At 30.0% G+C, this 72089-nt stretch overlaps 1 pseudogene; it reads left to right on the top strand.

The window, feature by feature from the left end:
* Window positions 1-37344: 37344 nt before the first annotated feature.
* On the top strand, window positions 37345-37460 carry LOC120595254 (uncharacterized; annotated as a pseudogene).
* The last annotated feature ends 34629 nt before the right edge of the window (window positions 37461-72089 follow it).

The following is a 72089-nucleotide window of genomic DNA, read 5'->3' as shown; positions in this document are numbered from 1 at the left end:
GAAAAATATATATTCCTAGTTGGATAAGAACTCTTAATTTAATAAATAATAGTTGAATATGAGAATAAAGAATTGCTTTACATCTATAAATAAAGCCATTATTATAATAAATTTCACACAAAACTAAATATTAAAAATAAAATTTTAAAATTGGAATAAATAGCATAAATAAATAAATAAATATTCATACATACAAACATATATATTTCTTTATTCAGGTTGTATAAGAGAGAAGCTAGATGGATAATTTTGATTTTTAATTTGTAAAAAATAATGAATGTCTCTTGAACCAAGGTACAGTTCTAGATTTGGTGAAAAGTTTATAGATTTTTGAAGGTAAAAATGTCATGAATTTTATATTGATAGGTTATGGAATATAGCTACATAGAAGTGTGCTTTAATGAAGAAGAGAACTAACTATAAGGGAAGCCACTGACTTTCAATGAAAATCAATAATTTAGAGAGATTAAACAGAGATACCTTTTAGACATATATGTTGAAACACTGAGCAAATAATTGGATACATTATTAAGATATGCAGGGGATATAATTTGGAAGCCGTGTTTTGGACTGGATAAGATCACCTAGAGATACACTCTCTCATATGGTAGATGCTAGCCTCATGGACTCTAACATTTAAATTTAAATTAATCAAATATAAATAAATTTAAATTTTAGTTCCTCAGTTGTTCTAAACTACATTTCAAATGTTTAACAGCTACAGGTGGCTAATTTTTAACAATATTGGACAGCGCAGAACATTTTCATCAAATTTTGAGGTGTATATACTAAGATATGATATCATTGGATTAAAAAGAGTTTTGACTTGTTTTCTCTATACCTCCAATTGTCAACTGATTTAAATAGAAAATTTTAAGGTTTAAACTATATTGACACTTAACCTGATACAGTCAATCTACAAATTAATTTATTTATATGAATGAACCGAGCAAGAAACATAAATATTGATCTCCTCCCATCCTCCCAAATCCCCTAAGACTCGTAAATATAGTTCAGTTTACTAAATCAACTTGTTAGTAGTTGTTGCTTTTTTAAAAGAAAATATTTGTGCAAGAAAATGGAAAGTGTGTGTGTGTGTGTATGTATATATATGTGTATTAGAAAGAATTTACAGTTCTCAAGATATAATAGCCCCCTTTCCTAGCTGTATATACTTATACTTATTTAAAATCCCTGTCTTGTTTTCCTCATGGTTAAAATGGGAATAATAATAATGCCTACCTCAAAGTGTTGTGTGAGGAATAAAATAGCTGATGGTGGCTATAAAGTGCTTTTCACAGTGGCTGGCACATATTAAGTACAAAATAAATATTAGCTTTAAAAGTATCAACAGTAATAATAACACTGTATAACTATATAAAAAGAAGTTATTACACATATTTTAAGAGAACGCAGATATTAGAAGTAAATTTACCAGATTTTGTGAATGGCTTTTGTCTGTAACATTAATAAAAATGTTCAGTTTTTAGAGGCATTAGATGAGCATAGAAGCAATTAAAAAACCATTATTTTCTTGAGCGCTTAGAATGATACATTTAAAAACTATATGTTTTACAAGTTCAAATTTATATTAGAATATTTTCTCTACTTTAAAAATTATAATACCAGATTTCATGATCAGTAAATGTTTTAGCATGTTTTGTCTTCTGCTTCAAGTCAGAAGTACAAGAAGTTGTAGCCAACAAATAAAAATGAGCGGAAGATGGAAATAAAGAAATAGTATTGGATTAATTAATAAAATCTTTGAAGATTTCTGAAATAAGCTTCATGCACGTGCTCTCCAATTTCATAAGTAAATAAATATCTTACTGACACTGGACTTCCCTCAATTGAAATTAGTAGAAACTTTATTAATGCAAGAGTTGTCCCTGTTTTGAGAGTTTATGTTGTGTAAGTTTTTATCTGCTCACTGACTTTTTTTTTTTTTTTCATTTTACTTATCTGGTTGTCTTGATTACTTTTAGAAATTTAGGTGCTAGCTTGATAAATTTTAGGAGAAGGTGGTAAAATAATTTTCAGTAGATGTATTTAAGATTCTAAAATGAGAAGAAGAAAAAGTTTAAGAAAAATTATCTGTATGATCCCTTTGGTGTTGTTATGGAAGCGGATCTAAATTCTTCCTCCAAATATTTATCTGCTATAAATATACTTCCTTCCAGTTCATAGCCATATAATCCTATTTCTATCATCACCAATTTCTTCATTTATCTTATAAATCCACCATAGTTTTAAATGTTTAAATATTTTTGATATTATAAATGTAAGCTAAATTATTATCATTCATAATGCTTCCAATGTATGACCCAAATCTTCTATACTCCAATAAAAAACTTATTTCATCTCTGGACCTAGACATTCTGTAATAGTGTATCTATTTTTATATTCTCATTAATGAGATGAAGTTACAGCTGAACTTTGAACAACATGGGTTTGAACTGCTCAGGTCCACTTACATACAGATTTTTTTCAATGAATACTTGGGGTTGGGAGTCTGAAGAGGTGGAAGGCTGACTGTATGCATTGATCCACGCCATTTTGTATAGGGGACTTGAACATCCCTGGATTTGGGTATCGACAAGGTTCTTGGAATTAATCCCCTGTTGATACTAAGAAACAAGTTAAGTTTTGAGGAAGTCAAAATATGTGAATTTTCTACTCTGTGGAGGTTTTGTGCTCCTATCCCCCTCCCTTCTTCAAGAGTTAACTGTATGTGTAATTTCAAATGAGCTACTTTGGATAAAAATGGTAAAGTTAGAAGAGAAATTAAAAAGCCATTGTTTTAGACTACATTAGGTTATATGTCCAAATTTCAGTCGCCTACTCCAACAAAATTTATTGTTTGTCCATGCTACAGAATCATTGCAATTTAGTGGAGTTCACTACAATCATGTAGAACCCTAGAGATCATGTTTTTCTAACTAGACTTTGAGTTGCTGAGGTAAGAGATTTTAATGTATGCTTAGTGCGTACATAGTTATTTGTCACTTGGGAGAAATTTGATGGTTCTTTGTTGAGATAAGTAAATTACCGATTTAAGCCAGAACATAATAATAGAATAGTTAAAATACAAATTCTTATTGAAACGTGAAAGACCAATGAGGGCCACATATTCTAGCAGGGATTAAAACCACTAATAAATTTAAGATTTAAACATTTACTTATAAAAATTTTCCTGACAGGTCATGAATATTTAAAATCATAAAGTAGATATTAACTGAGAAATTTTATTCTAAAATAAGTGCAAATATATGATATTCATATCAGTAACAGCACATATATGTGTACAGGAACACAAAGAAAAATAAAACACAAAGATATTCAGAATATATGAAATTATATCACTGAAGAAAGATTCTGTATATTAAATCTAGTAGAATAAGTACTTTAAAAATTTGTAATGCATATATTATGTTGTTGATAGTCAAATATTTATTGTTAGAAAAAATATTCATTTAAGAAATATCTATGTGCCTACATTTGCTTAAGAACAATTACCTTTCCCCAGGAAAAGTAAAAAAAAATAACTATTTGATAAAAATAAATGTTTTCAAAAAATATATATGTATATTTATGATATAATTCTTAATGCATTTTTAAATTTTAACAAGTCACATTATTTAGTCTTTTGAAGTAATTCTTAATAAGAAAATCAGAATTGATTTATCCAGCATTTTCTTTAGATTATAAAATGTTGGAAAATTAGAATTTTGACTTTTTAACTGTCGCATCAGATGTAGTGCCAAAAAGAGTCTCACTGTTATTGTATAGAAAAAGTTACAATACAATGGGGAAAAAAAAATCAAGAATAAAAATTGAACTACCAAGTGAGACTGAGAATTCGATTGATTTCTCAGTAGAAATCACATGGCAATGTACCCCTGGGCATTTTATATGATGTCTCTAAATAACAAATCTTTCCTGATGTTTGTAGATTTATTGAATCTGTTTCTCTATAGGATTATTATAACCGATGAATGTTAAGTTTTTTTATTATAAATTAACATTGCATCTACTATGTTTTTAGACCAAAAGCAATGTAATACTTAACTCAATGGTTGATAACTAAGCCAGAATATAATTTAGTTGAGTTATTCAAAAAAATATTTCAACATTGCCGTGTCAGTTTAAGAATCACTATTCTTCCCAATCTGGTATTAAAATAAAAATACTCAAGAATCTGGAAAATGATCCTTAGACATATCGTTTGTGAATAGTGAATATGAATCTATCATCTTCGCCAATGAATTCCTCTTTTTCCATGTTACTCACAGAGAATTCTTAGGTCTCATCATTTTACTATATCTGTTTATCCTTAGTTGATTGAAAATGACAGTGAATCAACAAATGTTTTTTAAACTATAAAATTGCACCATAAATGATTTTATTATACAATAATAATAGTTTGCCTTGAACTTCTAATTGGCTGAAATGCAGTTTCATAAATCTTTTTAAGATTACCATTCACTGAACAATCATGAATTAAGCAATCAATACCATCCTAACTCTGTAGAAATATTTCTCAAATTTGATGCTTTATTACACAAAATAAAATAACATGATTTATTATGAAGAGAAGAATATTTGCATTAGAAGACCTATTATTGGTTATAATGAGCACGATATAAGAATAACTAAGACTGTAATATAAAGGATAGCAACTCGGTACAATTGCCCCTGCCCCCTTATTAGTGGAGGATATGACTCCTAGTGGATTCCTGAAATTACAGATAATATCGAGCTCTATATATACTGTAATTTTTTCTATATATACTTATGATAAAGTTAAATTTATAAATTAAGTACAGTAAGAGATTAACAATAATAACTAATAAAATAGAGCAATTATGACAATATACTGTAATAAAAATTATGTGAATATGGTCTCTCCTTTTCTCTCACAAAATATCTTAATATACTATACTCACCTTTTCATTTAAAGGGAGAACTTCACAGCTTCTCTTTGGCATATTTGAATTTCCGGCATCACCACTCTTATACTTTGGTACCATTGTTAAGTAAAATGAAAATTACTCAAACGCAAGCACTGTAATACCATGACAATTGATCTGACAACAGAGATGGATAAGTGACTGATGAGTGGGTATTCTATACAGTGTGGATAGGCTGGACAAAGGGATGATTCACATCCCAGGAAGGACAAAATGGGATGGCAAAAAGTGGAACAGCATGAGATTTCATCACATCAGTAGGACTGGTGTACAATTAAAAAGTTATAAATTATTTCTGAAATTTTCCATTTAATACTTTAGAACCACAGTTGATTGAAATCATGGAAAGCAAAACTCTGTATATGGAGAGAGTACTGTACAGGAACCCTCTGCACTATTTTTAAAAATTTCCATAACTCTAAAATTATTTCAAATAAAAATAAAAATTATGTATCCATATCTATTTCTCTGATTTCAAGATTTAAGTTTTGCCATACGAGAAACATAGGCAGAGGCCCTTTGGGCTTTCTTAGAACTGCTGAGTACTTCATGGCCAGAATTCTACCTGTGGCACTAATCCCTCACCTAATCACATGCACTGGCTTATATCATCTTGTTTATGGAATCTAACAGGTTTCTTTTCCTTGGGGATATGGATTCATTAGATTTCCCTTATCAGTAAATACACAGAATCTCAAAGATTTCCAAACCCTCACAAGTGCCATTGTAAAGATTAGGAGTATTCATAGGGATGTACAGATTTGATAAATTACGCTAAAAAAAAATTAATAGAATTGGATTAAGCTCTCAATCCTTAAAAATACAAGCTTAAAAGAAGAATGTGTTTATGCTATTTCAGTTACTCATAAGCTATTTAAACCACATACATTAATAAAAAGAACAGAATGAGTGAGTAAAATATATTCTATTTTTAGAGATGGACTATGGAAAATAAAAACGTGAGCAAAATATGTTTTACAAAGTATATTACATTTCAAATAAGCAATAAAGTCAAAGACAAATGTATAGTTATACTGAGATAAGTTCACAAGTCAAAAGACAGATGTATAGTCATACTGAGATAAGTTCACAAGGATATCGCTTCTCATCCATTCATTCAAAATATATTCCTTTGATGTCTCTGTTTTAAAATGTGCTGATGGCTGAGGATATAAAGGACATAAAGAAGAATATGATTTAAATACTATCCACAATAGTTCACATTCTAATTGGTGAGATAGACAAATAATTATATGTTTACAAAGTTAAAGACAGTAGAAGAGAAATGCGTTTGGAGTAAAGAGGTGATTACTAAACCAGGAAGATTATCAATCGATTCTTGGATAAGTAATTTCCAGTCTAGAGACTTGTAGGATGAGGAGGGTTTTCCTTGGTAGAGATGGAAAAAATGTAAGAGGAAGGAAGAGAGAATTGTAAAGAAGAAAAATCAGAGGTATGCATGAAAAAACTGCATCTTATTAGCGTGAGAAACTGTAAGACTAATTTTGCTTTCTTGTAGTTTGAAGGGAGTGAGAGAATATTAAGGCTAAAGATTTATTCCAGCATCAGGCGTGGTTGACGTTGCATACCATGTTAAGTAGCTTTATTCAGTAAATGTTGTGGTCCATTAGAGAGTTTTGGACAAGGAAGAGACTTGCAAAGTATTTTCCATAGATCACCTTAGTGACTATTAGAAAAAATGTATGCGATCCAAGAATGGAGACAGGGAGCAATGTTACTTATGACTAGAGTACTGGCACTTAGGATGAAGAAGAGTATGATTATTTAAAATATAATTAGGAGGCAAAATAAACACTACTTGGTGCTTGGTTTAATGTGGTGGTATGAGGAAAGATATTTATTCTAGTAAAGTCGCTAACAAGAAAGATTTAACATGCAGTAAAGAAAAAGAACACCATGGAGTAAAGTCAGGAAAATGTTTATGTTTTAGACATTTTGAAATGTGGATTCTTCTGAAAGACACTGTGGGAAATATATAGAAAGAATTGATAGCCAAGTCCAAAATTCAGGGAAGATGAGATTATAATTTAATATGGATAGAATGAGCTCATGAAAGAAAAGTTTATACAGAGGGCAATGAGGCAAAGAGTTTACCTTCTGAAATACAAAAGTATTTTGTTCAAATGAGGCTACTGAACTAAAAAGATTAAATCAACATTTTTCCCTTGTATGTTTTGAAATACAAGTTTTTGGGGTTTTTTTTTAGCATTAAACACAAGGAAGCTTAATATAAGAATGATTGCTCAAAAATAATAATTGTATAATGCCTTATGGATTAATTATCTCTGTCCCTATTTTATAGTTGGTCGATATAAGTCTAAAATCATATTTTTTCTGTTCCTACAATCTATTAATACTATGTTGTAAGTAATTTATATAAAAATTTGTAAAATACCTTGTGCGGTAAATTATGGATATAAATAAATTACCAAATCAATGAAAAATATGATTAACAAACAAATATTCATCGTTGGACTTAGAGGCAATGAGAATTGACATAGATCTATTGTCTCTGCTAAATTTTACTGAACCTGTACAGTAAAATAGTATCAGTTTATATTTATTTTAACATAAATTAAGTTACTGTGTTATTCATCAGTGACAAGGAGCACCTAATGCAGGATTAGATCTATAGTATTTGCTCAAGAAAAATCAATATCTGTAAAATATAAGTCTTAACAAAACCCCATATATACACCTCATTCTTCTCTTCCAAACAATCTGAAGACTATCTTAAACTTGTTCTGGTGTCCTTGAGCATCTGGATAATTAGAAAAGAGAGAATGTTCAGCTTTTAGACCCTTGGCAGTTGTTTTTGATCTCACGATGGCCACTGGCATCGGAACAACTGTGTCCTATCCGGGCCTTTGCCTTTCTAAATTCTAATGAAATACAGGGCATAACTAACCCTAGAAAGAGAGGAAATAAATGTTTAATGTTTTTAATCATTCCTCTTTTTTAGCGAAGAAACACATTTACAACAGTGTGTGCATGTGTGTATGTGTTTTCCTTTTCTGCTCAGCATTAAGGTTCAAGAAAACCACTTCTCTTGGGCTTTCCTAGTTGATTTAAGGTGAAGAGGTTTATATTTGGTTCATACTTAACGCTTTCATCGTGACATGATGAAGGTCTTCTATGTCTTTACTTTAGGCGAATGCTCTGAATTTTGCATTTTGTTCTCAGGTGCTGTGAGGCAATGAAAAGCAAAAGTTCAAGTTCACCAAAACAGATAATTACTATCAGCCTTATAGCTCATAGTTTTCATTGCTCTTTTATACCTCTCCGGCTTCTTTCCTTAGTTTTTGGTAGAACTATTTTTATTACTTCCAGCTCACCGTTGAATTTTAGAAGAGTTGTTCCCCACCCCCTCACCCTCAAACCAAGACTTTTTGCCATTTTTTTTTTCAAGGAAGTTAATCTAGGTACTTAAAGAGCTCTGCTACCAGAAACAAAAGTTCTAGCTAATTATTTTTAGTTATTCAAGCTCCAATTCAAATATAAACTCTTTTGTGAATTATTCACTAACTCTTAAAGAAGAGTTAATAACCCATTCTCTGACATGTCACATCTTTTTTAAAAATTCTCTTTTTATATGTCACATATTATATTGAAAATTTCCTGTTCAAATATCTGAGCTCCCATTAGATATGCACAAGTTCTTATTCAGTTTTGTATCCCAGAGTCCTGCACTTACTCTACTAAAACTTGACCACCGATGTTCCCAGGAGACCTTGTATTACCAAAATATTTGAAATTAAGTAACTGTTTCAATGAAAGCCACTAATGTTAAATAATAATAATATATATATTTTTTTAAAACTGTTGTTACATATTCTTTTAAAAATTTTATTTTGTTTTTATAGTGACAATGGTTAACAAAATCCAATAAGTTTCAGCTGTACACTTTCAGCTATACAGTAAGGCATATATATATTTATAATGTGTGTTCACCTCCCATAGTTAGATTTCTTTCTGTCACCACATATTTGACCCCCTTTATCCCACCTACCTCCCCTCTCCCCCACCCCCTACCTTCTGGTAGCCTCTAGTCTATAGTCCATGTCCATGAGTCTCTGTTTGTCCTGTTCATTTGTTGCTTTTAGGTTTATATCCCACATATAAGTGATATCATGTGGTTTTCAACTTTTTCTGTCTGGCTTATTTTGCTTAGCATGATTATCTCGAGGTCCATCCATGTTGCAAATGGCAGTATTTCATCTCTTCTTATGGCTGAGTAATATTCCATTGTATATATGTACCACAGCTTCTTTAGCCAATCATCTATAGTAGGACACTTTGGTTGCTTCCAAGTCCTGGGCACTGTTAATAATGCTGCTATGAACATCGGTGTGCAAATATCTTTTTGGATATGGGTTTTCAAGTCTTTGGGGTAAATACATACCCAGTAGAAGGATTGCTGGATCATATGGTGGATCAATTCTTAGTTTTTTGAGGACCCTCCATACCATTATGTTTTCCATAGTGGCTGTACCAATTTGCAGTCCCATCAGCAGGGTATGAGGGTTCTTATTTCTCCACATTCTCTCCAGCATTTGTTATTACTTGTCTTGTTGAGTATAGCTACATATTCTTTTAGATTCATAACAACAAAATTTTATTTTCTGTAGAAATGTCAATAATTTTATAGTAATCCTTGTTTTGTTATTTGTTGAATTAAAAATGATAAATCATTTGATGTCAACTAGAAAAAGTCTAATTCTTTATTTGATCTTCTTTCCATACTCTCAGGAGTACCTCATTGTCCTCCATGACCTTTTATTTTAACCTTGAATTTTCATTGAGACAGAGTTAATATTTGAAATATGTAAATAAAAGTTTACATAAAAAGGGAATAAAAGAAATTTCTTCAACCAGAGCAATCAGTGGCTCAAATGCAGTACAGTAGTATGTCATATACCCTTTACTCAATTTTCTCTAAAGAGAGAGAGAATTTTTGAGGCAACTAGAATTTTATTCCCTCAGTATTATTAATAATTGCCTAAACAAAGGTCTGAAGTTCCAAGGGATCAATCTTATTGAGATGTTTAATAACATTGGTAAATAATAAACTGTAGTATAAACTTCAGATAAATATAGCTTTGTGAATCAAAAATGCATTATGATACGGTGAAAAACAATAAGGAAGTTCAGGAAGAAAGTCTTGGGTGAGAAAACATAGCTAATAGAACATTTTATCTAAACAATAACTAAAGGTATGACCCTGAAGCATACTGTAGTATTAATTTCTACTATATACTAGATTGATTTCTAGAAGAGACCTCTTAAGACTGCATACACATTGAAGAATATCATTCACAGAGGACAAAATAATTATCCATGTAATATACATTTTTTTCCAGGTTCTTATTTTGTGGAAACTGTAATGTGGAAATCTAAATGATAATCTTTTATTCTCTTTATATGCCCAGTGTTCTGAAATGTCACAATGATAAGCTTTAAAAAAAAAAAATGTACTGTGCATTTAATGGGCTTGTCAGTACTTTCTTTTTTTTATCACATTGATAATGTCCTTCACTTATTTTATGTGGCAACAATATTGTGTCAATATTTTAGCTTCTAGTAGATTTTCTAATTTATTGCTTCTCTACTATTTTATTTTTCACTTTTTTTTTTTTTTACTTTTTAGGAGATGGTCTCAACTTTACTATCAATTATATATATTTTTAAATCACATTTTGATTTTTTTTTTCCCCAAATGGGGATGATGATGGTTACCTTCTTGGGCTATATGAGGATTAAATGAGATGAAGAATGTAGAGCATCTAATACAGAGTCTGGTGCCCTCAATCATTGCCACTTTTTCCTTTCCAAAAGTCAGGGCACAGGTTCCTGGGAGAGCACTAGCAAAATGCAGGAGCCTCCACTTGGGAAATATGAATAGTGGGATGAACTAGTTTCCTGGGGTTTCTGTAATAAAGAACCACAAGTTGGGGTGGGGGTAAAATCATACTTTAACACCATATTATATCCACTTTTAATACTATGTATATTTAATTTTTATTTTCAAGGTTTTATTCTGTTATCTTTGTGTTTTATTTTCCTAGTCATTCTACTCTTATTTAATGGGTAAAATAATCTCTTTTATTTGAGTATGTTGTTAATAATGTTATTAATAATATTTCATTTACTCTTGCTCTTTGTATTTCTCTGCTATATGTTACTTTATATGTATTTTTCCTTTCATTTTTAGTATCTTTTGAAATCCTCAGTTATTTGTGAGTAGTTGTAGTACTGAAAGAATAGTCTGTTTGCTTGGATAGGGTTTATCAACAGAGTGTCTAATACTAAGGTGATATAGTGAGAATTGATTACATTTGTTAGATTTTCAAATACTGGGGTTCATAGTACATGTCTCTTAAGCTTCAATTTCTAGAAGAAATTATTTTATTACTAAGAATTTGAGGCTGACAGCCAGCATTCTGGAAGTTAATCCAGAAGGAACTGGTATCATCAATAAATCAAAAACAAGTGTTGGCGATGATGAGAAAAGGGAACCCTTGTACATTGTTGATGGGATTGCAAATTGGTACAGTCAATATGGGAAACAGTTTGGAGGTACCTCAACAAATTAAAAATTGAACTATCTTTTGACCCACTAATTGCACTTCTGGGTACTTATCCAAAAAAAAACCAAAACGCTAGTTCGTGAAGATCTATGCATTCTTATGTTCACGCCAGCTCTATTCACAATTGCCAAGATATGGCAGCAACCTAAGTGTCCATTAATGGACAAGTAGATAAAGAAGTTGTGAGATATATACATGTTATGAGATATATAACATTCATACATATTAATATTACTTGGCCATGAAAAATGAAATATTACCATTCGCAACAACATGGCTGGATCTAGAGGGTATTATTCTGAGTGAAATAAGTCAGATGGAGAAAGATAAATACCATATGATTTCTCTTATATGAGGAATCTAAGAGACAAAAGAAATGAATAAACTAAATGAAAACAGACTCACAGATACAGAGAATGAATTGGTGATTGTCAAACTCATGGGGGGCTGGTGGAAAAGGTGAAGAGAAGTACAAATTAGTAGCTACAAAACAGTCATGGAGATGTAAAGTATAGCGTAGGGAAGGTAATCAATATTATTGTAATGGCTGCATGTAGTGCCAGATGGGTGATAATCAGGGGGATCACTTTATAAATTATATAAATGCCTAACCATTATACTGTATACCTGAAACTAATATAAAATAATAAAACAAACAAACAAACAAAAAAGAATGCTTAGTTACCATTCAACATACAGAATTATCTCTTTTATTTTCTTCTTTCAACTAAGCATGTTTTCTTTAAGTTCAGAAGCTCTCTTATTCGAGTTACACTAACAATAACACTTGTCATCTCTTACTGTGGAGTAGTCAATTACTAAGCTGTTTGGGTTGGAAATAAAGTATTTGGAATCTAAATATAACTTAAATTGTCTTTCTACCAATTATCCTCCTTTTAGTCCCATTCAGTGACATTCTTTCAAGGGTGCTGTTGTCTAAATTTCTTAAGACATTCTTGAATTTCCTGGCACAAATAATTTTATATATTGTTGACTATTTTATTATAAGTTCTTATTTGAAAAAAAAAAACTATTCTTAAATCAATTATCACTCATCCATCTGCAGAGCAACATAAATAATTTGACATCTTTCATCTCCTGTAGTCACCTCTAAATTCTCATTGTCCTTGTATCTTTATATTGTTATTTTTTTCTATTATATTCATAAAACTAGGATTTCAGAATGGAATAAACACATGTTGTTTTATCCACCAGATTTAACTGCAAACATAAATAGATGTGATTTTCTTTCTTCTTTTTTTATTTTTTTGTAAGTCTCATATCAAGGATCAGTGAAGGCAATTAGAATTTCCACCACAGAAACTTGAGAAAAATGGTAAAAAAAAGAATGTTAGTTTTATCTCTATTAACTCCCTGAAGTATTTCTTAATGATTTTATTCATTATTTGTGGGAGTTTCACATTTCCAAATCCTAGTTATTCTATATCAACAGGTCAAAACATATTTTATAAATATTCATGTTGATGTTATTATCATTTTTCTTATCTGAGGATTAATACAATTTCTAAGATTGTGAAGAAGAAAAGAAGAAAAACAGAAACATATAGAATAGATGCAGGTGCTACTGGAGTGTTTGAGGAAGAGTAGCTGTCTAGTTTCCCTTTAACCATGTTGTCATTGGGGCAAGGATATGATACAACCTCTGGGAAGTTTGGTGAAATCTAAGAGTGGAGAAGATTTTGTTTTTGACCTTCTACTAGTGTTCTGGACAGAGAGAACTTTGCAGAATTCCCCAGTACCACTTTAATATGACAATAGTGAAATAATATGAATGTATGTAGAACAGTAGAAAAAAAGACCTGAGGCAGAACTATTAAATAAATCTCTTGTTACCGTAGAGTTGAGTGAGAGACGAGCTAAATATTCCTGTGCCACTCAGAAACATGGATAGTTTAGTAAGAGAGAGCTTGCAGATCTTAAAAGAGCCTTAGTTGCATGGATTCTGCCCCTGCAGACCAGCTGGGACCACAGCCATCTTAGCAAATGCTGGTACAGATAGAAGAGAGCCACCCAGGACCAAATGCATGTCTATACCTCAGCCAAATCCCCGATGGGAAGCCATCACTGATGACCAGATGCTTTCCTTGATGCCACAACAGATTATAAACTTCTAGAAACATAAACACTGTCCTGGGATGGAAGAGCAACTAGGCTAATGTCCTGAAATGACTAAGTTGAAGCTAATACAAACAATAAATAAAAAAGCAAGTTTGTATATGTTAAATTAACATTATGTTTTTTGACAGAAAAATGAGAAAAATATTGAGATTAAGTGATCAAAAAATAAACTCTTGTTTTTTTTCTACCTAGGTTATGTATGTATGTATGTATGCATTTACACGTTTGTTTGTTTATTTATTTATTTACTTATGTTTAAATTATATCTGCTACATGTTGTACTCAGAAATTAATCTGCTGGGAAGATTACCAAATGAGCATCGGATAAAAAATTGTGATCTAAATTGTGTTTGAAAACTGCTAATAAGTACGAGGCAGAAATGTGATGAACAGAGTATGATGGTAAATTTTATGCATCAACTCAGAGAGCGTTTTAGATGAGATTAACACTGAAATGGGTGAACTTTGAGCACAGCAGATTTCCCCTCCATAATATGAGTGGCCCTTATCTAATCAACTGAAGGCCTGAGTAGAGCAAAAAGACTTGCTTCCCTGTCCAGCTGACTGCTTTCTGGCTAGAATCGGAACACTAGCTCTTCTGAATCTCTGCCAGCTGACCTCTACTGCAGATTTTAGACTTACTTGCATCCATACCTTATAGTAAATCTTTAAAAGCACACACATGCGTGTGCACACACACAAACACAGACACATTTTATTGGCTCTGTTTTCTAGACAGCCCTGACTAATACATAGGTATTAATTCAATTTTATTTACCTACCAAATGAAAGATTATCATCACTTGATATTTATATTATGCTGAGATACGCCACATGATTAAGATACAAGGCATTTTGAAATGATTAGGTAAATTTATATGAAGTTTTTATGGCAGATTGCTAATGGAAAATTGAGATGTGTTCAATGTATTTTAAGTTGATACTACTTGATATCGTGTAGTGCAACCATATCTTTCCATAAAACAGTCCTAGAAATCTATGTCAAGAATGGATTTAGGATTAGAAGAATCAGTTGTGTAACCCAATATGACATTTGGCAAAAAGACTCATGCTGCTTCTAAGAACACAAGACAATGACAGATGCTGTTAATAACTGGTATGGTAATTATTCAGAAAAGAGATTTTCCATTCACCCAGTTTCTACCTCACAGAAAACAAAATGATAGTTCAATTAGATCAATTTTTTTTTCCTACATCTAAGTGATTTATGGAGAAATTAAACCATTTAAGTCTTATATTCTATTAAAATCTTAGCAGAATCTCAAAGTTTAAAAATTTGCTGTATTAATGTTAATATAAAAGATAATTTCATTACACTGAAACATGATAAATGTTGAAAAGTCATTCTTCTGGTAAATAAAAACTTTTAAAAATAATAATTATTTAAATATTAACAAGATAATGCAAACATAAAAATATAATTCACCTCATAAGTATGTAGAAATTTCCAAGAACATGTGAAAATAGTAAAAAAAAAAAGCTACTTCGTGAAAAGATCCTCCTGGATCTTACATAGTGACATATGATTTCAACAAACAGAAATAAAACACTTTAAGACAAGATTCCCTGCTAAAATTGCTCATAACCTCACCAACTGGATCAAGAAGCTTGTAGCATAAATTTATATTATCCAGCTCTCAGGCCATGTCCATGTATATTGCATTATTTACCTATACTTTTGCCTATTCTCTGACCCACTTTTATTTTTCCTTCTTATCCGCTTCTCATTTAAGACAATACCTAGATATAGTTAATTTTTTTCAAATGTAATTAATAGTAAATACTTGTTTAATTATGTTTCCTCCCTAACATTTTATCTCTTTGAAGATTAGTCAGTTAAATTGACTCCTAAGAGAGTACAATAAAACTATTTAAAATGATTTCTTGAACAAAACACATTTTATGTCTGTTTTGTCCACTACACTCTGAAATGTTGTCTTACTCCACTTAAAGCCTCACTTCACTCTAATTTTACTGTACAGGCCTTCAGTTGCCAATGATAGCCAAATCATGAAGGCCCTACTCTGAAAACAAGAGAATACTCATTTTACGTGTAGATGCAGCATATCCCCTGGATGATAAGATGCATTTTTGTTTTGCTTAGCTATGGCTTAGTAACAAAGAAAATTTGTGATAACATTACCTCCTCCCCACCCACGCCTCACTCCGCCATGGTGAAGTCTGTGTTTCCAGTATTTGAAGTATTTAATGTAAAATTCAGAGTTTGAGATTTGCAAAAATCTGTGGACTTCCAGGATCCCAGATTGCCCTATACATATACACTAACTGCCACTTCAACACATTGATATGGTAAATTCCATTTTTAGCACTTTCCTCACTGAGAAAATGTGTGTAGGACATCTGTGTTTAAGTTGTGGACTGTCTTCATAAAGAATACATAACATTCAGAAAATAGATGATCACAACAGTCAATCAAATACATTGTCATTATTTGCCCTATTTATCTTTTTCTTATTAGACTCTAATCTTATAAAGACAGAGAGCATGTCTAACTTGCTCAGGAATGTATCCCCAGCATGAAGCACAGCCCTGTCACAAGGTAGGTCCTGGATAAATGTTTAGTAATTGATTGACTGAATGAGCATCTACAAAAAAATTATATCTACTCGACTTTCTTATCTATCCTGCTCCTCTTCCATAACTATGCATTCCTCACTGCACATTGCAAATCATATTTTCTGATCACCTTTTTTAACTGATAATAAAGCTGAAATTTAGCTGTTGTTTGTCTTTTCTTCATTGTAATTGGATTTCTGCTATGCTATGCATTAAATGATAAAACCAGCAATAATTAATTATATTATTCACTAGCTTTGAAAAGCTGTAAAAGGTACTATGGGGATACAAAGATTTATAATCCATGGTAAGTTTGCATAAAAAGTCTAATCCTACCGACATGATAAGATTTAATCAATGAAAGAATGATATAACAACATATTTAACTCAAAACAAAGATAAAAAAAACCTATAAAAATATGAAATTAATGATTTTCAACAAGATCAAGTCAAACTACTGCAGAAATTTGGCAAAAGCAATATTGCAGTATCTGATAAGTCAGGGAAATCATCAAAAAGAAGGTGGACTATAATTTATCTTGAAGAATATTCTGAGAATTGTGTAGGTACATGTGCACAATAGCAGCAACTCACTTCATATTTGCAATTTGAATTTCCTTATACGTTTACCTTATTTAAGTTTTTATTTTGTAGAATAATCCCCAAATGCAATATGAATTTAAATACTTTTAAGTTGGAATAGGATTTTTAACTATGCTCTCCCTCAATCTATCACATATTATTTTGTTTTTTAGGTCCAATTTCAAAGGTCACATTTCTCTAAGTCATTATTACGTTTTGTTTATATTTTTGGTGTTTAAAAGACAAAAAAAAATGACACTTTTCTTTTTTCTGTCCAAGTTCTGAGTCAACTGAGAAACAGACATTAGGAAAGAACACAGATATATCTATGTGTTACTTTCATTATTTAAATAGTTGATAGTTGACAGTGAGACTTGGGCTTGCTGCAGCAATGACTTTCCTAAAACTGAAAGAGGAAACTGAAAGATTTCTGACCCACTCACATGCCATGGTAGGTAACCACAGGCCTCCCCATCAGAAGGCCAGAACTTGGATTACTTATGACATGGAAGAGGAGCTTGCAATGGGCCCTCTGTCCAGGAAGACAAATACTTTCCATTTCCTCTTTGAAGCTTACCAATAAAATAAATCACTCTTTCACTTAGCATAGAAGGAATGAGGGGACAGATGGGGTTAGGAGTGTTATGTTAATCGTAACTCTCCACATAAAAGGAAACATCCTGAGTGGTAATAAAGGTTCCCCTGAACACTTATAAGTCTTTTCCTCTGGAACTTTTGCTCCTGGTGGAACTAGAATTTTTGGTTGCCTTTGTTTATTTATTTGTTTGCTTGGTTTTAGAAAAAAATGTAGTATAAAGACAAGTTCATTAATTTTGGTGTAAGAAAAATATGAATTCAAGTCTTAGCTCAACAATTTGTTATTCAATATTTTATAATGATATACTTTAAATGAGTCTTTTAAAATGGAAGAATATCCTAGCTTTATTTCCTTTGATATAGTTAGTTTGTATACCCTTATTCTTTTCTTAAAATTACTCAGGTAACTTAAATATATGATAATATTTAACATACCGTCTTAAATGACAATAACTAATAGCTTTTCTGGAAAAATTATAAACTGGGCTGAGATGGTTGTTATAAATATATACTCTGTCCATTCTTTTTTCACAATTCATAATTTCTCTTATTCACATATGTCTTTTTAATTAGATAAAGACACTTAAATATACTATTTTTGGTAAATGTTAAAAAATTCATCCAAAATGTTCCAGACATATAGTTGAAAATACTTTCCTGTTTACCATTTGAAGTTGGATGTGAGGTATAAAGTATAGGCAGAGGTGCCATAAACAATTTCTTTGTAGAAACTCCAAGAGCCAGTGCAAGACCCCTGCTATCCTTGCTCTTGATATAGTAGTGGTGATAACATGGTCTGAGACAAGCCTCCATTAACCTGGGCTCTGGATTAAGATAGTATGCAGAGCTGTGAACATCCACATTGCATAGAGAAGATGAACATAAATCAATTTGTTGCTTTAGCCACTGAGTGTTTGCATTATTTGTTGTTGTGACATAACCCAGTTTATTCTAATATAATATGCAGAGTACTTCATGATTGCCTCTTGCTTATATTTTGGCTTCATCTTCTTTACTCATTGTATTTCTCCATATACTATCTCATACTTCCTTAATTTACTCATTCACTCAGCAAAAAATTGTGTAAATATCCTAGCTGCTTGAGTACTCAAAGGTTAAAGAAGACATACAAAGCTCTTCTCATCTCTGAGAGAGACAGATTAACAAGGCAGTAAAATGGAAAGTAAGCAAAAAGGACAGACTGATGATTTCTGCTTTCAGCATCTTGTTGCTATTCATAATTCTCAATCAGATTGCTGCCCCTCTCCCATCCCAAAAGGATACTACCTGCTTTTGAGGCTTTAGAGATTCTTCATGTTCAAATTCCAAAAGTAAACTCTCATTAGATTAAGGTCCTCACCCTGCTCCCTTGGAAACAGTTATTGGTTCAGGGTGAGACACATAGAAAATTTTCTGATGGTTTTGGGGAAAGTTACCTCCATATATTTTCACCAAAGCTAATTGCAGTGCAGGACTTTTTCCAACTGGATATATATCGAGCCATGAAGGCCTCAGGGTTGCTGAAAACAATCAAGCGACATGCGCAGATACTGATTTAGGATGAATTGAACATGAACAAAATAATAAGCTTAATCTTTTACATATTTTTAAAAAATTTTGTGCCCTGGGCCTAAAATTTTATTAGTAATTGAGACTGAGTTAATTGATTTAAGAGACAATGGAGCAAAAAAAATCATTGCTCAAAACACAAGTCTGGAAGGGTGGCAAAGATGACATAATACCAAAGTAGTTGAGAAGTTCTAATAGAAATATTGTTAGAAACTAAAAAACAAAAAGTAAATAGCAGAAGATATGAAAGGAGAAGAACATTTTCAAGAATGAGAGAGCAAAGAGGACTAGACTATGAATGTTATAGAAGTCACAGAAAATTACAAATAAACATGACTAGTATTTTTCAAGAAAGAGGTAAATAGAGAAACTTAAGATATCAATTCAGTAAAATAAGAGGGTACAAAGAGGATGATGGTGGCGGGGGACACAATGATGCTTTAAGCCTAATCCAAATGTTATTTTGCCCTGTTTTAACATTCTGAAGGGTTGAGGAGTAAGACATGCAAGGCAGGTTTTCTAGGATCCAGCTCTAACTCCATTTTAAAGGAGCCATTTTTAAACCTGTTGGGAGACTGCCTTACTTTCCATAATAGCCTGATTAAGTGAATAATAAAACTTTTTATAGCCTCTTGGTTCATATATGCTGATATTAGTCTGAACATCGAAAACAAATTTTGGTTTGGGACATCAATCACACATCTGTGAGGTGACTACAACATTTCATAATTTGTTATACAAATATGATTTTTGATTATATGTGGTTATCCACTCAGTTTTAAAACTATCATGAATAACTCAAAAGAGGAAGGTAACATCATAACACAGAATTCTAGGTTCAATTTAATTTAGTTTATTCTTTTATTTTTTTTAACATTTCTTTCATTATATTTCCCTGATAATTTGAATCCTCTTAACAGTTTCTTATTTTGCAGAATTTGCTTATAAAATTCCTTGCAGTTATAATCTATGTTCCACTGTCATTATTGCATAGCTTCTACAGTGGTCACATCAACTTATTTCTTTTTGTCCACTAGCATTTAATAAATTAAAAAAAAAAAATTCTTAACATTAGCATTATGAGCCAGTATACTGTCCATCTATTGGCATGAAATTAATAACTCTGAGAAACGATCTTCCAATTTGATTTATTGAAGCACACGATACAATCTTTCATGGTGTAACTTTCCATAATTCAGTATTACTTAGCATCCATGTAAAAAAATCACATTCTTCAAGGAATACAATCCATTTCAAAGGAGAATCATGACAAATGTCACAAAAACTATTCATGTCAAATAAGAATTTTGTTTTCATTTTTATAAGTAAGGATGTTCCTTTCAAGAATTGTCTTGACACTTAAAGGTGTCAATGTAAGAACTGTTCAAACCTGTAGTGAATTTTTATGAGTTTATTTGAGCCAAAATGACCGCATATGCCAGGGAGCAAGATCTCAAATGCTCTCCAATTTAGTTTATTCTTATGGCCCCATGATTACAGTAAATGGCTCAATACTGTTTTGAGGAACAATAAGAAGCCAGTACAGTCCAGTCAAAGCAACAGTAATTACACTTTGAGTTGTTTTCATTGTTTATATAAGAATAATCAGTTTACCTCTTGGAGTAATCAGACAGTAAGCAAGGAATCTCTCCACTCTGGAAAAATCAGTTAAGATGCAGTTCTGATTTTCATTGTATTGTCTGAGGTTGTCTGAGTCGGGGAGACACTGCAATTCACATTCACTCCGACACATCTGAACCTAGCCAATACCAAGGAGCCAACTCACATAATTCAACTCAGCCTGTGTGAATTTCCTCATAAAATTATAAATTTGAACCATATGAAATTGCCATTTTGCAGGTCAAAAACAGTAAAAAATCAGCAATTTTTAAAATAGATCAATAATATCTTTCCTTTAGATGTAAAAAAAAGTAATTGACACATTTTTCAATTGTCATTCAGTCCAGTAGCTTTATTATAATTTTAACTTTGAAGTTCAAAGCTTGTGCCGCTGGAATTATTTTTGTATTTTAATAGTTTTTTGTATAGTTTAAAGTCATAAATTATCAAAGCAATCAATAACTTTATTATTATATGTCAAAAGCCTCTTAATGTGATAAAATTTTAAAATATTCAAAAGAGGGTTTAGAGGAGAATTTATTTTTAAACATTTATTTATTATTTGAAATCTTGACACTCTTGAGCAGTCAATGAATGCTAAGTATGATTTTCACAATGATATTATTGAATACTTGTGTGAACTATCAGAAAATTATTACTAGATTAAATTTAAGTCAAAATCAGTTGTGGAACAGTGATAAACATAATGTTGCATCTCAATAAATAAGTGAATTGGTATTTGGAAATCTCAATATTTTGTGGCAGGCTGAAAAAAATGAGACTTCTGAAAATGCTGTCAAAGTAACTTTAAAATTACAGAATAATCATAAAGTGTGGGGCTTTGAAACAAGTAGCTACATATTTAAAATAAAATATCTGTACTGGCAGTCATTAAAAAAAAGACACAACAAATAATTTATTACTATTATAAGCCTCTCAAAAGTGTTTCTGATAGGGTATGCTTTTAGAGATGATTGGAATACATATGAGATATTGATATTTTTCCAATGTTGATATGTATATAACATTTGTTATCCATTTTAATTACATAAAAATGACATAAATTATATATATTATATATATTTTATGTATATATATATAATATATATATGTATATATATGCAACACTGATCTGGATTTTCCTCTTGCTATTTAAAGTACAAATTATTTTTAAAAATCCACTCTTCACTCATCTTTACTGATTTTTTTTTTTTTTAAAATTGACAGGCCAATAAATGATCTACTCTTTGTTTCAAAAATTCAATTAAAGAAGATATAACCAACTCTGTCAACATATTTTTGTAGGTGGCATTTTGGCTGTGCCATTTGGCTGTGCCATACTTCTTGGTGCCATTTCTTTTCATATTTTGAGGAAAGTAAAGTTTTCTTTGTGGCTGCTTCTCTGGGTATGTGACCTGCTCTAGTTAGCCAAACTCTGAGGCACAGATACAGTGAGCATGATATAGAGTCTACTGCCAGGAAAGAATAAAAGGCAGATGAAACATAAAAGTTTAGGCCATTCCTTTAGGAGATGACTTGAGATTAAGTGTTAGTGAAAAAGTAAAAAATAATAGTGTAGAGTATGAAAGCTCTATTTCCAAAGGTATCAGTGAGAAGGAGTGGGCCCTGTGAAGACAATAGATAACTAAACTATAAGGGTAGGACTTAGAGTGGCAAATGCTTCATTGTTGGGAAAGGGTAAATGATTGACAAGTTTAAACAACCTTTAGCTTGTCAATTCAGGGTTAGTTGGATGCAATGCAACTCTGCACTAGACCATCAAGTCTAATAGCTTGAATCTAGAGAGTACATTTGAGTCCCCACAGTGGTCAAACTATAACTATTTCTATTGATTCTAATTTTCAAAAAATTAATTGCATATACTACTATTTTTGAAGCATTCTCTAATAGCTATATTTAATTTTTTGTATCCTGCAGTTACAAGGTTCTGAAAATTATCCATTTTAATAATCCTAGGCTTTCTAACTAAAAGAATTCATATGCTCTGATTGAGCTAATTAATTAGAATTTTAAAGCAAGAAAACAAAGATAGTATTGTTCCTATCTTCTTATTAGATGGGTTTTTATTGAGACCCATATGTATTTAAATAAAAGAATAAATTCTTTAAAATGATAAAAATTGGCATCAACAATAGATATGTAATTATTATGATTCTTTGTGCACAAAATAACATGGGTATCGGCATTCATAAAAAAAGGAATAGAGATATTTCAAAAATAAATTAAAACAAACTCATTTATTCCTCTCAAATATTAGTCAACCTTATTAAGAAAATAGAAGCAATCAATAATATAATTTAAAAGTTCAATATAATTTATGTATATATCAAACATGTCATTGAAATAGTACAAATATTTCAAATGTCTATAAAACCATTAAAAAAGTTAACATTTATTAAATCACAAAAATTCATATATTTTAAAAGTAGATAAAATTCTATATCCTCTAAAATAAAATACTACCTTTAAAATAAAATTCTAAAAGATATTAAGACAGAAATAAAACATGTTTAAAAAAATCTTAAGTTAAACAGAACATTTTTGAAAATTTCAAAGAGCATATATTTGATAAATAAATGAAATGAATAGCCTGCATATAATTACCTTTAGGTAATTGATTATAGAAACATTTATAGCCTTAATTATTTATATTATTACACAAAAGTGAAAATTATTAAATAAAACTTATAAATAAAAAATAAAACTAAAGAATGGAATACAAATAAAAGCAGACATTTATTGAACTTAAAAAAAGTGAAGCTAGTAAATATGTACAAGGATCAATTTATTGAAAATAGTATAAAATAAAAGTTAATATTTACTTCAATTATATTTCTGCACATTATTGGTAGTAATTAATAATTGGAAATTTAAATTTTAAAAATTACCACTTAAAATACCATAAAAATAAATACTTAGGAATAAATCTCATTAAAGTTGTCCAGCACTAATACAGTATAAACTACAAGGCATACTGAGAGAAATTAAAGAATGTGGATCAGAAGGCTCAATATGTTTAAATGTCAGCTCTTTATAAATTGATATGTAGATCTAAGGAAATTGTAACCAGAGGCCACCGCACTTCTTGGATAACTTTACAAATTAATTGTAGAAATTAATCGAAAATGCAAAGGACCTAACCAAACCAACTTTGAAAAAGAAAGACAAAGTTGAAAAACATACATTGACTTCATGATATTATAAAACAATACTAATCAAGACAGTGTGTGGCATTTTCATATATTATACAAACAAAGCATGGAATGGAGTAAATGATTTAGAAATAGATCTCCAAATATGTAAATAATTGATTTTGGACAGCAATGTAAAATTATTTTAGTGGAGGAAGAATAGTCTTTTCTGCAATGGAAACAATTGTAGATCTTATGTAGAAAAACAAATGTTAATCCATATACAAAAATTATTCAAAATGGATAATAGACTTAAATACTTAACCTAAAACTATAAATGTCTAGAAGACAACTTAAGATTATTTTTTTTTTATTTTGTTAGCCAAAGATTCATTCAACTTAGCACCAAAAGCAAGTTCTATATAAGAAAAAATAAATAAATTGGATTTTTCAAAGTTAAGAATTTCTGCTCTTAAAATACACTGTAAAGGAAATAAAAGATACCCATTACTGGAAGAAAACAGTATCAGATATTTGATATTGATATCAAATATCTGATAAAATAATTGTACCCAGAACATATAAATAATTCTCAAAACTAAATAAAAATTGAACAATCTAATTTAAAAGGTACATAAGATTTAAACAGATATTTTACCAGGGAATACACCAAGTTAGCAGGACTGTTTAGTTGGCATGTTGTATGTTGTGTAGAATGTTGATAGATTTAATTTTATCTTAAGGAAAGAGAATGAGAATTTAAAGGAACCACATAAACATCTTGACATGCATGTCTTGAGATAGTGGGAATGCAGGCTGACCAGATGCTTTGCAATAGACAAGTAGATATGGGAACAGGTTGCACCTTATCCTAGAGCAAGACTAGGGCTTATCAAATTTGACTTAGTCAACCCTAAGATATTTTTAAAAAGAATCTGAAAAGCAAGAAGGGTAATACAAAATAGCATCTAAAAGTCAGCAAAGAAAGATACATAAAAAGTTTCTCATTAATATTTTTATATTCATGACCCTTATCATAACCTTACAGAAACTCTTTGTGAAGTAAATATATATCATTTCTATTAGGATTACATATGTAACTAAATAAAAATGGTGGGTTTTTGACTTATTAAAAGAAACTTAATGATTTCTTTTATCTCAAACTGCTTAAATAAAATAGGCATACACATGCTCAAAGACACACAAATGATAACAGCAGCCATACCAAATACAAAAGCACAGGACAACCAAAGGGAATTCTTTTAAAATCAGACAGCTGATTCTTTTTAAATTTCCTAACTCATTTTAAAAAATATATTTCCACTTACTGACTGAAATGTTTTTTGTTGTCGTCGTTGTTTTTTTTGTTTTTGTTTTTTTTTTGTCTTCAGAGGATATATGGATCCCCAGTAATGCCATAATACTAGTAAAGAAGGCAAATAAGCAAACCTGATTTTTCCTTCAAGGATGGAGGAATGTTTGAATTTGAGATTTGGCCAAGACCTTTCAGGAAAAAAGAGCAACTTGCTATTTTGCCAATTTTTTATTATTCTTCCTAACTGCTCACTGAGGCTTACGGTTGATGCTATTCTTTGCATCATATGTACCTTTGACTTTTTCTTTCTCTCAATTTTTGTCTACTGCATAATGGGAACAAAAAACAAATCATAGTCTTAACTATGGAATATAGGAGAGATGCTGAGCTAGTAAATATATTTTAGAGATATATAAAATTGTTGCAAAGTTATATTTTTCTTATTATTTTAGCAGCAAGAAGTTAGAAAGGATACTACATCTCTTTGTGTGTTCTAACAACTCTCATTAGGAATCATTTGTGGCATGCCATATGATTTAATTTACGATCTATTGGAAGTCAAGGTTAATCATGACAGCTATGCACAATACATCTTTAAGATCCTCAAAATTATTTTATTTGTTCCCCAGTAACTTCCTCAGTGTTCATCTTTTAAACTGTAAATTTAGAGAATTTCCATTGATTTCTCAGGAAAAAGAATTGCTCATACTGAAATACTTTTGCATTTGTTACAATAAGGAAATTTTCCTTAACTTGAATCCATTTACTCTATATATCCCAGCAAGCACTTAAACTTTCTAGCTTGATAATGCTATCCTTTCGTTTTTTAGTGCTCATATAAATTTCATTTTACTTCCATTTATTTTTAGGCATCTCAATGGGACTAAAGTAGTAAGTTGTCAAGGTAGGGCATAAATAGTCACCTTGCAAGTCTTCTAGCTGTCTCTTCTGAACCTTTTCCTACTACTGAAATATCTTTACAGATTCAAAAAAAAAATACATAAAAACCTTATATGACTGAAATATGTCACTACATATATGAGTAGAATCTAAAGAAAAATTGACAGAGTACATGTTCTAAATTAAAAATCAGATAGTCGACAAAATTTAGTCTCTGAAACAATTATTATATATTTAAAGAAATAATGGTGTGTATATGAAATCTAGTATATGTAATATATATTATATTTACGTGTGTATGTACGTGTGAGAGAGAGAGCTCCCGTGTCTGTCTTAATTTGTTTTCTGATTAGAAGAAGATATTTAAAGATTAACTAATTTATATTTTTAACTATGTGTAATATAAATAAAGCTTTAGGAAAATACATGTTAAATGATGCAGCAATAATTTTTTAATCATTAATAAAATAGTTATCAAGATATCTTCAATAAGACTCAGGAAGACTTAGGTACTCTGACACAAAAACCAAGCAAAGTAAATAAAAAACTTCATAAGAATTGGAAACAATAAGATTTATTAGTTGAACATTCACCAATATTTATTTAGTACTTAACTAGATTTCATAATGGAATTTTTATCAGTAAAAAGTTGGACAACTTGCTGGTCTAAAAACAAACATATCTCCATTTTTGGGAAACAATAATGATGAATAAGTAGTAAAAACAAACAAGCAAACAAACTTGGGACTATAAAGAAATAGGGTCAAACCAAACACGTATCGAATTTTTTAAAATATATTTAAAATATTGAGAGTGATAATTCATAGAAATATCTATAACCATCGAAGAACAAAAATAATTTTTGAGGGTAGTAGTCATACTAAAATTTTTAGCACCTATCAAAGAATGGAAAGGTAATCAAAATAGTAATACTCAATGCTTACCACACTTCATTTCATAGGATATTGTTACAAAAGTGTTAAAATACCAGAAAACTAAATGACATAACATATATGCCAAGTTTGTAAAATTGAGCTATGAGAACAATAACCTAATAGAAGGTATATCTGAGGGCTTGATGGATATTTAACAAAAATCTCTGTAGCCCATTTATCTGTATTTTGAACTTTTCTAAAACAAACATTTAAAAATTTTAGATAAATGAATAAATAAATGCTATTTTATTTTCTCATATGAAAGTCCATGTGAGCAAAACAGTCAAAGTAGGAATACATTGTAAGCTCTCTGAATGAAGCTAGTAGTTCTCATTTTTAATTTAAAAAATTTAAATCACCAATCCTAGAAAATGATACAATAGAATATATATGCTTATGTACATAGAAGCATATATGTATATGTATATATCTATGTGTGTGTATATATCTATGTGTATGTATATATATACACATATATATGTATGTATACATATATATATGTAGTTTAATTGATTGTAAAGAAATTTGAAATGGTGCACTTGCAACAACTTGGGAAAGGTTTTTCTCAAAGTTGGCTTCTGATTGCCACATAAACAAGGTATACGTGTTTATGATAAGCAGGTAACTCTAAACCTTGACCTAACAGATAAAAGTATAACAGTATAGTCATAGATACAGCTGCATACATATAGTTTTTAATTATACAAAACATGCATATTCTTTCTATCATCTATCTAACATCTATCATCTATCATCTATCTAGATTATCTATATCTATTTATCATCTATCATCTCTCATCTTTTATCTTTATGAACTTTAAATATTTAGATGTTTGAGACTATTGTTTTAGAATTTTTATCTCATATTTGTAATTTTGATTATATTTGTCTACACAGCCAAAGAAGACCTTTTATGATGTGTTGTTTCTATAAAAATGCAACTGACTTTCAAACATTCTTTAGCAAACTTTAAAAATATTTTTGTAACATCTTATATTTCTAAAGGAATATCAATTCATGAAATTCATTTTTATTTAAACTTATGTAATTTTTCTTTAATTGTATTGAGATATATAAATAATGTATATTTTTAGCTCATTTAACATTATAACAAATATAGCTTTAACACTTTTGAACTTACTTGGGTTTAAATTTATATTGGCTCTTTAAGTCATTGAACTCCTCTCTAACTTTCTCATTTTCTCTCTCCCCTCACCCCCACCTCAGTTTCTTGCTTCTAATCCAAGAAAAATATATTATAAATTAATAAATGAATTATGTATGCATGTAGTGGGAGCTTATTGTCCTCTTTGCCATGCCATCCATCATGGAGTTGAATCTTGCCTATTGTAAATATTTTACATTTTGCTGGCACACAAGGCTGAAATGATTGTTTGGCCTAATGAAAAGTTGGTGGTTTTCATTTCCCTTGACTGAATTGGCTCCAATTTGGCTTCTTTTAGCACAGCAGAGCCTCAAGAGTTCCTGTCATGCCCGTGTGTGAGTGTTTAATTTAAACTGTGGTTTCTCAACAGATATATTGGCTTTCTTCTCAGAGCTACAATTGAATGTTTTCCCTGAGTAATATGGGAAATTCTGCATTTTTCTATTAGATATGGATTCTAGGGAAATCCGCAAAGGCAATCAACAATGTCTTAACCTACTTTCTGATTTTCTGCCTAAACACTCCACACTAACTTCTCAGTCCCCATCCCGAGTCCTCACTCCTTCGATTCTGCGTATTGGGGGCTAGAACATGCTGGTATGGGGGTGGGGGGAGAGGAGTCTCTGAAAGGTAGTGTTCATTAAGCATGTTTTAAGTGAACTCAAGCTCTATCTATCTATCTATCTATCTATCATCTATCTATAAACAACTATACCTGTAAAATAAATATCAAGTTTACTTAGATTAATGTGTTCCTGTATGTGCATGCAGATATGCACAAATATATTTAATTATTTTTAAAGAGTTTACTGTCATTATATTCATATATTTAAATATAGCCAAGATAAAGTTGGGAGTTTATATGTAGTGGTATATTTGTAAATTATGATCTCAGTTCTCACATTTATTAAATTTTATATTTAAAGTTATTTATTGTATCTTATATAAGGAATTATAAAATTACTACACTAGTATTAATACAATACAAAGAACTTTATTATAAAGCGTTAGAAGATTTAATACTCTATTTAGAACTTCAACATCTTTGTGGAAAAAAAAATAAAGAACAAGAGTCTGTTATGAAATTGAATTCCAACTCTGTATAAGGGTGTTCATTCTAATAGTGGCTAAACTTTATATTGTTTCATCTATTCATCTATAAAATAGGAACCAGTATATGTTCTATATGCATGACTGAAATGTTAATGAGGATTAGTGAATCAATATAGAAGTCAAGTATTCCCAGAAAACAGTTTGGTTGTAAAGAATCACAGTAGTGCTCAAAGAGTTATATGATGTAGAACAGGCCTTATTGAAAATAGTATATATTTCAGTGATTTCATAAATTGCCACATTAAGTATCAGATTTCATTTTTTCCAGTTTAATAACATGAAATAATCTTCAAAAGTGGACAAGAAATTTACCAATATTTATTTGTATCTTGTATTTCATACATGTTAGTCAGTGTAATGGTGTATGGGATACAAGGAAAAGATGGGCCATTTGTGAGGAACTCAACTGACTTTATTTCACACCAATGGACTCTGAATATTTGAAGATCCCTTCCATACCACCCTCTAACCAACAGGCTAAGATTGACTCAATTATTTTCAAATTAAAATGTAACAATTATCTCTTGGTGTGTTTTATGTCAACATGCCATATGTAATAGAAAAGTAGCTATGAATTATTGACAATGCTGTTTTTCCCCTTAATGGGGAAGTATAGAGCAAGTAAGAAAATTTCTAGTAATGGGGTTAGAGCAATCATTATATACACATATACTAAAAAATATATACATATACACACACATATAGACACACACATACATACATACATGCATACATACATAAAGGTGACCTAGGATTGTTTCCTGTGCTGTTGTAGTTTTTAATAGAATAGTCCAAAAATAGATTATTAGCATCTGCTTTGCAGATTCATTGTTACATTCTTAAGGAAATTGATATCTAGAAATATAAGGTATTTCATCTTACCCTGAAAAATATTCCTCTGATATGCCAGCCTTATTTACCAATTTGTATGAAAGAACTCATACCTTGGTAGGCGTAGGGCTAAAAGAGCACAACACTTGCCTGCAGCCTGCATCCTCCAGAATTCAGTTCTGAAGTTAGGCTTTCGTTTCTGCTAGAGGGTAGAAGTTGATTGTCCTTTCATTGGCAAGAGGACAAATTATGTGGCTAGAAGCTTCAACACTTCTGAATACACCAGGATAACATGTACAATCTCCATCCTTCCCTAAGGAAACAAAATCTGAGGCTGATATGACCTAATATTCTGCTTTATTTGTGTAAAGAACAAAAACAACCCTAACACCTCCACCTAAACTAGTAAGTTTCTCTCTTTTTTTCATATTCCATTGCCTGCCTTAATGATCATAAACTAGGAGTTCTCTCATGTATTTTGTATAATTCTACGATGATATTTATCTTTAGAACCATACATTTCACATATCTGTTACCTTTTAAATGAAAATTTAATTAAATGTTTATTTTCTGATTTTTTAAAAAAGTATATCACCTAAATTATACTTATCATTGCCCATACTTCAAATCTACATAATGAAGTAAAGGATCCTTGTGGTTTTAATGATGCATATCTGTTAACTTTCAGGAATTTGGCAGATTAAAAACATTTTTAAGACCTCGGCTGATAGGGATATTATACCCACAGGCTGATGCATTTCTTATTTGAAAACATGTTAATTAGATGGACGAACCATGAGTAAATGAAGTCTCTGGATTTCAATAATTTAAAAAGCGGTCACTGATTGATCTAGATATTTTATATATATATTTTTCTTCTTTCGATAAGTCATTTGGAATTTATACAAGTTTTTTTACAAGCATATCTGTAGTTTAGTTTGTATTGATTGTCCTCTTGAACATTTTACTTCCAATTATCATACTGATCATAGTCACCTTCTGGAATTAATTTCTAAGCAATATATTATATTTAAATCACCCCTACCCCTGCAGAAAAAACTGAAACTATCATACTATAATTTAAAAATCTACTTGTCAAATAAGTAGGATCATATAAATCTTAGTAGAAAAGATACTAACCTTTCAATTCTAATTTCTAGATACTATAATTTAGCTTTTTAATCACAATTGCTAGCTTTGGCTGTGTTATGTGCACTATTTTTAAAAGTTGGCTTTAAATAATTGATATACACTAATATTCACCCTCCTTAAGTATTAAATTCCATTGAAAATTGAATTTTATTAGCACTTATAGTCATTCAATTGTCATCATAATCAAATATAGGACAAATCCAACACTGCAGAAGTTTATTTATAGTCTGCTGTAATAAATGTCATGATTTGAACCCTACCCTGATAACCACTGATCTTTCTGTCCCTATAGGTTTACCATCCCCAAAATCATAAAGACAGAATTGAAAAATATGCAGCTTGTTTAGTCTATCTAAGCTAAAATCTAAAATATTTGAAATTAATTCAGATAATTAGTAATTTGTTTCTTTTTATTGCTGAGTTGTATTCCAATGTATGAATGCACAGCATTGCTTTATCCATTCATTTGTTCAAGAGCATTTGAACTGTTACCAGTTTTTGGCATTTATAAAAAAAACCACTATCAATGTTTCAATAAAAGGTTATGTGTAACATTCATACATATTTGACTAAAACTGATTAGGTGGATGAATCATGAGTAAATCACAGTGGGATTGCTGGAGCATACAGTAAATACATATTAACTTGTTAAGAAAAAGACAAACTTTTCTGAAAGAATTATACCGTATTGAACTCTCATCAGCAATAATGAGAATTCCAGTTGTTTCTCATCTTAACCAGAAGTTATTATTTTTATTTTTAATTTGACAATTATGATAGGTATGTTAAGGTAAATCAGTGAGATTTTAATCTACATTTTCGTAATGGTTAATGATGTTAAGCATTTGTTCCTGTGCTTATATGTCATCCATTTATCTTCTTCAGTGAAGTGTCTATTCGAATTCTTTGTCCACTTTTTATATGAGGTTAATTTTTTCATCCTTATCATTAGGTTATGAGTATATCTGTGTGTGGGGAGGTGGTGGTGGTGGGTAGATTGTACCCATGTATAAATTATAATATGCAGATATGTGCTTTGTATGTATTCTCTCCTACTTTCTGACTTCCCTTGTCATTTGTTTCAACATGTCTTTTGGACAGCAGAATTTTTTAAAATGTTGAAATCTAAACCAATTTTTTTTTTTTTTGGCTTGGTATAGTCAGTGTAAACTCTATCAGTGTTAAAAGAAAGTGGTAAAATGCTATTCTTGGCATTTTTCCTGATACTAAGAAGCAGTATTCATTTTTTTACCATAAAGCAGAGGTAGACTTAACTTAGATATCCTTTACCGGTTTGTTAAAGTTCACTTTGATTTTAATTTGCCTAGATTATTTTAAGTGAATGTATGTTAAATTTTGCCAAATGCTTCTTTTGCACCTATTAAGATAATTATATAAGTTTTCTTCTTTAGTATGTTGATACAATTAAATAGTTTTTTGAGTATTGAACCATGCATTTCCAAGATAAAGCCCACTTAATCATATGTATTATAATTTTAATGTATTACTGGATTTAATTTGCTAACATTTTTGTTGAGAATGCCTGAATTTATGTTCATGAAGAATATTAGTGAGTAGTTGTTCTGTTTATTTATTTATTTATTTATTTATTTATTTAGTTAGTTAGTTAGTTAGTTAGTTAGTTAGTTAGTTATCTTCTATTTCTTCTCTTATTTTCGCATCAGGGTAGTGCTAACCTCATAAAGCGAGTATTCTCTTCTCTTCTACTTTCCAAAAGAATGCACATGGAATTGGTATAATTTCTTTCTTAAATATTTGACTGAATTTACCACTGAAGCCCTTTGGCTATGGAGCTTTCTTTATGAGAATATATTTATATAATAATTCAATTTTTAAGAATAAATATAGAACTATTAAGATTATCTAGTACTTTATAACCAAATATTGCTCATTTGTTTCTTTCAAGGGATTTGTTCATTTCATCTGTTTTATAATTTATTAGCATACAGTTGGGCACAATAGTCTCTTCATTTAATATCTATAGAATCAGCAGTGATGTCCCTCTTTTATTGTTAATATTATTATTTTTACTTTCTCTTTTTTAAACCAATCTTGTGATAGATTTATTAAAATTATTAATGGTTTCAAAGAATGAGAATTTGATTGCATTGATATTCTCTATTTTTCCTGTTTTAATTTTCTCGATTTCTGCTCTTATATTATCTTTCTTTCCTTTTGCTTGTTTTTGGTTTAATTTGCTGTTCTTTTTCTAGTTTCTTAAGATGTTAGCTATGTCATTAATTTGCAAACTTCTTTTCTAATATAAACATTTAATCATATAACTTTCTAAGTGCTGCTTTAGTTGTGGTTCACAAATTTTGATACATTGTGCTTTCATTTTTAATCATTGCAAAATATTTTCTAATTTCCATACTAACTCCCTGATTCATGAGCTATTTAGCGACTTACTTTGTGTGAAAGATCATTCTTTCTTATTGTGGTCCTACCTACCTAAGAGTTGTTCCTCCGCTTTAGTGGTGGAACTTCCACTTTATAATGGAAGACATTTTCTGCCTTATAACTGTGGTGGGTCTTGTGCAAAAGAGATTGTCCTGATGCTCTCCCAGTGGGACGAGAACTCTAATAGTATTAATATAGGATCTATTTAATTGTAAAAATTAAATAAAGCAATGTGGAGAAAGCAGTTAGCATAGTTCTAGAATATGTTGTTTTGGTTGTACATTTAGTAAATAAAGAGGAAAAACAAATTTTAAAATGTGGCAATGACAAAGAAGTGTAGTATATAAATATGAATCACAAAATTGAGAGAGCAAAAAAAACCCACTATATGCTAATAATACTTAAGAAAACAAATCTACTACTTATGTAATGGCTTACCATTTGGATATTATTTTTTATATATATTTTCTAATTTTGCCACTTATAGCAATAATGAAAACTTTCTGAGAGTAGGAATTTTTGTCTCAATTTTTTACTTCCAAAGACAGAGTCTGAACATAGTAGATATTAAATATACACTTGTAAAATGACTGAAAAAAAACCTTAAGTGAGCATAATAATCAATCCCACTCTATTTAAGTACAGTATGTTCAGTAGCTGTAATATAGATACATACTTAAAAAATATTAGAAGTAAAACTGAAACTATATCTTAATTATGAATCCCAAAATTTTTTCACAGGATTACACTCTTACTTCCATGCTTAACCCATGTTACATCATTCAAACATTTGTAAAATTTGTAAATTTGTGAATTTCATAATTCATTACTTCAATGAAAGAGAATTTTTTTTTATACAGGCAGCTACAGCACAGCTATGTTCCATAGAGAAGCAATCTGCAATTTTCTCATTTCAGATTTTATAAAATAAAACTTTGAAAATATCTTTATTGACCTAGTACATAACCATCATAAGGAGAGATATCAGACATTTTTGGGTCATCATTGTATCCAATGATGAGATACATAATTTTGAGATTATATAATTATATATACATATATAATTCCAAAATAATTATATATGCTATATATACATACATACACACACACACACACACACACACATTCAACTTTGATAAATACATTAAAAGGGATTCATCTTAACTTATGAGTGTTTTAAACCTGAAAGTATGGGTTAAATAGAAAATAAATGGGAAGACCATCCTTGGCAAAAAGAATATCAAGTCTGAAGTTCATGTATCATCAGGGATTATGGTTTGAACACTATGAGTCCAAATAGTTAGAACACAGGGAACAAGAAGAATACAGGTGTGAGATGAGATGCAAATGTTAGTAGAATATAGACTACATAGGGTCGTATGAGCTAAGTTAAATAATTTGGTCTTTATGAAAAATTAATGATGATCTCATGGGAGAATTTCAGCAATCAAAAATGTGTCAATTTGGAAGTAAATGTTTAATACACACACATATATATATAATAAAAAGCTACTTACTTTGAAGTTTGTCAGTTCCATATTTATGAAACCTGTATCAATTTTGAAACCACTTTATTTGTTTTGAGTTCGGGTTATAATAGTAGATGACTTTATGGATATGAGAAAATTAATTGTCTAAAATTTATGTTCTCTGATAACAGAGAATATTAAAATTTAGAAAGAATGTTAGAAAGCAAAATGTTGAAGTTTAAGTTGCTATCATACATTTTTTCTGGATAGAATTTAGGTTATTATATCATGTGTTCCATAGAATTGCCACTACTGAGGGAAATGAAGTCATTTCCATTTAGAGTTTAAGATTCTATGATTATTAATTTTTTAACATGATCAATATACTTAGATCTAGATTATGACAATGGAGTAGCGCATAAACGCCTAATTCCCTGTGATGGGAAAAAATCAATGTTTTTTTGTTGTTGTTGTTGTTGTTTTTTTTAATTCACCATCCATGAAGGACCTACGTAAAGCTTAGCAATGAGAACAATATGTGATAATTGCTTTTAATGTGTGCTAAACTGGGGAGTGGGCCTGTCAATGAAAAGTATGGGTGGGAAGCTCACTGAGGGGAAAAGAGGGTAAGGTTAATAATTAGTGTCAGGTATAACTGACCAGGTTTCCCAGTGCACCTTGAATAATAATGAAGTAAGAGTTACACTAGGGGCCCTCCCCAGGGCAGGCAAAATGAAAACTAGCCTTAAAACAATAGCGTTGACTTAACTATCGGACCTGACACAATAGCGAGGCAATGATAGGGAAATTCCTCAACATAGGCATGCACAGGACAGATAGTATGACTAGAATTCACCTCCACTTTATTATATGATCACTCAGTATTCGATCATTATAATAAATTTACATTGTGGTTTTCTACCCCCTTATAGGTAGACCAAGTGAGTTATGGATATACGTATGCTCAGAGAGAAGAAGATTATATAAGAAATCTGTTAATCAAGGCTTGTAGGGGAAGGGCTACCATGACAAAGGGAGAACCAAGGACTTGCAGGCAGAATGAAAGAACTCGAAGCAGGAGGCTTTGGGGCTGAACTCTCTTGGCAGCCCACTCTCCCTTCTGAGAGTATACTTTATCTTTGAGGTTGAATGCTGTTGGCAGCCTATTCTCTCACCTGAGAAGTGTACTTTTGCTTTCAGTTAACCTAGCTTGCTTACAAACTGGGAGCATCTACCCTCAATTCATTGTCATGGGACTCCAAGAACCAAGGACTAGGAATTCAAAGACTCCCCAGAATCTGGTAACATTAACCAATTTCCTCTAGAAGACCCCAAGACTGCCAAAGGTATTCTCCTATTTCATTTTAGGGGTTTATACAAAGAAAGAAAACATTCCTGACCTGAAATTCATAAGAATATTTTCTATGCAATATTGTGCTCATTCGCTGACCTACGTTTCTTCCTGTTGTCAGTTTTTATGATCTAGTTAGAATCTGTTGTGTCTATGTTTCATAAATTCATTTAACAAATATTTAATAAACACTTTTATAAGCCAGACTGTTCTCTGTTTGGAGTATATATTAGAGAGCAAAATAAAGTACTCTGCTCTCATGTACTTTCTATTATGTTTGAGTAGACAAACAACATAAGTAAAAATATAATATACAAGGAGGTAACCATTGTGGTGATCAAAAATAAAGTAGGCAGTGAAGATTTATTTTATATTTTCATGTGATACTTCTTTCCTACAAGAACTTTTTATAGATAATCAAAGCTCAAATATTTTCTATTTTATTTTATTTGTTGAGTAGTTGAGAAGATCCGCACAGGATAATTCTTTTGAACACTTATCCGAATAGGAGTTAAATCAGTTTGAACAAATTTAATTGACAGACTTGCAAGTATAACACTTTTATTTAACCAACTTTATTATAAATTTTCTATTGTGCCTACTTCCTAGAAATCATTAAAGTAAGAAAAAATGATCTTATTACACATTAATATCAAATATGAGAGATTATCTTGTGAGGCTCTCCCTGAGAAATAATGTCAAACCATTTATTTTTTTTTTTAATTTTATTTTATGAAATAGTAAAGAATTGTCTGGAATTAGTAGGTTTCATATTCTTTGTCAAGAAAAATAAATCACTGAAGAAATGAGGTAAAATCATTGACTTAGTAAGCCTCTTGAATTTATTAGAATTTGGTGTCTACGGCCATGCTACCCTGAACAAGCCTGATCCTGTGTGATCTCAGAAGCAAAGGGTCAGGCCTGATTAATACTTGGATGGGAGACCACCTAGGAAGACCAGGTGCTGTATGCATAAAAAATAAAATAAATAAGGGATTGTAAACTGACAAGGTCCTTGCAATCTGTGAAGTCAAAAGGGTTGCCTCACCTGAAAAAAAAAAAAAAGAATTTGGTTTATTTGGTCACCTTTAGGATTATTTTAGCCTATGGGAATGCTGACATATCAAGGTGAGTAATTTTGGAACATATTCTTCTTTTTCTCCATTCGTTCTCCATCCCTCTCCTCCACTTTATTTTTCTTTTTTGAGTGTTCGTGCAACCATTTTCTCATTCTCTTGTTAGTTTCACAAGTCTCATGTGGTCAATACAAATAGGTGAAATAAAAATAGACATCAGCAGATTTGTTAAAATGTATCTTACCTCCCTTTTCAATGGTAAATCAAATAATATTGTACAGGTGTTCAACAATCTGATACAAATCTTATGAAATAGAAAAATGATGGTATTCATCAAATCTAGAAGATGAGATAAAGACATTTACAAACACACCTAACAAAAAAGATTAAAAAAAAGAGAGAGAGAGAAAAGGAAAATAAACAGTACATGCAATAGCTGGGAAGATGAGAGTTTTTCTTTTTAATAAGCAGTGAAATATTGTAGTTTGTTAAGTGACATGATTCACAATGTTAATAAGCATAAAAATGCAAAATCCCCTTAATTAAAGAGATGGAAATACCATGAATTTATTTGGAAAATATGAATCTAATACTGAATAAAAGCAATCTGTGGTTTTCATTAATAAATTATGACATAAATGTCTTTTTTATTCTACTTTTTCTACTACATAATGGTGTACAGGTCAGAGTCTAGATTATTACCAGCCAATGACAGTTAAATATTCCACTAATAAGCTTCAGTAATTTCTCCTTTAAATAACAGAAATATTCTTGCAGGGTATTGAGTAAGAAGGAATTTAGCAGAGGATGTTAAGCCACTAAAGCCTTTTAGGAGTGGTTTTCATTCAGTCCATTAAATAAACAATTAAAATTCTTCCTCGTATAAATTTAGAAGTTTTGACAGAGATTTGCAACCATATTACTAGGATATTTTTTCACTTTTTATTTTAGAGAAGATTCTCTGAGTGAATTAGTAATCCCCACAGATATGACCCATATTGGCTCATACTGTTTGTAAATTAAATGTTATTTCTGGTTTATTGTCTTGTAAGTCATTTTGAATGGTCAACATCTAGTGAGAATGTCCTCAGAAGATGATAAAGTCCTTGCTTCTCCAAGTATTTATGAAATACTTAGCTATAATTAGATAATACATACTTTGAAAGTTATTTGACATGATGAGCTCAATTAGAGTGACTTAGATCTCAGATGAGTACTGAAACTTTTCTTGTCATATGGTATTAAGAATAATCATTGTTGAAATTGAGAGCCTAGAAACACACACTTGTACACGCACACACACACACACACACACACACACACGCACATAGAGGCAACTAATTTACAACAGAGAAGCAGAGACTATAGAGTGGAAAAAGGAAAATCTCTTCAATAAATGATGTTGAGAAAACTAGACAATCATACGCAAAAGAATGAAATTAGACCATTATCTTACACCATACAGAAAAATAAACTCAAAATGGATTAAAGACTTGATTGAAACACCTGAAACAATAAAATACATAGAGGAAAACATAGGCACTAAGTTTCTGGACATTGGCCTTAGTGGTGCATTTGTGAATTGGAGTCCAAAGGCAAGGGAAACAATCGAAATTAAACAAACAGTACTATATCAAACTAAAAAGCTTCTGCACATCAAAAGAAACCATCAACAAAATGGAAAGGCAACCAACCATGAGAGAAGATGTTTGCAAATGATATTTCTGATGGGAGTGGTTATTTCTAAAACATATAAGCAAATCATAAAACAACAACAATATACAAAAAAAAAGATATATGATAAAGAAATGGGCAGAGGATACGAATAGACATTTTTCTAAGGAAGACATACAAAAGGAGAACAGGCATATGAATGGATGTTTACAACACTAATTATTAGGAAAATACAAATCAAAACCACAGTGAGATATCACTTCATGCCTGTTAGAATGACTATCATCAATGTAAACTGGTGCAGCCACTATGGAAAATAGTATGGAGGTTTCTTAAAAAATTTAAAAACAGAACTATTATATGATAGCAATTCTTCTTCTGGACATTTATCCAAAAAATATAAAAACACTAATTTGAAAAGATAGATGTACTCCTATGTCCATTGCATCATTATTTACAATAGCCAAGATATGGAAATAAACTTGTAAATATACTTACAAAAATATATAAATGTAATATATTAAATAAAATATAGAGAGAGACTACTACTCAGCCATAAAGAAGATGAAATATTGCAATTGTGAGAACATAGATGGATCTTGAGGTATTATGCTAAGTAAAATAAATCATATAGAAAAGGACAAAAACCATTTTACTTCATTCATGTAAAATATAAAACAGTAACAAACTTACTAATGAAACAAAATGAAAACAAACTTATAGTTACAGATATCAGAATGGTGGTTATCAAAGGAGAAGAGGGTGGGGAGAGTGTGAAATGAGTAAAGGGGGTCAAATATATGATAAAAGAAAAATACACTAGATTTGGTGGTAAGCTCTCAATTCAGTTTATGGATATCGAATTACAAGGTTGTGCACTCAAAATTTACATGTTATTAAATGTTACCTAAATATAAAACATTAGACCACTGTACAACTCAACTGTACATTCAGCTGCTCAGGACCCGGCAGCCCCGCATCCCACCTTCTACTGTTACAGGGTGCTTTCTTGGATTTCTCCAGAGTTGTATGGCTTGTTCATCTAGATCCCAGGCGGTTTTTCCTTGCCGCTGCTCCTTGTTTCCATCACAACTTTGAATTGGTCACCAGAGGGATGAACTGAGCCTCTATCATCTACGCCATTATTTTCTCCATCGATTAATAACATTTTTAAAACAATCCAAGCAAACAAGAAACTTTTTAAAAAGAGAAATAAATAAAAGCAATTGTCTATGTAAAGAATAAAAATGCAAATGATAAAAAACTACAATTCTAAATATTTAAAAAATGCACATTACTAAGAAAAAATGGTTTAAACTAGTCTAAAATTGCCTACAATATTAAGACTAATATTTGTCAGAGGGGAACATTTAAAGTCTCATTTGTAGTTCTTGGACTTCAGGTGTTTCAGTCCAAATCTGCACTTAGAAGATTTGCATCTCAATCATCAATTTGTACATATGAAATAAGTGTTAAGTAGCTAGCCGGACATGAGTGACAGGGGAACAAAGGAATAGGGGCCCAGCCTAGAGACCACCCAAAGAACACCCCAATGATAGTAGAATTCTGGATATGCACATGTGCACTAGGCAAAGTTATATAGCAGCCAGGTGTCAATCAAAACGACCTCACTTGCCAATCACCTAGGAATGCTTTTGGAACCACCCCATCACGGCCCAAATATAAGGCAGACATTCCTGCTTCTGGGCCCTTTTATGCCCTTCTGGCTACTCTCTCTTTTTGGTGGTCTTTGTGCCTTTTTTGCCCTTTCGTGGCCATTTTGGGCTCTTTGTGTTGGTTACAGCTCTGGGACCATGTGCCACCTTAGGGCATAGTTTGTCTTTCTAAAATATATTTTTAAATAAAACTATTAAATCTCAATGATCTGTGATTCTTCACTGCCATCATTTGAGGAAGAACTGAGGAAAAATGCTAACTACACATCTGCACCATCTTTATCCCTCTCCTTAAATATGAGAATGTAAATAATTTTATTTGAATTAAATTGATTTCTAAGATTTGGAACCACCGAAATATCCTGAATCAAGCTCAAAAGTTAAAGCCCTCTCTCACTTTGATAATTCTCACTTTGAAAATTCTGCTGAAGTTAAAAAAAAATTGGCTTTGATTTCAGAAATTCCACATTTTTATTTAAAGACTACCTTAAAATCCGAGTAAAGAAAAATTGACAGTCTACGGAAACAAATTTAATTCACTCAGCTCTTGTTAAAAATAACGAATCTTTAACTTGTTTATGCTTTTTTGGCTCATTCTAAATTCAAAAGTTATAAAAAAAGTAATGAGGGCCCTCAGATAATATAACAAATTTTTTTAGGTTTTATCTAAGTTGAGTGGTGTCATCGAGAACTTATAAATTATTATGTATAACTGCAATTATATTTATATTAAAAGTGCATATGCTTTTAAATAATTGATTTGAACTTCTCAATTAATCCTCCAAACGTATAGCTAGGCAATGTTGCATTTGAAATCATTTGCTCTAAAAGCACAAAATATACTTCAGTTGCACAAGAGAATATAATTATTTAATATTTAGAAATCAATGTTCACGAGAATACCAAAAATATATTGATAATAGAATATTTGAAACAGTGACCTCAAAATGTACCCATTCCACTGTGCTAAGAGATTAAATTTTATATAGAAATATCAATGATGTTAATATATTTTAGCTATGATCAGAACACAAATAGGATGATGGCAATTCTTTAGAACTATCAGGAAAAAAGATACTGTGAATAAAAATAGACAAAGTTATAGACTGAGTGATAGAGCCTAAAGAGAACTATAAAAAAAAAAATAGTCAGTGTGTATCTTTGTCCTTTTTTTTTTGCAAGAAGGAAAGATTATATCCATCCAAGGATGAAGTTGTATTTAATTCCATCCACAATTTATTCACACATGCATAAACACTCTATTTACTTTGTGACCATGCAAGCTCAGATGGTGTAAGAGAAAATTTAAGAGAATAGCCCATCATGAAGATACTTGAATGCATCAGCAGGCAAATTACGAAGAGGACACATGAGAATAATAAACTCTTTTTGTCGAATCATGTTGGCAATATTCATTTCACTGTGGTTTTTTGGGTTTTTGTTTTTGTTTTTTATGTGATGAATAAAATCAATGGAAAAGTTTACATCACTAAATTTATATATTGATGAAATTTAATTCCTTAGCACAATGCAATGGTTAAATTTTGAAGTTGATATGTCCTATTTTTAATTAATATGTTATATTTTCTTAGTGAACATTTGTTTCCTAAATATTACATAATTATGGAAGGCATATTATAAATGCAATAGTGAGTAATTCATAATTGTAACACAGTATGGGAGTAATTAAATTTTTCTTAAATGTAAGAATCCAGATTGCCTAGTAAACTTATATATATACAAGTACATATCTTTTTCACCATTACATTTTCTATCTTCAAAGTTCACATTTCACATAAATTAAAATTCTGTTCCAGGCATAAAAGTCCATGTACAGATAATTTCACACCACTTCATGTGTAAAAACCTTGTTAGAGTATATTCTCAATTTCTCTTTCCCATTTCTTGTGCCATTATTGTCATACTTTATTTAACATATGCTTATAAACACATGATACATAGTTAGAACAATTGATTTACAGTTATACATGTTGTACAGTGTGGAGGACCAAAGTTTTGCCACTCTAAAATGTGCCTTTGGGAGTATTGATTTTAAGCTGGTTATTAAAAACTAAAAGACTCAGAAAATTTGACCCTCTCCTTCCTTCCTAAAAGAATACAGATAGAGAAACTTGCTTTAGAAAGGGAATCTTAGCATAATCATCTTAGATTATTTATTTTAGCGCTTATGAGATGGACAGGAAGAAATCTATAGCAAAGATTGTTTCCTCTCTCTATCCCATTGTTTCTGAGTTGCCCAGCAGGGCTTTGTTTGCCACCCTCTTCTGCTCCTTCTCTGCTACTTGTGAATTGCCTATTTCCTCCTTGTAATCTCAGGAGCCACCCCTCTTTCTCCTTTGCTCAACATGGCATAAAACCCAACTACTCAATGCCTCTTTGGGTTACATTGTTTTAAATCCCAAATGTACATTCATATAATAAACTTTTGTCATTTTCTCCTATTAATCTGTCTCTCTTAATTTGATTATTATCCTGCTAGAGGATCTTAGTGAGAAAAAAAATTTTTTTTATGCCTCCATGACTGCTATCAAAATAGGAAAAAATTATATTTTACCTTCATTTGTCCATTTCTGTCACTCCTTTTCTTTTCATACATCCGAATTTCTGACCTATACAAAATTTCTTCTGTCTAGAATTTTTTTAAGCATTCCCTGTAATGTAAGTCTGGTGGAAATGATTTTCCAAAGTCTTTATTTGAAAAAAATCTTTATTTCTCCTTCACTTAAAATATATATATATATATATATATATATATATATATATATATATATATATACACACATACTGAATATAGAATTCTGTTTAGACATATTTTTCAACATTTTAAAAGATGTCCCTTTGTCGTCTTGCATGCATGCATGATTTCAGAAGGGAAGTCTAATTTCTTTTTTTTTTTCTCTATGAGTTGTGTTTTATTTTTCTCTTGGTTACCTTCAAGATTCTCTCTTTATTTAAGTATCGATATATATGATTTTCTTTTCTTGTTTGTTTGTTTTTGATTTTGGTGTTTACCATGCTTGGTGTCCTGAGGTTCCTGAATCTGCAGTATTCTGCTGTCATTAATTTTGCTATTTCCCAGTTATCATTTCTTTAAATATATCTTTCCTCCCATTTATTTTTCCTCTTTTTCTGAGATTCCAATTATGTATGTGTCATGGTTTGATACTGGCCAACAGCTGTTGAATCTTTTTTTCTCTATTTTATTTTTTCTCTTTGCATTCTATTTGAGTAATCTCTATCAGCCTATTTTCACATTCACTGATTATTTCCTTGCCTCTGTACAGTCTATAAATGAGCCCATCAAAAGCATTTTATTCAGTTCTATTAGTTTTGTTTTTTTAACATTCAGATTTGATTCTTATAGTTTATATTTCTCTGCAGAAATTAACTATTTGAGTTTGCATATTGTTTATCTCTTCTCTTAGAACCTACAACATAATTAATATAATAATTTTAAATTCCCTTTCTGACAGTTCCAAAATTTTCGTCATTTCTGAGTGTGGTTCTAATGATGACTCTCTTTTCAGACTGCTTCTTTCTTACCTTCTGATTTACTTTGTAATCTATCTATCTATCTATCTATCTATCTATCTAGAAATCGGAACAAGTTGTGTAGAATATATACATGAAAACTAGTATAACTTTTGTCCCGCTTGGCATGATATAGATTAATCTAGTCGAGAGTTTGTCTTTATTTGAAGACATTTTTGGTATTACCAGATTTGAGTAATCATAGGATTCTTCAGGGACTTAACACTCACAAATAAGCCCATATTTAGTCTCCAGTAGTCTTTCAAATTTTTCTAGTTTGAATTTTCTTATACGCTTATATGGTGTTTAGTAGGAACAACCCTAGGGAAACACATGTTCAGTCCCCATTATTATCTAAAGACGTTCGTCACTCTCTACATTTCAGTTTATTTGCCGTGACCTCAATATTTTTTATGAATTCATGAAAAGTTGTTTTGCAGAATGCTGCCTATGGTTGAAATAGCGTTTACTTCTCCTTTGGAATGAATACTTCCATAATAAAAAATAAAATCCCAAATCCCAATCTCTTTAACTAGAATTCTGGCCAAAGCATTCAAGTTAATTGCTAAGGTGAATGAAAATGAGAATTAGAGACTTAAAAGAAATCTTACCAGTAAAGAGTAGCTTCATCAATTCAGAAGATAGAATGCATTGATTAATGTTAAGCTACCTGGTCAAACAGCTAATGCAGATATGGTTGCTGCTCTGAAACTTGCAACCAGATTCCAAGGATTTGTTAAGGAAGGTGCTTGTGACCAAAAGGATCATGATATCTCAGAGAAAGTGACATAGACAAAATCTTTACAATAAAGAAACTCTCAGAGATAATTTCCAACATTTAAATCACAAGGATAAAATGCTCTAAGCTAATTCAAACTTAGGAAGGAGTGTAACAATTCATTAAGACACAGAAATTATGTTATCTCCCTTTCATAACTTACACAAGAAGACATGCACTGTCTAAACTACTTGTAAGTTTTTACAAAAAAAAACACATAATTTTCAATATTATATCTTAAATAACAGAGTACTAAATAAATATTAGTTTTATTATTTTTTATTTTCTTATAAATTCATAACCAACAGTAATAATATTTCACAAAATTTTTAAAGTTCACAAAACAATTTTTTCCATTGGTAATTAAGAACACTGCGAAGTTTTAGTTTTTTATAGTCTTGCACTACCATGCTAAGGGAAATATATAAAGAATTTACTTGGTAATATTGTCAAAAGAAAAAAATAGATAAACAAATATATTATTACTTTTCTAGAGCATAAAAATATACTAAAAGCATCATCTTCAAAAATCAAAATTGTTAACATTAAATACATGAACAAAACGTTCTTTTTTGATTTTCAGTGTCAAAACTTTTGAAATGTAAACAATTTTTGTGTTGTTCAGTGTGACTTTGGTAACCTTTATGTGAAAAATGAAAAATATCTCCTTTTTCTTGAAATAATTTGAAGTTAAAAGTTTAAATATGAATTTTTATTTAGTAAAGAATACATAATAATGAAACACAAAATTCAATTAAATTAAAACTTAAAATAGAGATTTAAAAATATTAAGACCTTGATATACTTTTATGGTATACATATATGTATTTTATGTATATTCATACATAAAATTAGAAAATCTTCAAAATTTTATATAGCATATTTATTTGCATTCCCTAAGTATGAAACATTTAACAAAGACTTACCTAAGATATAGAAATGTTTTGTAATGTCTATATTACACTGTGTTCACTCTGCCAGATTACTGCTTTACTGTGTGCTGATAAAATATCCCTTTCTTATGTTTTGTTGTTATTGTTCAGTAGATTAAGAGACATCATATATTTAAAGTTGATTTTATACTTTAGAATAGTTTTTAGTTTTAGGAAAGCATAAACTTATTAAAGGAGATAGGTTTTAAAATTGAAGATTGATCATATAAAAAAATAAATTTTGATAACACCTATCCATATTTTAATGAGAAAGCACAAAGTTTAAATGTTAACATATATTGTTTTATTATTACTATTATTATTTTGTCTGGAAAGAAAAATTTTGCTTGTGCCTGAAATAAAAATAATGAAAATTTATGTCTCTAGAAAAATGAGCTCGAAAGACTCTAATAAAAATTACAAAAGCTATTTATAAACACATAAATAATAACATGGTTTCTTGTTTACTCCTTTTATGTCAAAGAGACAAAAGATAAACTTTAAATGAGGATAAAAATGGGAGGTGGTGAAAAGAGAAGGCGAGTTTTTGTTTTCTTTGTTTTGGTTTGGTTGGTTAACTGACATTTTATAATCTATATTCAGTAAAAATATAAACCTAAGTTTTATCTCAAATCTTTAATTCATTAGCTGTAATGTAAAATTTAATGATTATTTAAAAAATACATACATTGATACAATAGAGAAATCAAAGAACTTAAGTGGTTGTCAAGATATGCTATATTTATGATTACTCCATGAGTTTACCAGCACTCCAGAATGCATAGGCATAAAATCACAAGCAGAAAAAGACATTTTATCTACATCAAGATACAAACTTGAGAATGGGGGGCGGGGGGAGATTTGTATTAAAATGACTCACTTCACATGTAACATTTAAAATGACGCTACAATACAATATTTTAGCTACCGTCATTTTAGTGCATACTGTTCATTTATGGTCCATGGTACCTGAAACTTCTTGGATAAATCTCTATACACTAGAAGAGGTTATTGTATTCTTCAGGGCTCTACTCATCCACCCTTTCCTATTTTTTCTACAGCTCTGTTTTGCAATATCACTTCCTACTGAAAAAAATAAATGTTTTTAAAAGGGAAAAACAAAACAAAAAGCCACTAACAAAACAGCAGCAACAACATCAACAACAACAAAAATAAATAAATAAATAAGGTTTACTTCTGCTACCTGAAGTAAATGCAGAGTCTAGTACTGCTTATATCTGTATTAGACTAAACTCTCCCCATGCTTTACTATTATGACGCCCAATATGAGTTGAAATAAGGTTTGTTACTAATTTAGATATGGTTATATTTTGAGTCTCAACACCTTTTGTATATCTTCCTAGCACATAGGTTACTCCTACGCTTGATATAAGATAGATTGGTTTTTATTTAAGAAGATTGATTTTAAAGTGGCTGGCATCTATAATAGGTTTCAGTAAGATTATAGAACAAAATAACTTTTCAAGGATGTTAGTACCTGAAAGACCACAAAATACTTGAGTTCAATTGCATAAAAACTGAACACTTCTGAATGAATTTTTGAATTATCTAAATATGATCCTTCTCTACTTATTCTCCTATTATCATCTCTTAAAATAAACTTTTAATTCAGGTGAAATAATCGCTACTTTCATTATTGCTCAACCTCATGGTGGTGGTACTTACTCCTTGTGTGGATACTTTTCCTAAAGCTCTCTTTAACTTCTCTCCTATGTTCTGATAGGTGGTAGAAATGAATCTGGAAGTGGGGACAATGCGATTGATACATATCTTCCTAGATGCTTACAATGTTTTATTTCTTGATATTTGTGTTTAGATAGACGTGTTTGTTTTATGAAAATTCATAGATCTGTACATTGTTTTAGTTCATTGGTTTATATTTAAATTTTAGAAATATTTGAAAAGTAAAGCAATTGTCAGAACGTGCTGATATTTAGTAGGGCAATGCTATAAAAATGGTCTGGAATAAATACAACTATGGAAAAAAACCTTGAGGAATTAGAAGTTTTAAAAGCTCTATTTAAAATATAAAACCATTCAAGGATTTGAACTTGTCTTCATATTGTATATACAAAAATATTTGAATGATTTAATGGTGGTAAAGATTTTCTAGTATATGCAATGAGTGAGACAAATGTTAAATGTACATTTATTTATAAACTTTAATGTCTATTTTATTCATTTTGCTTTGCTTTTACATGCAAGTATAATTTTCATTTGTTATAGCAAAAAAACGTGTACTGTTACTTTAATTTTTATTAATTTACATGATTCTTTCAAGGAAATGAGTGTTACTTAAAAGGATTAAAAGATTAGAAATAAATTCTATATTGTTATGTATAACAAGATATGTACACTGTGCGATAACATCTTTTATTTATTGTTTAATAGCTACACTTTTCTCTACTTTTTTATATAATCTATCGTATTTTACTTAGTATTTATTGTCAAATAGACATAGAACTAAATTTTACATTCTCACTCTTCTAGAATGCATTGCACATATAACTAACAATTGTAAAATCATCTATTGTTGTATACACTTATGAGGTTGTCTCTATTGTCTGAATTCTTTGCAAAGACAAATGTTCTGTGAAAACAAAACAAAATTAAATTTAAAAAACTCCTGCATATATCTATGTGACTAACTGGAAGATTTAATGATTTCCTTTTCTTTTGAGCAGATTATAATATAAAATGATTTTAAATGCATTCAAGATCTTTTCATTTACCTTTAGAGTCTATTAATACCCCTAATGTTGACTTGAAGTGTCACTAGGGAAACTATAATTTTATTATTAGATCTTTCTATTGCTCTTTTACTTTTTTCTTTGTAAAGTTTAAAGCTAAGTATTTGTTTGTTAAGCCACCTGGATATTCAACTTAAATGTTATGCAATAATCAGAAAAATGGTGAAATTGTATTATTTCATGTTTAATGTGTATCTTATCTTTAAATATTGCTTTTTTTATCCACTCAGTTGCTATCATGGTGACTGTAAGCAAAATTAGAACCCTACATATAGCCCAATGTTACATACTAGAGAATCACTTTTTATGATTATGTTACATAGGACAATGTTTTCAAATCTAGAGAAGAGAAAATTATATTGCCATGTGCTCCAGTAAAGCCTAACAAATCTGAGAAATCTGAGGTTATCAGTGAATGACAGTGGTAGATGTCTATCTTTTTAGACTTTAGCTCTCTGTTATCTTGGACCTTGAGGATATGCCTTAACTGTTATCTTCCATTTTTCCAGTTGTGAAACAGGTTAGATATTTAAAAAGAATAATAAACTATAAAACACCAACCAAATACCAAGTAAAGCATATAATACTGGTCAATCTCTATACAAGTCACATTCATTAAAGTGTAGAACTATGTAAATTAAATATCATGTAGTGAAGAATTGTCATTTCGCTATATCATACTGTAAATACTTTGAAAAAAATCTTTTGTATAAGGTTGACCTAGTTGTAGACTGGTATTACTGAATTGAGTTGTCTCTATAAATCTATGAATATTTTTCTTTCATGTAGAACACACTATAAAACCTTCGGTAGTTTGTCAATGACTGGAGCATCCCAAGTAATATAGCAAGATATTCAAAACTGTTAACTAACTGCCTTTTAACTTTCAGCTTCTGCTGTTTCCTACATGAATCTCTAATTTTAAGCAAATGGTATATTCATAAATCTCCCTATACTCTTCACATTCTATTTCTAAATTTCTCTTTTTCACAACCCTTATTAAGTATCAAGTTCTTAATACATAACATATTATCTTGAATTATGTTTTCATAAAACATGATTTCCACAACGAAGCTACAAATATTTTGAGGCTAGGAACTGTGTTCTATGATTCTTTTTTCTCACATCCATAATATATGTCATGGTGTTCAAATGTTAAAGAGGACTAATTAATTCTCGATTGTGATAATGGACATGGTATAATAATATTGAAGACTCACTCTTATGAACTAGGACACTACAATCTGGTTTGCTAATGTAGCCATAGCAACACGAAGGAAAAAAATCTATTGATCTTTCCCAAGACAAGCTCTTTCTACTTCCAGGAGGAGCTTTCTTTCTCCTATTCACTCTATACACTCTGCCCCAATCTCACTGGTCCTTCTGTCTTCTGTTTAAACTTTTACTTCTTTGTATATGAAGTTCTTGATCTTATATGAAATCAGTTTTTCATGTTATATAATTTTATAAACCTGTATATTTTCCATTCATATAACTCACAATTATTACAAATTACTTTAAAAGACATATATATATATATATGTATATACATATACATATATACATACATACATACATATATACATATATATATATTTGCCTTTGGAAACACACACACAATCATATATATAAAGTATATTATCTAGATAAAATTTAAAATCTGTACAAATAGTTATCATGTCTGTTTTCACATCCTAGTATACACATGTCTAGAAAAGTTTTTAGAACTCTATGCAGAACAGGTATAGAACATAAAAGTTGCTTAAAATATAATGAAACAACTGATTAAAGGCATAAATGTTTTTAGATCAGACTATTTATATCTATTTTTATGACTACATAAAAAGACAGCCAGATCTTGAGACTCTCTTACTTTGGTTCCTCTAGAATAGTTTAAAAGAATGAAGCACTTCCACTATTTCTATCATTTTTTGACTCATCCAAATAACCTCAAGTAAGTAAACCCTTTATGCTTTTAAATATCTAGTATACCAAATGCTTGTTTTTGCTGAAACTTAAGGATGGGTTGATATGAAAGAAATAATCTGTTGTTATTTATCAAGTTAGCCTGAAAGCCTTTCTACACAGTATGTCAAAATATTATGAATTTAATTCACCTTTTAGTTAAAAACAATTTGAAACTTTCACTGCACTATTTTTGCTTAAAAAATCCTTATTTGAATTATATAATTGTTTTCATAAAATTGATAGTTTTACTTTTTACTTTAAACAAAACTAAGTATCTTGAGCTACGCCTTGTACAAAACTCATTTTCTTTAGGAATATATATTCTTTTCAATGGCTCAGGTGAAAAAAAACAAGGTTGAATTTCCTTGTTAAAAACAGGGCCTATGGCAGCAAATGGATTGACTAATAGAAGGCCAGTCAAATAAAGAAGATAATTTTAAATATAAACTCTTTTAGAATTGAAATGTTGACTATTAAACTACTCAGATAGATTATACAAAAATTGTCTCAAGTATGTATATTGAAAAATCTCTCTCTCTCTCTCTCTCTCTCTATATATATATATATATATATATATGTATATATATATAAATTGTATCTATGTATAAACCCAGATAAATAATTATGCCTGACTGAAACACAATGCGTGATTCAAATGTTAGGCATTCAAAGAACAGATATTTTATCATCGATGCATTATATGTAGCTAAAAGTAAATCAGATAAACAAAATATCCATAGTCATCCAGCCAGTGTTAAAAGTTAAACAAATCTTTGCATTTTTTGCATTAGAAAGTTCCTCTTTCCAAAAAGCTCTTTTAGTTTCAATTGACACAGCAATATCTACATCATGTGCAAAATTAGGACAAAGCAGCTGTATCACTAAGAGCTATCACAGAGCATGTAATTTAAAATCATTTCCCTAACAGTTTATGCCAGTAGGTTTCCATTGATTTTAGGTAGGGAAGTTAAACTTAGTTGTCCTCAATTTGCTAGCCAGTAAATAATGGAAGGTACTGTTCTCTGTATGTAAGCCTGTAAGTAGAGAATTTTAAAATATATATTTAATATACTAATGAGTACAGCATTTCCAGTCCTTTAGAGGACAAGTGGTCCAATTGCTAGATGCACATTAATGTAATTAATGTCTCCAACAATTTTTTTCATAAAAAAATGGTTAGACTCACACCTTTAAAATCTATTCAACAAAATATTTTTAAATGGCAGATAATACCTGTGGACCTTAGTTTTCCATTTATTATTTTTCTTGCTCACTCAAATATACTTTAATGGCTTTTCTAATTTCACAACAGGCATAAAATGATATCGACAAATACTCAGTGTTTGGAAGTTCATTTGTATATTTAATGCTCTGAAAAATTAATTCAAATCAAAACTTAAAACAAATAAATTCAGGAAAGAAATAAAGTAATATTGTGGAAAACATAATACCTATGCATGGCGTATTTTGTCATATTTTTCAAATGGTAGGTTTTGGCAAATAATTTTGGTAAAATGTCAAAAGAGAATAAAACAATGACTAAGTGGGGAAAAAACAAGAACAAAATAAAAAATAAAATTAGAACTACAGTATTTATGCTAATATGACACAAATAACAAAATCTTAGATGAACTAGCTATGCGCTAAATCTAGATTATATGAACGCATTCTGTCTCTAAAATGACTGAAAGTTTTTTTGTGTGTTTGTCCATCTTTTGTGGAAAAATAATATTTATAAAATACTGTTCAAATATAGAAAACCATACCAAATGAGCATAGTTTATGTTTTTATTTTAAGCACTATTAATGAACTCTAGTGATTTACATTTAAATGTTTCTTTTAACTTTTTTCATTTAAATTTTACTTTTAATTTGTATTAACATCATCATCACATATGTTAGAACATAATTTTGTTGGCATAAATACATTTGGTTTATGGAAGTTCAGTAAAATTTATATAAACTTTTAATATCATAATATATATTCTTTATTTGATATTTCTTATAATCGAGATATGATGAGAACTAGTAGTTGTATGATAAAAGTCTGGTTGTTTTAGGTAGAGATTTTTATCATGAGGGTAAGCAATTTTACTGAATTCTGAGAATACTGTTATTGACATTAAATCAAAATAATATAAGCAGAAGATGAAGACACTGGAGAGCTTCAATTTCTTCATGAGATTAAATTATTTTTCATAGTTTTATCTTTATCTTTAAAAATTCTGAACATATAAAACTCAGAAAATTCAAAATAAAAATATGCAAAATCTCATTGCAAAGCAAATATAAATTAATTTGTTAAATTCCACTAATAGATATTATTTTATTCATTAACCATTTATATGTTTTTAATTTAAATGAAAGTGACAATTAAGTACTTAAAGAGGTGGAATCTCACCAAAGAAGTTGGCTGATAGAGTTACCTAGATGCAGGAGTCCAGGAACATGAGATGGAGGGAGGGAGAAAACAAATTTGAAGCAAATTTTGTGTGATACAGAGAGAAGTAAGTTTTTTTTCAGACTAATGTTCAGATAGAAAATTATTATTTTTTACAAAAATCCAATGTGCTCTATAATTCTATTCCTATAGTGGCTGTAGCAGATTTTTTTTTTTTTTTTTTTTTTTTGGTGGAGAACACTCAGAGAGCACTTGTGAAATACATTTGTATGGAAGACAGTGAGATATCTGAGAGCCTTCATTTGCATAGAATCATCTGTATTGTAAAAAAAGAATATAAATAGCTAAGGTTATAAAAAGATAGCACCTTTGTAGAACATATTACCTTTAATATTAGTAGATAAGTGTTAGACAATTTTATACTTATTATAGCATATCTGAAATCCAATAGTAACAAAGAAAATGAACTACATACCCAAGTGCAAAATGAACAAAAAAATCAAACAATTTAAAAGAGAAATAAATCATTTTTCCCCATTCCTTGATTTAGATGCATCATCATAAAAGACAGAGAATCTATTTGAAGACAACTCTCCTCTTAAAGTTTTCCTGAAATCATACACCGGGTTTCTCTTTAGCCTCTACTTAGATATGTATATATTTATTAGAACACTGAGCATGGGTTTTCCATAGTTATGGGTTTTCCATAACTAAATTATTCTACGAGTGTGTTTGTATATACGTATTTACATATAAATGTATACAAGTTTTAATTCAGTTCAGAATATGGCCCCATTTATTTTCTTATTTTACTTTCATGTGTTTGTCATTCAGAGGCTAATCTGGTACTTGGGCCAGTTTTAATACCAGTTCAGTTCTCAATGCCTTTGCTAATTTGCTTTGGGTCCCCTCCTCTGTGTTTCCCTCTGCCCCTCACTACCTGCCTTATTAGTGGCATTCTTCCTGGTTCCTCCGACCAGAAATACTAATTTCTACTTCTTTAAGCCGCCAACTCTTTCCCACAGCTCTGAGACTAGTATGCCCTTAAGGCAAGCCCTCCAGAGAAAAGGGGTAGGGAATGGGAAACCGGTTCCTTGTAGGTCATTTACCCAAGTTTTGACTCTCTTCTAAATATTTAACTATTTTGTTTATGTTCTGAATTCATTGTCAGTTATCTTTCCATTTTTCATGAAATTTTTAGTTATAATTAGTGAAGAATATAGGTTTTAGTGGGCTTAACCCTCAATGCCAGAACTCTATAGTCCAGACATTTAACGTGACACATTATTTAAACTCTAAATGTAAATAAATCCTTTTGTCAATAACAATGATATTTCACCCACTGCTTGGAATGCTATTATTTCATTTCAAAGTCCTTCCTTCTCATCCTTGTATACAGAAGTCTATGTAGAATAATTTTATGAGAATGCCATGATAAATTACTTAGATAATTGCAACTATTCTTAGATGTAATATTATGCATTCTTTTCTACTCATGTATTATTTTCCTATCCATTGTATACATAGTACAATTATTTTAATTTTATCTTTTTTGTTTTCACAGGTTCTTACACATATTATAATGTACACTGAATTATGATATACAGTAAATGATCATGAATTTAATATAAATTAAATTATACACCAAATTATAAAGTATGATATATAATGATGATTAGGCATTAATTATAAGACAGTATTTTAATTAAAATTAATTTTATTGTAGGGGTGAGGAAAAATAATTACACACATGAATAGTATTAACACTTTAAAAATAAATATTAGATTTAAAATAACATCAAAATAAACTTGATACTATATTTTTAAAAAATCAAACATTTAAGAAAATGCTTAATTGGAATAATTAAAGATTGTATAATAAATCCGGGGTTATAGTCACATGTACTCAATTGAAAAATGAAGAAAAGAGTATATTTCTATATGAATAAATTAATTTTACTGACTATATATCATACATCATATGGTTTGAGTTCTATTTACATTTTCTTTTATATTTTATATGATTTAAAGATTAAAATTCTAAGTTTTAAACAACATAAAATTTAAATGCTATTGTTTAGTTATATTAAGTCACAAAATTAAATATTTGCTATTAGCTTCTTATTTAAATATTCTTATACTAGTATTATTGTTCAGTAAACAAGCACTTTTACTCCTTTCAAGATATTTTATTTCACAGATTTTAAAATCAATTAGCTTGAGAGTATATCTAATGTGAATGGCTATTGAATTATTGATTAGTTTCCTAATGTTTGAATGTATGTATATTGTTAAGACTTGAATTGATTTCAGATTAAACATTTTACCTATTTTTAAAAAATTGGAAAAGAAATCATATTACCATTGTAGAAACAGACCTATTTTATTATTTAATAATATCTCACTAGATCTTCACTTTTTACAAACTCTGAAATACATAAGATTCTTCTGAGCAGTTATGCACTGACATAGAGAGTTCTTATTAAAGAGATATGCAGTCCTCAGTGATACAACCAAGTTAAAATTATAGTTTAAGAACATATGCTTTACATGTATTATAGTCTATGATTCTCTTATCTTAATTATCTGCTAGCGCTTGTCTTATTGAAGCCAAAGAAACTTTATAATATAATTTGCTCAATCTGAAAGCATCATACATTAAATATTTTATTACAATGAATAGTTTTACTTTCTACAATTATTAATCAGATTTATACAAGTGATTATATACCATTCGACTATGATCCGTTTTTTATTTACATAAGAGAAATTTATTATCTAATTGATATTTCAATGTAACATTTGTAAAACATATACTGTAAATGCTCCTTTGAACTGATATTGTACAAAACATGTTAACATTTTTAAAAATTATGAAAGATAAAGCATGTTAGTTGTCCATACATTACTCTAACTCTTAATCATTGCCCGTGTTCAAAAATGTGTGCTCTTTGAAGGCAAATAATATGCTACTAATTAATAATGTTATCCAAAATAGAAAAAAACAGCAAGTAATTCTACAATCATCAAAAGAGAAGATCAATTTTCTCTTTCTATTGAAATTGCCTTTTCCCAGGTGGTCAATTGAACTTGTTATCTGTTATTTTGGAAAATGTACAGGATTTAATAGATGAGGTATATCAAACTAACTACATTAGGAATGTACCAGCTGTCAATATGGCTTCAACCCAATATCATCTTTTGGGAAAAGCAAATTCCAAAATGCAGACAGTATACTATTAGTCTGATAGAATGATTATAAGTTTCACCATCTGTTGTACATTTTACAATTAATTGTGATTTGTTTTCTCTAAAAGTGTACATTTTCTTTGTTATATAAGAAACGAGCTATAATGGAACTTTTATGGTCTGGTAGTGACATACCAGAACTATCAGTTACATGTTGCCACATATTTTCACAAAAATTATCCTGAAAACAAATTATAGATATTTATTCAAAAATAGTAATTCCATGCCTATGAATTCAATTTAAGTTTTAAATAGATTAAAATTATCTTTTATTTTTTTTCTAAGTATTACTATGGTGCAAATCATAAAATTAGAAATGAAGAGACAAATGTAAATCAGACTTTTTGCTATGATTTTTATAGATACTAATAGTTTATTCTATTACAGATAGAGTGTTCATTTTATCATCATAGAGTTCTAGCTTATTATTTAATTTAAACACTTCTTTTTGTTTATATAACATATGATGTTAAATTTAACACCTAAATTATTTTGCAATTTAAAAAAACAGAAAAGTTTCTATCAAATTGCTACATGTTATACAAGTTATTACTTAATAAATCTTTATTCTAATTATATTATATTGTGAACTCATTTCTAATTTTGATAGCTTTTATCATTTCAAAATAAAAAAGAATACCTTTTGTTTAAAAAAAGTATTTGATGTGTCTTCTGGGACAAAAGGTTAATTTTAACATCAAATTAGTTTCAATGTTCTACAAAAAATGTCTTACATAATTAATGTCTAGCCCATGTCTCAATTAATCTACCTATTTTTTATGGACTAATTTCAAATATTTCTGCTGCAAGATTGATTGAACTATATTGCCATTCTCTGTTTTTTACCTTAGTGTATCTCTATTTACTTTATCAGCACAATTACAACACAATTAGTAGTTCTCTATATTATGATTAACATTATTTGACGTAATTCTGGAAAGTTACATAATACAGAACATCTAAATGTAAATGATCTGCATTTATATATTTTACAAATATGAATATGTTTTTGAGTTATAGTTATTTTGAATACTTTGGTTGTAAACCAAATATCTTAAATGAAACTCTAGACCTCAGACAAGTAAATGGAAACATAAATCTAATTAGATAAAGATTTGTGGATTTTGCTGAAATATTGCTAACTAGCTATAATAACTATTGATGACATTTACATTGCAATATAAAGAACTCTTTGAGTTTATAGTTACTAACTTACTGTTCTATGATACAGTTGGGAAGTCAATCATGCATCATTGGGAAGCTGCCCAGATTTGTGGGCATCTTTCATACGATATGTATCAAAAGAATAATTATTTTGGAGCAGTTTTCCTAATTTAAGGTAACATTCTTTGTATATTTCAAGAAATAAATATTCATATATTTTTCCTAAAGTAATGAAGGAAGACAACACAAAACATTTAGAAAAATCGAGCTATAGCTCATCCTAAAAATAAGTATGTCCAAAATTATTGTTCATTGGCCCGATATGTCCAAGTTTTAGAATATATTGAGGTTTTAGAGTTATCTTATTGGATGTTATTCTCCAATGTGAACTGAATTCTATTGGATATTTTAGTGGAAAAATAGGATGCATGATATTTAGATTCTGCTCTGAAAGTGCTTACTGTCTGCATAGAAACTCAAAAAAGCTACATGTGAAAGCATATTATTAAGTTATAAGTCATACATTGATGGTAAAAATAAATGGTTTGAGAAATGAGGACACAATCTAAAAGCTTTATCAAGAAGAACCACTTGAATAAGAAATTGAGCGATCATTAGGTTTCAGAATAATTGGAAGGAATAGTGAGATTTTAAAGACAAAATGAGGACCAATCCTATTACAGATACTCTATTAAGTGCTTTATATTCACTAACTATTTTAATTTGTATAAAGATCTCAGGAGGTGGAAATCATATCATTTTAAAAACTAAAGACATCATATTTCAATAAAGTTAATTAAGTTCCTCTGTATATTGGCTAATAACTAACAGTGTTAGTGTCATATTTCAGAGGTGTTGTAAAGATTAAATGAAATTATTTATACAAAAAGATCTACAGATATAGAGTATCATTATTTTAAAGAGCCTAGCAATCCTGTATACAACCTGTTTTGGGTAACTGTGAAGGACCTGAAATTTTACCATACTTGCAAGATAAGTTATCTTTCTAGTTTCATAGATATTGGCAGAAGGTATGAGACTCTTGGGTGAGAGACAAGTGACCATTTATTACTAACAGCAATAGCAGTAGCCAGAACAACATCATTGTAGTGGTTCCTTGAACCCCAATCCCCAGTTTCATGTGATGAGTTCCCTACACATTCAGTAGAATGTTTTATAGGAAAGAAACCTTGGGATTAGCGAGCCCTGATTTTACATGCGGGCTGCTAGCAAACATGATGAATCGTCACAGAAGGATGTATCTTCTTTTCCTAGACATTAGACAAATCTGCTCCAGAGAGAATTACTATATGTTCCATGAATATTTACTATAAAACATTTTTTTAGAAGATAGTTTAGAGCAAAAGGGCCACTAATGTCTTTGCACATAAATGTGCAGAAGTGTGAGCAAGAATTGTCTCTGGGAACCTATATCTATAACAATATTTGATATATAATAATAAATTAATAAATGTTAATTAGCAATGTTCTCAAGGTGATAATAGAGGAATAAAATATCAAGTGAAACAGCAATACCTATATAGAAATTGTATACTAACAAACTGTTTAAAGACAATTGTATAGTATGGTAGAGACTATATTTTAAATATTTAAGTGTTTAAAGTATTTGTAGGATTAAGTTACAAAAATATATGAAATCATTTGAATGAAAAAGAACTTGGTTTGGGTTGAAGTTATTAAAAGTAATGTTTTGGACATCATGACTCAAAGTGATGGGTAAGTCAAGGGGTAGTGAAATGAGCTCAGCTTTAATACCTGCAGGACACTATACAAGAAAGTACAAAATATTGTGGTGATGCTTGCAGAAAAGACTATTCTGTTCGACAGGGTCAGCCATCATGCTTACAGTAATTGATAAGCAATTCAGTTTTGGACTCCACTTAAGTGTAAAACCACACAGGTTTAATATTGGTTTAGAGATTGGGTGAAGATGAATTTCAAATGGGAGAACTTTTTACTAGCAATGTAAAGGAGTAAAGGAGTAGTAAAGGAGATGGCAGGAATTGGTCTGAGAACAGACTTATGGCCCCATAAAAATTAAACTTTAATTTATTTCCCTTACCTTTCCTAATTTTCATATAGGCAATGTTTTCTACTTTACATAAATGACAGAATGGTGTTCTGCATGATAGTATAATAAATGTTTGAGTTAAGCTTTTTTTGTTGGGGAAAGAATTGGGGAAAAGTAGGAGAAAGATTAACATATAAAATCATATTTAAAATGGTTTCATTTTTAGAGATGATGATGTATATCGAGTGCATGTTTGTCTCTTTTTTTTATGCATTGGAAGACTTTCAACTCATAAAATACTTAGAAGAGGTAAAATTTGGGCTGAAGAATAAAGAAGAAAGCCAAATTTAATTGTCTCAGTTAGCAGTGTGCAAATGGAAATCTATAGATAAATTCCATATCCTAATAGAAAAGTAGAGAAACAAGAAATAACAATTTATAGAAAAAGAGATTTTAAAATATAATGACTAATTAAAAATCAGTTCAACTTCACTATTTATTTTTTAAAAAATGAATTTTAATAAGTGTCATACCCAAATTGCAAAGTTAAAGGTAAAAGTTTTAGTGAGAATACAACAAAAAATAAATTTTAGAGACTGCTAATGTAAATGCACAATCACGCCAACTTTCTGAAAGTTAATTTGTCAAGTCAATACACATTTAATACCTTCAACATGCTCATACCCTATAAGCACTCCCTCCCAAGAATTTCTATTCAAGAAATCTCAGTAAGATCTTAATCAGAATATGAGTGTTATCATCTGGAGCAAAATGGGATTAGTGGTCTTTTTTCATCCATGCACATTCTGGATCATCAGCTCTAGTCATGAATGGGTCATTTATCAAATAGTATCTTAAAGTTTTACAGAGAAAGAGGTTGGTAGTGGCTCGAACCATGGTCTATTCTGAAGACTGAATATATAGGCAAAGTTTTACCAAGCTCAGTCACATGAGTAAATCAATTTGACCTCAAAAGGCAAGGACAAGATACAGCCATCTCCCTAGTGCATGGGATGTGTGAGGGTAGGGCAAATTTAGGAATGTTACAAGTAAAAATGATCCAAAAAGAACTTTGGTACAATCACCTGTTTGATGAAATCAGAATGATAATCAAATGGTAAAAGTAAGGATATCTTTCAGCTTCAGCCTCTGGAACAAAGTGTGACCATTTTTCTGCTCTAAGTAAGATCATATTCTTTCTGGTTATGCCACATTTAGGCATTAAGTTATCTCTCTATAGATAAATAGATAGATGATAGATAGATAGATAGATAGATAGATAGATAGATAGATAGATAGACAGATAGATTAGATAGCTAGCTAGCTAGCTACAAGTCAATTCACATTATTTATGGATTCCATATTTGCCTTTTGCTTACTCGTTAAAATTTATTTTTAACCTCAAAATCAATACTCATGTACTTTCATGGTCATTCAGACATGTGCTGAGTAGCAAAATATTTCAGTTGCCTACTATTAGGGTCCCAGCTGAGGATGAACAAAGTGATGTTCTGCCTTCCTGTCTCAGCTCTCATACTATTAAAAAAGTATTCTTTTTTGATATATTTAGTGTCAGATTTTTGCACTTTTTTGCTAGTGATTTTGCTGCTTAAAATTGCTTCTAAATATAGTACTGGAGTGCTGAGCATTGTTTCTAAGCATGGAAAGACTGTACTGTATTTTACTGAGAAAATATGTATGTTAGATAAGCTTCATTCAGGCATGAGCTATAGTGCTACTGGGTGTGAGTTAAATGTTTACGAATCAACAATCTATATTAAACAATGTGTCTTTAAACAGAAACACAGATAAGATAAGTTTATGCATCGATCTATTAATCTAAAAATGTGATCAGAAGCTCACAAGACCTAATTATGTATAGAAGCATTGGTTCAGCACTTACATAGTGCTCATGGTAACTTTATAGAATATAACTACCATCAGTAGCAAGAATCAAATACATATGTAACATGGAAATGCTGAGTCTGTGTCTTTGTACTTCCCCATATATACAAAAAATAACTGTAATATGTGTGTATATGTCTGTGTACAGACACACACGCATAACATTTATCATATATATTAAAATATTCAAATAAATATATATTAAAATATTCAAATAAAATATTCAAATGCCCCTATTATAAGTGATTTAATTTTTTCTTTATATATTTTATTTACTTATTAAATTGATCAGTGTGACATTGGTTAATAAAATTACATAGGTTTCAAATGTACAATTAGATCATACTTCATATGTATATCGTATTGTGTGTTCACTCAAATTCAAATCTCCTTCCATCACCAGATATTTGACCCCCTTTACCTTTAACTACCTCCACTCTCTCCCCTTTTCCTCTGGTAACCACTAAACTATTTGATTCTATGAGTTTTTGTTTGTCTTGTTCATTTGTTGCTTTCAGTTTCATATCCCACATATGAGTGAAATCACATGGTTGTCAACTTTTTCTGTCTGACTTATTTCTCTTAGCATTTAATCTTAAGATCCATCCATGTTGTCACAAATGGCAATATTTTATCTTTTCTATGGCTCAGTAATATTCCATTGTACATATGTATCATATCTTTATCCAATCACCTATTGAATGACACTTCAGTTGTTTCCATGTCTTGGCCACCACAAAAAAATGTTCCTATGAACATCGAGGTGCATATATCTTTGCAGATAAATATTTTCAGGTTTTTGGGTAAATATCCAGAAGAGAGTTTGGTGAGTCATATGGTAATTCTATTCTAAAGTTTTTAGGAAACTCCATACTGTTTTTCGTAGTGGCTGTACCAATTTACATTCTCACCAACAGTGTATAGGCTTCATTTTTCCCCACACCCTCTCCAACACTTGTTACTTGTCCTGTTGATGATAGCCATTCTAACAGGTGTATCTCATTGTGGTTTTAATTTGTATTTCTCTAATAGCTAGTAAAGTTGAGCATCTTTTCATATGTCTTTTGGTTGTTTGTATGTCAAAAATTTTCAAATGCTCTATAATCACTATTATTCTCACACATCCAAATAAATAAATCTTACTTCAAAATTATAATGTCACCATTTAATCAAATTATTAGTCTAGACCTTTTGACCTAAAAGTCTACTTCTAGAAAATGTTTAATGCAAAATAAAAAGAGGAATATAAAAATTATAAGTGAGAATATTCATTGCAACATCACTCATTATAATAGTGTAATATCACAAGAAACTTAAATTTCCCACAATAGAAAAAGGTTTTAAATAACATATGAAACACAAGTATTACTAAATAATGTTATCAAGGAACATTTTATAATACAGAAAGGAGTATATATTGTTCATTATATATTGTTTATTATATAAAGAAAGTCACAATAGTACATATCATAGAATACAATTTTATATATACACACATAGAATACAATATATAAATATAATATATATAATATTAATATATTGCCATATTTATTATAATATGTAATATATAACAAATGGTGTTTAAAATATATTGTAAATACTTTATATGTTACATAATGTTATTAGAGTTAACAGTAATTGTCTCTACATACTGGGAATCTGAATATTTTACAACTACATTATATTTTTATGTTTTATTTTTATTTCAAAGAAATAATTATTATGTGTTTCATAATAAAATTTTATATACACTGTTTGTGACATGAGAATATTTTTAAAATGCTACAATTATCATATTGCATATTTGTTTTAAAATGTGCTGGACTATGTATATGAAAATTCTGAAATATCAGTGTTTTCTTTTTTAATAATAATAAAATTTAACTCAGCCAGTTTAATTAACAAATTTATCTACTAAACTTGACAAGGCAACATTATGAAACATGGATGTTATAAAAAACATGAAAGGAATAAAGTTTATCATCCCATATCAACAGTATAAAAGTGTATTTTAGTTGCAATAAAAGGTAACATATTTGTATAAATATGAATTTATGAAACTGTTTATTACATTTTTCCAAACTTTTACAAATATGTCTTTGGAGAGAGGAATGTGAGAACTATGATTTTCTTTTACAGGACATATAAATTTTTCAGTAAATTCTAAGGAAAAGAAGCCAGGTTTCAATGTTAACTAAGGTTAAAACAAAGCTAAAGTCTACTGCCTGGAAGGAAACATATAGGACATAAGGAATTGCTCTTAGCAGAGAAATGAGTAAGGAACTAGAGCTTTCCATATCTAAAGTCAACTCTTTAAGTCCTCTTTGATTGAAGCTAGAAAGTGCTGAATAGACTAAAGGTGGATTAAAAGCAGTAACTTGGATATAGGAAAAGTTTATTCTCAGAGAAAATGGAAATGGTAATATTGCACTGAGTTTGGGATTATCCCAGAAGTTTATCCAAAAAAAGCAATTTAAGAATATGATTACTTGTGTCTCTCTTTGACCTCTTTATTTATCCATGCCTGGAAAATACATTTTAAAAAAGTACCCCCTTCTAAATTAGAAATATCAACTCGGAACTTTTTGTGAAAGAACAGCTTAAATTAAAAAATTTGTTTATTGTTGTATCCAGTAGAGAAAAGGGCCCTCTTCCTTTTACTCCTTGAGAATAGTACTGGGTATTTACCACATGCCAAGCACTGTAAATACTTTATATATATGTTTGTATGTGTATATATAATATTATTAATTAAATATATATTAATTCATTTAATTCTTATTAACTACTTTACAAAGTACCTACTTGTTTATTTTAATTTTACCTATTTTGAGGCATAAAGCTGTTTAGTGACAGTAGTAAACAGCTAAGAAGTGCCTAGTAAGTCTGGCTTCAACATCCTGGATGTCACCAGTAACCTAGATGAATAACAAACTGAATACCCCACCAAGATAGATTTTAATGTATAGTAAGACCTCATTTAACATCCTCAATAGGTTCTGTGACTTAAAGCAAAGACAATGTATAATTAAACCAATTTTACTGTAGGCTAATTGATATAAACAAGAATTAAGTTCCTATGGCATCTCATCTACATTATAACACAATGATGTTGAACAAAACGTTATTCAAGGACCTGCTATGTTCACTCATCATATTGAATAAATCTAAATATTTTACTCATTTTTTTCTAAAAATATTATCCACATTTTTATCCTCCAGAATAGTCTAAGAAGAAGACATATATGATATGCAAAAATATAATCACTAATATATCATTACCTAGGAAAAAAAACATTAAATTAACCTAATAAACAAAATAGATGAACAGGAAAGTTCCCTAGGGCTACAAAAATATATCTTAAGATATAAAATAAAAAGTAAGGTGAAGTCACTATATTTACACATTAAATATGAGAACTCTCTGCATATCTTGAACCATAGAGATACAGTGACTAATTTATTTAACAGACTATTTAGATGATTACTATACAACATGGATCTAGTTCCAACTACCATTTGTTCTTAAAACAAATTTTTAAAAGTCACGTGAATATAATATGCAGAGTGTATATATCTTAGCACAAAGCTCACTCTGATGATCATCACTTTATAACTCCTAGAAGAATTAATAGCATTTTAAACAAACAATGACAATATTCTCAGTAAACTATCAGGAAAGCTTTGGCAGAAACATCTCGCAAAACAAAATGTGTGTATGTATGTCTGTTTATGTATGTCCAATAGTCATCTAGCTAGCTAGCTACCTACCTACTTACTTAGCTAGGTAGCTAGCTATCATCTATCTACATACACATATACAGACAAACATAAGACATATATATATATGCCTATGTGTTATCTATCATATATACATGTCTGTTTTTTTGGAAGTTTTTAATGTGCTATAATTTGAATAAAGTAATTTTTACCTTTTTTCTTAGTTCTTGCCATATACGTTAATGACACACCCAAATTCTTGAAAGCTATTTATTGTATAGATATGGAAATAGCAACAGTATATAATTTTTTACTGCTTAAACTTGTGACAGTCTATCAACACCAGAGTCCACATGGACTACTTGTATGATTATGTTAGTCCTGTTAATCTTTATCTTTTTCAGGAAAATGCAAGTCTATTTATATTTTTCAAGATAATATCTTTGTCCATATTGATATTTTAAAAGTATTTTAATTAGAGCACTTAATAGAGTATATATTTGGATTGTCATCAAAATTATTTCTCTCATCTTTAAGAAGTCTTCCAAAGTCAAACCTTTAATTACCAGTGAAAGATGAGTAACTGGAAGTGACAAATTCTGCCCCTGGACAATGTTAAGTCTTATGACATGTTAAATCTTGATTTAATGAGTTGAATAAAGTGAAAATATAGTGATATTTACAGAAAATGTTGCCTGTGTCTAAAAAACAAATGAGGTTACATTTTCCATGATCTGTTGATGTTGGCAATTCTGATTGTCTCTTTATTATACTCAGAATATTAAATTTGTTTAATCTATGTCTTCTTTCCAATAGGAGAATTCCATGAGGATAGGAGTCCTGTTCATCTTGGTCAATACTATGTCCCTAGCATTTAATATATTCTTGGGAATGTATAACAATATTTATTCAGTGAAGAAAGTAATAAATGAAGAAGGTGCCAGATTTAGTTCCAAAATATTGTGTTTATATTATATACTGTCAAAGAAATTTTTGTATTAGGGTATGACTAAGAAATAAAACACATGGAAAAATTATATATGTACAACAGTAAAATATTCCAATCTCTACTTTGTTTATCTCAGGATATTTTTTCATAAAACATTTAAAAATAAAAATATGGGTGCTTTAGATTATTTGAACAGAAAAAAATGGATTCTAATTTAAATTGGAAATAGTCACAAAAACATATTTTTGTGCCAGTATCACAAGATTTTAATTTTTGCACCCTTTGAAAACAGTGATCTAGTTGTAAAAAGCTGTTTCTATTCTTTCATCTAAATGTGTCAAGTTGCACTTTGGTTTACTTCCAGATTAATTCTAGAATCATTTTGTCATTTTTGAAAAAATAAATGACTACACTTTTGACTGAAAATATACTTAAATTCAAAACTCTGTTATTTCTCTCGGAGCATGGCATTTATTCAAGGTATACTTCACAAACACTGAAATTTGAAATTTAAAAAAAACAATGTTTAAGTCAAACTAAAAAATGTTTATTCAAGAAAAAATATTAACTATCAATGAGAATTTTGTTTTTTTTTTTTTTTTTTGACATTTTAATTTAAGACTACTCCTAAACAGTTATCTCAAAAACCAATACTTCACAGCCATGGAAAAGGGCATACCTGTTTGGAACTTATTGAAAGTCACATCACTAGTGTATTGTCACTATATGACCTAATATGAAGTTATTAGAATAAGTCTCATTCCCAGGGTATTACGACTGTTTGACCTGACTCAGAGGTCAGCTCAAGAGGAAAATCTGTATCCTCAGGCACTGAAAACAATCAGCTGCAATTGTTTAACACAAAGGTTACCTAAGGTATAATACTAGTATAAACAAACAACACCAGAGTTAAAAAAGTAAGTGTAATATCTAGAGAACAGAAAGTATATATGGAAGGTTATAAAAAGCTCTGATAATTTCCTGGTGATTGAGAAGGCTGCATGTATGGAAAGTGCTGCATTTATTGACCTCTGGCTGTTCTAAAACCAGTACACAAATAGTAAGTGAAGTATAAGGCAGAATTATGCAATGCCTATACACTGATGGTAACCCTAACACACACTCACATGTGGGCACAGATTCTCTTCTAAAGGCAGAAAACTTACTGACTCAAAGAACTTAAGGAAGTCATTGGCTTATCACTAAGCTATACTAACTGCTGACTCATGTGCAATCAAAAGGCTGCATGATCTAGATTTATATAGACTGAATATTGCGTTGTGTACCCCAAATTCATAGGTTGAAATCAAGATGATGGCATTTGAGGTGGGGGTTTTGGGAGGTGCTTAGGTCATGAGGGAGGAGCCCTCATAATTGTGATTAGCGCTCTTAGAAAAGAGACCCCAGAGTTTCCTTTGCCTTCTTCCATATGAGGATAGAGCAGAAATATGAACCAGGCAGTCAACCTCACCAGACACAGATCCGCTGGCACCTTGATCTTGGACTTCCCAGTATCCATAACTGTGAAAAATAAATTTTTGTTGTTTATGTTACCCAGTTTATGGTATTCTATTATAGCAGCTTAACAGTCTGAGGCAATGATAACAATAAACAAAACAAAAACAGAGACATTAGCAGTTGTGCACTGTAAGAAATATAGGTTACATAAAATTAGTCTAGAGAAGTAAATAAACAAACAGCAATAGTAGCAACAACGAAAACAGCAACAACCATTGGGGACTCTAATTTCAGAATTGCTACATATTATCTAAAATGTCCACTTTTAAACAAAAAAATAGATTTGCAAGTAAACAGAAAATTGTGGCCCTAAAAAGGAAAAATAAACAGTCAATAGAAGCTGCGAAAAGACCTAGATATTCAACCTATCAGGACTTTAAAGTGTCCTTTATACATATGTTCAAGGAACTAAAGAAAATGTTTAAAGAACTAAAAAGTATGACAACTACCTCTCACCAAATATCTTAATAAAGAGATAGAAATTATATAAATAAACCAATAGGAATTCTATTGAGTATAGCATTCTATAAAAAATATTGGCCATTTCAGCTCACAACTGGAACAATCACACTCACACGCCTTTCTCAAGACAACCATTATAATTTGATAGGCAGCAGTATTTTCTCTGTGCACTTCCCTTATTATTGCATCTAGATGTAGTCTGGCATCTAGGTTGTCTTAAGAACTTGGTACTGAAATTCTTTTCTGATTCTTTTCTGATTTCACTTATTTTCTGATTCTCACAAGAGTTCAACAGATTTAGATATATTAAGCAAAGATTCTGATAACTAGTGATTCCTACTGTTCCTAATGATAGCTAACTTTCATTTTTAGATCAGTAAATTATCAGAGAAGAGTGAATATGTATAAATTAATGTCCTTTGGAGGGGCAATACTTCCTTGGTAACTTATTTCAGAATTATATAGAAGAAAATATCTAATCTTGGGATTAGAAAGGAGGTCCAGAATTGGTGAGTTTTCTGCTTACTAGTTCTTTTATTTAAAACAGTTATTTAACAGTTTCAACTTTCACTTCTTTTTTATGTAAATTATGAAATAAGTTTAGTCCCCCATAAAAATAACTTCCAATATTTCTTCCAATGGTGTTACCATTTGTTTTCAGATAATAATTCAGAGAATACATTTTACTTATAAAACACAATTAATAAAACCCCAGGAAAATCACTGGATGTAATTGTTTACAAAGTTATAAACTGGTTTTTGAGAATACTTATATTTATTTCAAAATGAATTTTCAAGTTTCTGTTTTAGAAACTTGTGAGGAAAATGATAGTCATATAGAAATGGCCAAAAGTAATATAAAAAGAGAATAAGAAAGAAGTTTGAGTATTAGCAAATCTTGAAACCAGATAATATGTTTTTTGGGAGAGTGGTTAAGATCCATTTACAAGAGACCATTAGTTTGTAGAAGATAGATTCTAGTAACACTGAAATAGAAATGTGCTGAAATCAAAGATCTGAAAAAATTTCTAAATTCGTAGGTTAAAAAATTGAACCTATAAAATATTAATTAGTCACTACAGAAATATGATTAGCTATGTTTTGAACTCAACTTTCAAGAATAAAAGTTTTAAGTTCACTTTATCTATGCATTTTTATGGCACTCATAAAAGTGTTATGAATACTGAATAAATTCAACAAATGTTATTTGACTATAATAAATTCCATGAAACACCTAATTGAAGTAATTGGGGTTACAACCTTGCCTAAGGCAATTCATTTTTACAATCTAGATCTGGGAGTATTTCTCAATGAAAATATATTATTTGCTTCATTATCTCTAACAAAAGTTTCTATAGTTATTCCCAGATAAGTTAACATAAAAATTTTGACAGAGAAATTTCTGTAATTATTTTTTTCTGATATTTCAGCTCAGCTACTATCTCCAGATATAATTTGAATAAGCTAATCAAAGGCAAAAATAGGTTCAATAAAATAAAGATAAAACATTGGCTCAAGCAAGATGAAGACTTTAAGCTGAGAAGATTGAACACATCAGAAAATATGTAATAAAGTAAATAATTACTACAACTGAGCATAATTCTTATCTCTGTACTCCCTATAAGCATGTAGCAACATGTAAATTTATGTATACTTTAGAAATATATGCCATGGTGGGAAAAAAGAAGTAACCGTCTTATACATATCAAATCTATGCCTTAACTGAATTGTCTATCCTTAACAATATTAATGATAAGGTTCAAAGCTCACATTTTTTTATACGTTTTTATGTTAATAATAATTTACTCTAGCCTCACAACAGTATCAGTAAACCCATGGCAACAGAATAACAATGTACGTAATCTTGTGATTTTTTTCAACTTTTCTCTTATAAGAATAAAAATAAAGATTTTTAAATCTTGTCACACTATAGATAAAACCATATAGACACTTTCTTTTTCAGGCTGATTTAAATTTATTTTCATATAAGCTTCCAGATGAAAAAGTCGCACAACACTTTGTGTATTTATTTTCAAGCACTGAATTCAATGGGAATCAGAGTACATTAATACTGTCATGTTTTGAATAATCCATTATTTTCATGGTATACATGGTAAATAAGCATTGCAGTGAGTAAAGAAGTCAGTGTAAATCATAGAATTATGACATAACATCAAAGCCAATTTATTTAAGGCAGAGATAACAAATGTACTGTATTCAGGATGTTAAGTCCACAAGCGCCTTTGATTATTCTCATTTTTTAGAAGATTAGTTGAAATATCTACACATCTTTACCCTTTTAGGTATTATACTCTTTGCAATATGACTTTCTATAATGTGATGGAGTCTACTTAATCTTCTTAGGTATAGACCATACTTGTGGTAGGCTTTTAATAATAGAAAGCAGCAGAAGTGACAGTACACCAGTTCTGAAACTGGCCCTTAAGTAGTTTAGTGTTTTGTTTTGTTTTGTTTTCTTTCTTTTGGAACTCTGCCACTACCATGTGAATAAGTCCAAGGATTTCTTGATGGAAAATAAGAGATGAGTTGCCCAGGGTTCTCAGCCTCACCTGTCAGGCCAGTACTATATATGTGAGTGAAGTCACTCTAGACCAGTAAGTTCCAAGCTAATCCACCAGCTGATTGTAGGTCATGAATGAGCTCATCAGAGATCAGCCAAATCTGGCTCATACAGGAATCATGAGCTAATTTAACTGTTTTTTTTTTAAACAAACAAACAAACGAACATACAAAAACTGTTTCAAGATAATTTTTATGCAACAATTGCTAAATAAGGTACCCCCCCATATTTTCTTTAATAGATGAAAAATAATATTTTACTTGAAATCTAGACACCATTTAGGCTAATGATATCCAAACTTGAGTCTCCATTAGATTTGATTAAGAATAATGTAAAATAGATTCCTGAATCACAATTCAAATCTAAGGAATCTCTCCAATGCTGGTAGTTGGTAAGCACTAATATACAGTACCATCATTACCTATACAAACCCATTTTGCATTTAACCTCCGAAAGGTGCTTATTCTCTATGACAGATATCTTACCAACCAAGATTTATTGAACAACTCTAGTTTTTAGAAAAATACAATTCTTTAATATACACAAGTCCAAATCCTCCTTTTTATAACCTCCAAATAATCTTACTAATTTCAGAATTTTATTCCTTCTTCTAAGTAAAAATCCCTCAAATATTTGAAGAATGCTATATACTTTTTAGACTTTGTGTCTTCAGGCTAAAGACTTTTATTATTTTTTAAATTTTATCTTTGTAAGTATAGATGTCTTCATCAGCTCATTAAGCTCTTTGCTTTAATTATTTCCAACAATAAAATGACAGTATTGGTTATTGCAAACTCTAGCTGTATATTAGATGAACAAAAAAGACTTGGTTTCTTGTCTCATAGAAGTCTGTTTGTTTCTTGCTATAATCTTGTAATTCATATTCACTTAAATCATAGTGCTCAGGGGTGAATATTTTAGATTAAATGTGATTTAAAGAGTGAAGAGTAAAGTGAAATATTATTACCCACATTTGGACATTATATTTTACTAAATTAACCTTTTAATTATTTATATTTTCTGTCTTCATAAGTCTGAAGCAATAAAAAAATATTTTTGAATGACAAAAATTTCAAGTATATAGACATACATAATCTTATAAAGATCAGAGTATCCCCATATAAATTTAGTTATCTATATATTAATCTATACAAATTTAATGAAAACACATTAATAGTTATAATAAACTAATTT

The sequence above is a fragment of the Pteropus medius genome, unplaced genomic scaffold (assembly GCF_902729225.1).
Source record: "Pteropus medius unplaced genomic scaffold, Ma_sr-lr_union100, whole genome shotgun sequence".
NCBI classification, from domain to species: domain Eukaryota; kingdom Metazoa; phylum Chordata; class Mammalia; order Chiroptera; family Pteropodidae; genus Pteropus; species Pteropus medius.
Note: the sequence above shows the minus strand (reverse complement) of the source record. Positions and strands in the feature narration are given on the sequence as shown.